This window comes from Hetaerina americana, unplaced genomic scaffold (genome assembly GCF_022747635.1).
Source record: "Hetaerina americana unplaced genomic scaffold, ioHetAmer1.1.p SCAF_1, whole genome shotgun sequence".
Classification (NCBI taxonomy): Eukaryota; Metazoa; Arthropoda; class Insecta; order Odonata; family Calopterygidae; genus Hetaerina; species Hetaerina americana.
Window position 1 is genome coordinate 33678995 of NW_027286069.1, and position 72089 is coordinate 33751083.

The window sequence follows — 72089 nt, forward strand, 5'->3', positions numbered from 1 at the left end:
TCCCACTCTCCGCGGTCCCCCCCGCCTAGCATTCTCCATCTAACCAGCACGCTCTCTCCACGCCGAATGAATTCACCCCGACAATAGCCGAGTGCGGAAGTGATAATTACGACTCCAATGCGATCTCCCCACCCTCCTCCTCCACCCTTTTCGCAACCCTTACCCCTGCTCACGCACACACCTACACTTACTTCCCTGGTCCATCGTCATAAAACCGCTTTGCTACTCTCACTCCACGGCTCTTACTCCCTCACCTTCCCACCTCCGTTCGCGTGTGGCCTCCCTCTTGTCCCTATTCTCCTGTCCCACACTCTCTCTCCACCGCTGCCCATCTCTGTCCTCGTTGTGCGAGCCACAAAAGAGCAGACGCCGAGTCGTAGCTCCAGAGCTTAAGTAAATAGTCGTGCAAGAGACTGCACAATTGAATTATGGCAAGTGGTGTAGGTGTGCGCTGTTAATTATATTATCACGAGAGATTTTTTCATCGATGGGATATATTATTTGATGAGAACCCCACATCGTGTGCCTCATACCAATCCTTAAATTACTGTGCAGTTTTTTAGCACATTTGCAATATCTGCCGCCGTTTTCGGGCCATATTCAGGAGTGGCCAGCCATTTCCTTGAAAGTTTTGCCTACTTTTTGCCAGGAGCGATTCCATTTGCGGAAGATCAATTTTAGTAATTGGGTTTTGTTGCAGCGGAAATGTTTTCCTCAACCTCCCAATACGGAATGCACTGAAAAAATATAATAAAAACTATATAACCTCGTAGTTGTATAGGAGGCCCATGGAATCATAATAAATTTAGATACACAATGTTTTTAATTTCACCTGGTGGATTAGCACTAGTAATAAACAAAAAAATGAAAGGTCAAGTTGGTTTATTTGTAGTAATTGGGTAATTTTCGGATCACTTGCTGAATAGTTACATTAATACCTTCATTAATATGTCATATTTTGATATTTTGTTCCCTACAAATTTTTACTAAGTCAGAAACTAAGACTTCCGTTGACATAATCTTATATAAAAATTATGGAGATGATGGAAAAGCAGAGTTCAGAAACAGCCATTTGGTGACTGTATGCAAAAATAGTTACACTGCATAATGGGCACTGTTTTTTTGCTTTGGATCACATTAAATTTTTAGTATATTCAATTTAAAGCCCGTTCAGAAAATAGCGATCTTAGAAAACAGGAACTTAGATTTTGGGCCGATCAAGTTCATTGTCTGTGATATGTCTCCCTAGGTATGCTTAGTTTTTAGTGCAAAAAGAGATTGTCAATTTTGAATACTCAACTTTAGTTATGCAGAAAGAGTTGAGAATTATGTTGGTTGAAAATACTAATTGTATCCATAGTAACCTCAATACTCAATTCACTTTTCATTTGAAAGCATCGAATTTGTGACAACAATCCTGTTTTAATCATGTACCTTGAAACCAATGCTCTGTGCTACTTAAACGTTCATCCCCTAGTAAATAAGAAGGTCCTCCCTCCTTCAAGCAACTATACAAGAAAATCTTGTACTGAACGTCCCAAAAATACGACACGCGAAATACACCACACTTCTGGTGTGTTCCGAGTGTCGTATATGTTACAAATGTATGAATGACATACTTCTGGGATCACGTGAGTTAAAATTTATTCCTGATGAATTATGTTACATTTGACAGAAAATAGTGCACCCTCCCCCTCCTCAATCCTTTGTATCCCTCTATATCCAGCAAATTTCCCGTAAACCTCAAAAATATCTTAAATTCTACCAACCCATTGACAGACCATGTCTTCATCGATCATCGCCCCTCAATCATTCCCGCTGTAAAACATGCCCTCTCATCCGTTCCGCTCCCTCCCATCCCAGTCCTTCACATCCTTTCGTTACCTGTACACTCCGTTCCTGCAGTGACTCTCGTTCCAAAAATGTCATTTACATCCTCATTTACAATCTTTGCCCCGCCTATATTAAATAATATATAAATTCATTCTCCATCTGCATAAATAATCACCGCTTTTCAACCGAATCCGCATCTCTGACCACCCTCCTTGTTCCTGTGCATTCTGCTTCCCAAGGCCTTTCGATCACCGCTTCTCTTTTTTCGTTCAAGTAACCTTCCCCTATTCCACTACCACCATGGAAGCAAATACTCGTTAGTCCGCATATATTTGGGCACCTCAATCCTACCAACACCCACATCTTAATTAACTACTCTAAATCTACCATTCCCCCACCACACCTCTTCCCTCCCCCAATCCTGTTCTGTTAACCCTTACCCTTCCTTATTTCATTATTCTATTTTCTCCTATTGACGAAAGATGAAGGTCACACCCGAAACAGTTTTATAGTTTGTCTTTTTTCCATTGTGTACCGTGTCTAATATATATATATATATATTATTATTATTATATATATTATATATATATATATATACGAGGGTCATCCGGAAAGTAGTACCCGTTCGTGAAATAAAGACACAAAAGTAAATATTAACAAACATAAAAAATTTTATTTGAAAGAGGATACTTTAAACTACTTCTCAACATAATCTCCAAGCAAATTAAGGCATTTGTCATAACGTGTGACAAGTTTCTGTATTCCTGCTGCATAGTCCTTCGCCGCCAGCTCATTGAGATACGCGAGGGACCCATCTTGCACAAATTTTTGCATAATGCAGATGGTGTTTAACAATTTCATGAACAATTGTTCGAGAAACATTGGGAAAATGCTCACAGATGTCATCAATTGTGACGCGCCGATCGTTCCTCACGAATTCGTCAACTGAGCTCACCAGTTGGTCTGTAATGACAGACGGTCTTCCCGAACGCTCATCGTCGTGTGTGTTCCCCCTCCCCATGTTGAAGTTGCGACACCACCGCCGAACAGACGACTCGTCCATTACATTGTCTCCATACACCTCCTTTAATTGGCGATGAATATCACATGGGCGAACGTTTCTTGCATTGAGGAATTTAATCACTGCCCTCACTTCACAACTGGCGGCGTTCTCAATTTTTTTAAACATTGTAAACAATCACAGAAACAACACAGGCAATGCTAGCGTCACGCAACTTGGCTCAGAGAAGGCAGACAAGCCACTGAAGCTATCTGACCTCGTCTAGCGGCTACTCGCGTCGTCAGCACTTCATGCGGCACGAACGGGTACTACTTTCCGGATGACCCTCTTATATATATCAAATGTATATTAAGATAGCGCTGGCGTACAAAAACACAGAAACACACAAAGAAACTCACACGTATTCCGAATTATTGGTGGCGCAGTCACCTTTACACCTTTCTCAATGGAGAGAAGGAACGAACGAGGAGGACGAGTTCCTTCTCTCCCTTGAGAGAAGTAACCTTATCTCACTTGAGAAGAGACAGCGCCACCAAAAATTCGGAATACATTTGAGTTTCTTTTTTTTTGTTTGCCAGAGCTATCTTGGTATACATTATGATTCACTTCCTTGAGAATTCCACCTAAGTTATATATGTATATATATATATATATATATATATATATATATATATATATATATATATAGCATTTATTTATATAGTTAACTATTGATTTATTTGCGTGGAAATGTTATGTTGGTGCGTATATTATTGCAAATATATTAATGCATTTTCCTATGAATTTGATTCAACTGCCCTCTGACAATTAAGGTGGTTTTGCCACCAATATATTTAAAAATTGTATTTTTTTGTGTTATGCCTATAACAATACTTACATTTACTTTCGTGAACATATTTAGGTGTTGATATGTATGTATACACACACATTCATTAAATAGACGTATACCCATATCACTATTTTATTAGCAATAGTCTTCCGGGATAGGGTACTTATGCTTGGATTCCGGGTAGGGTGTAAGAAAAGGTCAAATAGAATTATCCTTGCTACACATACCTAAACCTGACTATTCCTTTCCTTTTCAATCCTTAATCCCGGCTTGCAAATTCAACCCCCCCCCCAGTGCCACTCCCTCCACCTCTCGTCCAACCCTCCTTTCTATCTATCTCTCTCTTTCTCTGTCTCTCTCTCTCTCCTCTCGTCGTCTCTCCTACACTTCCACCACTCCTTCCCCCTCGTTTAGCACACGCCGTCCAACCTCTCCCCCGGCCCATCAGCAGCAACACACGACTGCAAATTGCCACTTCCTAAACCGCGCCTTCTCTCAACCACTCCTCCCTCCAGTTCCCTTCCCTCCCTCGAACACCGCCTTTCTCCCCCCACCCACCCACCCCCGAAAAAGGACGACCTCGCCACCAAAGGCAGCGTTCCAAGCAAGAGGCAGCCAACCTCAGCCGCAACCCCACCGTCCTCCTCCGCCCACCTCTCCTCTCCCCTCGCCCACTCCTCCCCCAACTTCAACCCCACTCACTCCACTTATGCCTCCACACTATCGGCCACTCACTCACTTACTCATTTCCCCTGCCGTTCCCCTCCCCCTCTTTCGCCCGCCCCGACACAACCCTCCACCCCCTTCCTCCCTCGACCAACCCTCCCTCCCTTCACTCCACACGGGACCACGCTCCGGCCTCGAGTGGGAAATTAAAACAAAGAAGGCGAACAATGAGGATTCTGTTGGGATAATAGGGGGAGAGAGTGAGGTGGTGAGAGGATTGGGAGAAGGGGAAGGAGGAGAGTCTATGGCGAGCGGAGGGGCGTGGTTGAGGGGGTAGGGAGGGGGTTGTCGTTGGTGGTTCTCCGCGAGGGGTGAGAGTGAGAGGGGGGTGCGATGTCTCTGATATTGGCCTGGCCGAGAGGGAGCCAGATCTCTCCGGCTCACCTCTCCAACCATCCCATCCTTCCTCCCTCCCGCAACGCGAGCAGTATCAAAAAGCTAAATAATACTCTGAGAGCCTCGCGTACGCGCGTGAAAGGAGCACTAAACATCAACGGAGTGGAGAGACATTAGTGGAGGTAAAGAGCTTGTAACTCAATGCTAAAGAGGGACAAATGAACGATTTTTGAGAACACATAAAGTAAATAAAATGGGAAAATAACCTCAGGGTTAAAATCGTTCTATTGTTTTGAAACAAAACAAAAAATATGATATCACACGTCCCACACTTTGGCATTTAGCCAAAATACAGGTAAAAACAAATTATTTACTCGCTGCAGGATGCACAATCCATCGCTTCTCTATCGTTTGGAAGTAATCTACATCTATACATTACCCCGCAAGCCGTCACAAGGACATGCAGCAGGGGGTGTCATGTCACCAGCCATACCACATCTAATGCAATACTTCCACAAACACCTGGCACCCTGTGTTCCACTTAAAGGGTACGTGGAATGGGACGACCGGAAATTCGTACAACATCCGTTACACATATTATAACTTTTATACCCCCCCCCGCCACACGCCCTTGCGGGGTATTATGTAGATGTATACTCTTAGTAACCACTCCACTGAATACTCTCAGAACACAAATATGGAATCCCGTTGAAAATGGCGGTCTAACATACGACGTATTCACCAAATATCTGCTCCAATTTCATTCTTTCAGAAAATACAATCAACAAATTTACCAGATATACAAATTTATTTACACGATACCTTACCACCCGGCCCAAGGGGGCGTGGTTGGGGCGCCAGTCATGACGTTGATTTATGATGTATTCAACTAGTATGCCCTTAACTATTTTCACAAGTGCTAGCGCGTTTCCGTATAAGTCTTTCTCATGATATTTTGTCACGAATAGGGCACACGAAAAACGAATAACTGAACGTTTCCATGCGGAAGACGCCCGAAGTTACATCTCTAATCGTTGAGCAAAACCCATCGATGACTACTATTTGCTTGCAATTTGACAAGAAGTCTCTAATCCAATTAATAATTTTCTCTTTGATTCCATAGCATTTAAGCTTGTGTAAAAGTTTGTTGTGTGGGACTTTTTCGAAGGCGCTTTTGAAATCTAGGAATACTGCATCGACTTGTGTGTTGTTTTCTCCCGATCTAAGTATATCGTGAAAAAAAACCTAGTTGTGTTTTGCAAGATTTGCTTTTCCTAAATCCGTGCTGGTTGTCGGTTAGTATTTTCTTACTATCAAGAAATCTCACAATGTTAGTGGCAATAATGTGTTCCAATATTTTTCAAGAGATCGAGGTTAAAGAAATGGGTCGGTAATTGGTAATCCCTAATCGGTTGATCCCTATCGCCGCCTTTATAGATTTGGAGTTATATGGGCTAGCTTCGCGTAGATAGGAAATGGCTCAGTGCTTCGCTAATCGCGAAGTACTGAGCAATCTTCTATCGATTTTAGAAAAACGATTTCTAGAAACGAGGCAATGTCTTCAGATAATCCCTTTAATATTCTAGCCGGCATTTCCTCCGGACCAAGTGTCTTGTGTGCTTCGATACTACGGAGCAGATGTACTATTCCCTCCTTGGTGCTTAGTGAAACCAGTTGAGGCAGAGTTGAAGGTTCCAATTAAATTAAGTATATGTAGTATTGTGCCGCGTATAGACCGCGGAAGGCTCGTTTGCAGCCGAATAGTTTAAACCAGAGATTGCTGGGATTTTGCCGGGAAATTGGAGTGGACTTTGTTGATTTGAGGCCTGTCCTCTCATCGTGTCGGGTACCCCTTAATCGCTCCGGGGTCCATTATACTGCCGAGTCATCGCAGTTTGTAGCGCGTAGGTTACACGAACACTTTTTGAGGGTTTAGCATAGTTGGTAGGTAAGAGCGTAGGTCATATATAGGGATAAATAAAGTAGGGTCCAGCGCTTTTTGTCACTTCAGATCAAGGCATGCCTCTCGGATCCCAAAAATAATAGAGCAAACAAAGAAATGCGTTAAAACAACATATAAACCACGTAAATTTAATAAAATCGGTGCCTCGAAATACAAAAAAGATAGTAATGCGAGTGAATTTTATACTTTTGCCTCTGTTAACCATGAATCGTCTCGAAACAGTTTTGTGAGCATACATATCGTAGCAACAATGAGGTTTTTCTGAGCGGTTTCACAATTTACAGAAGGGACAGACCTAATAGAATGGGTGGGCGAGTATTCATTGCTGTAAAGTCACATCTTAGTAGTCAAAGATACGAATGCGACGTAAATGACATAGAAAGCGAAGCGTCCGAAGGTACGGGTCCTCTTTTTAACTGTGTAACACATTCCCCTTTAGTCGTCTTTCATTTTGAGTGGGCATACTAATGCCGACGGTATAGCCATTATTTGAAGGAATTTCCCTCTAATTATTTTCCTCTTATTCTATCATCCCCTTGTTCTTTTTTCCTTCAATATAAATCCACGTTTCTGATTTTATTTAACATCCATATCAACCATCACTACTAGATATCAAAAGTTTTGTTCTGCTTTGTTCTACTCTTCCCCAGGCCCAAGTCTTAATTTAATGGCCAAAGAGTACAAACACCCTCCTTGCTTTTTTCTTCGTAATTCTTCCTTATTTATATTTATTTCTATTGTGAGGGTTTTTGGTGATGCTAAAACATAATGGTTGATTAGTTTCATTTATTAATTGAGAAACTTAAGCTGTCGATTCAAGGAAATGACACGTGAAGAAGCTTTGATACGTAATTATTCAATAAATTCGGCTTACTTTTATTGCATTGTCAGTTTACAGAAAACGAAAGTTATAAAAAGTGCACTTTTGAAGATTTTTTATGGAATAAACATGTTTATTCCTCAGGTGGAATGTGAAGCTTAAATGTAGTCATGTACTGAGAGGATCAATTCATCGCATTATCCCCTAATATTTTGACATCAACGGCATGAGCTTGCAGAGTCTAGCAGCACCAACTGATAACCCCAAGACATCCGATTTCCGACTTTATCCATCGCCATGTTCGCTTGTCTTGTCATACCTTTTGAAATACCACGGCGATAACAACATAAGTCTAGCAAAATGGAAAGCATTGGATGTTTTATTGGTTGTACACGAGCAGGGCGAGATTTGTTACGTAGTTGTCCTAATTGTTAAATATTCTCGTGCTAAGAATCGTCATCAGTGTATTATTTCAAAGATAGTTAGGATGAAGCAATTTACTCTTTTCATTCTAATTCGAACTCCCGGATAACTCTATGATTTCTCCGTGGGGGGGACCCTCCCGCTATCTGCAGCGTTAGGTCACATTGCTTACCTGTGTCCTTGGAGAGGAGACCGTTGCATGTTGCATATCCATGTGGTAGTGAAATTTCGTCTTCCTAATTTTCAAATTCTAGATTACACGTTATTGGATAAATTTCTTACTGCATCCTAAGGTGCAATTATTTGTTAGATGATAGTATGTGTAATTGCATACGCGTAGAATGAAAGACTTTTTGCATGAATGTATGTGCCACTGTGGGTATGGGTTTGCATGTATGTGTTGGTTTTGAATGTGGTTTTGTTCCCTTTTACGGGTGGTGACCTAACGCCCCCCGCCACACCCCCTTGCGGGGTATTATGTAGATGTAGATAAGTGATCCACATAATCTGCTTTCGAAATGGTATGACAGTATTTATCCTTTGATTTTCCTTACTGTTCTCTACTGTTACCCTCCTTTTTTTAACCTTCACATCTCAACGTGTGTTCAATAACACCTAGTTATTTTCTATATCCTGCTAAACATTGATTTTCCACGTATACTTCGTCCTTCACTATACTTGTCCATTAAGGAATTTCTTCCGTGCATTGTTTTGGGGGCCTATATTCTTTTCTGGTCTCTTTTTTTCAATGATCCTAATCCCTGATCCATTCTCTAAATTAATTGTTTCACGTACTGTTTCCTCCTTTCTAAATCTACTTTGAGCAGAGCGACCCCCTCTTCGTAGCAAACCTCTCCTTATCCTGAGCTAACCAGTCTGATATTGGTCCAGATCCTTTCACACCGGGTTTTGGAGATATTTTACTTAAAATTTCTCCCCTCTTTCGCAAAATCTGCAGGAATTTTTGAATTTCTGGGATCTAAGATTTAATTTTCTTAGTTTCATATTATATCTCTGAAGTACTTGTTTGTTTCTTTTTATATGTGCAGGTCTTCTGGATTCTCTGATATTACTGGAATGAAATCTTCAAAAAGGAGCATGTTTATTTCTTTTCTTTCACTTTAATTCTATCTATTCACATTTCTTGTGTATCTGATATTCAGATATTGCATTTTTGCATATCACGCTACTTTTTTGCTTATTTTTTTCAATAGTTTTCCATTTTGTAACTTCTGTTCTTGTAGTGTAATTTATTATTTTTTTCTATCGAATTGAATTAAGTGCTCAGCTATTTGAACGTCTTGTCCACACGAAATTGTCAAAGGCCTCTAATTTCATTGATGACGCACACAGATTTTTTCTTTAATATACGATCGTATCGTTTTTTGCTAGAAGAGTACTAAGGTAAGGCAAACAATTGCCTATCCTGTTTCAAATAGAAAATGATGCTTCCACGATATTTATCCTCAATGGTTTAGTTAAGGCTTTCGCGCGTTCCCCCACATCAGGGTGTCTTTTGATAACAATAGTTTCTCCAGCCATGCTGTTGGCGTCTTTAGGTCAGAAGCTAAGCCTTCTCACTCACGAAGTTTTCTAAATGTCTTCTGGTATTCTATCCTTTTCGTTCCGGATATTTCTTCTACATTATATTTCCTCTTCCAACTTCCATATTTTATTCTCTTGAATCTGACGTTACGCTTCTTAGCTTGGAATTACTAGTACGATCTGAACCGCATCTGCTATGGGTAAACAGTATTGATTAAGCTGTTTCTAATTCTGAACTTAACCATAGTGATGTTCAAAAATGTTTCTCAGGAACTTAGAATATTTTCACGCATACTTGTCAAGTGTGATTTGAAATGGTGTTCGTTACAATTAAATAATGTCTCCTTCAGAATTCTATGGTTTTTTTATCATTCCTTCTTCTGAAACCGTAGTCCCCTGCCTCATTCCCATCTTGCCCTTCGTCTATCATCTCGTTCCAAAAACCCATCACTATCAAATGCTCCCTCCCAGAGGAATGATAATTATTGTCTAATAGCTTCTATTTTTTCCTCCCTTAGATCAAATGTCGTCATGTAGACCTGAATAGTGATAAAGTTCGTTGATTCAGCTTTCATCCCTAAAATTAGTATTCTATTACAAACTTGTTACGTTTACAACGTATCACGCTACTTTTTAAAAATTTACTGCCAACTCACTCTGCTGTAGCTGCTATATTTAAATTATTCTTTAAATATTCTCCAGTATTCCCGTTATCCTTCCCCATTTCCTCATACGGCCCTAAGATATCATGCATCAACCCTCCATTTCCCGCTTTATATTTTCTTATTTCCCCGTCCACAACATAGTCCTTGCATTCCAAGTCTTCATTTTAACTGGTTCAGTTCTCATCGTGCCTTTCTCGCTGTTTCTTAATATTCCACTTTGCATGTGTTGACTACGGCGGAAGCCTTGTCTCTCCCTCTGTTGGGCACGGCCAACAGATTGCGAACTTAGTCCCGTAGTTTTCATAACAAATTTTCTTTACATTACAAATTTGTTTGAAGAGTTCCAACGCGTAAATCGGTTTATAAAGAAACGCCAATTTCATCAATTACATCTATGCAAGCGCACATTCTGTGAAAAAATTACTGAGGGTTTATTCTAATTTAATTCTGAATGCTGTGTTTTTTTCGATATGCCTTCATTTGTATGTGAACTTGAAATTAGTGATGGTTTAATTGTACTAAATTATAATGAGGAAAGATATAGTAACTCATATGCACTTCCAAATAAGGGTCCCATTAGAATATAATCTTATATTTGTTCAAAAAGTTTAGAATTACTGAGATACTTACGTGACATATTAGTTTTCTGCTCCTCATCAATGAAGTAATCCTGCTGAGTAGCCAATTTTATTAATGTTGTGTAACTTCTCTGGTCTGACTTTCAACAACTAGGGAAAATAATTCAATTTCACATAAATGTAACCTATACCTACCACTCCTGTCTTTGTAAAGTAGAAGAGTTCAAAATCAACGTGGTCTCTTCTCAAACCAGGTAGATTATTTTGTTTCCTTCTTCTGAGATATTTGAATATTACTGAAAGCCGAAAAAATTAATTTTGCGTATGTTGATGTGACATTTTTACCATTGAAAACTGATAAGTTTTTTCTTAAAAATCCCCAAATGGACAAAAATTTTATCCAGGAATATGAAAAATATATTATTGACCAACTTTTATTTTTCTTAAATTCAGAATGGAAATTTTTTTAAAAACGTTAAATGTTTTGCTTGTGAAAAAACCCTTAACTAAAAGCACAATGGCAAGTTATAAATTAATGTTAAAAACATAAAAAAAGATTTAACATTAATTTCCAACAATTAGATAATAGAACATGACTCAGCAAGTTTAATTATTAGCTATCAGGAAATATACAATCCTAATAAATAAAACAGCCAATCTAATGCTTAAAATGTTTAATTTGAAGTATTGTCTATGTCTTCATCTTTTGCGTAATTCATATACAACGGCTATACACTGAATGATCCCAAAGAACATGCGACATTGGTGGAAATATCAATACTTTGACTCAATGCCACTTTACTCAGAATGTCAATCCCCCATAGAAGAAGCAAAGTGAAAAATTATAATAACATAAATATTTTTCATACTTCATTTTTCTTTTCAACAATAAAAGACATGACTGTGAACAGTCAAGCGGCAATTATCTGCGGAGTTTGTCAGCGATTGCGCCGTCCATGCAAGATAATCACCCTACACCTTGGTATGGTAAATCGATTAATAAATAACGTAAAAATAAACAATATTCTTCAATTTACACTGGTTATTTACGTACCACTTTTTTATTCCGATAAAAGTGATTTTAATTGAGTCTAAATGTCATAAACCCCACATGTCATTATATCCAAGCGATACAATATGTCAAGGATTTTTAAGTTTTCCGATAGGAAGTGTGGTAACTAAGGAGAGGAGAAAGCCACAAAATAGTCTATCGCTTCACTAAAGTAAAAAATACAGAATTTTGCTCAAACTCCGCACAAGTCATATCAGTTAGCACGTGGAAAGTGAGCTCATTCCCTCGCCAAAATCAAAAGGGCACTCGGCAATTCAAGGCCAGGCTGGAGAAAACTCTGGCAAAACTAAATCACCCACCATATATTATCACTGGACAAATTTAGAGCAGTTATTCTCATTATTTTAGATTTTTTTAAGGTTCCTTGAAGATAAGATTCCTCCGTCTTCATAGCAAGCATGTAAATTTTCTTCACCCAAATTATACCACTTGAGGGCGGAACACGAACTCCATTTTCTTGAGATTAAATCGCACAAGACGAAAGAGAACAATGATTGCCCAAAGGACTAGCGCCTTTGAGAGGAAAAAATATTCATTTAGTAAAACAACAGTTCCAGACACACATTTTATCCAGTTTCCAGATGACAGATAATGATGAAACACTACTCTACCTCATTAAAATTCTCATGAAGAGGCAACAGAAACCTTTCCTCGTAAGTGCGACAAAAAGTCCACAGGATATGGTTACAACTTTCTCGCCATCCAAACTTGTCGCGGTAGTCAAAGAGACAGAAAAATCATAATATCCGTCAATCCTTCTTGAAGGAGTTCATTTAATGGCTCTGTCCAATTTTTCTTTCGGGTATTTTTCAAACGAGACATCAACGCCTGTCGACTTCCGTCGGGTTATCCGAATATCATATTTGAAACAATTTTCTGGAGACTTCAACGCCCGTTGTGTTTCAAATATTTAACAATATCTGCTTCTAAGACTTGGCGACCTGAACTTGCTGCGGCTGTTGTGGTTGCTGCTGCTCCCGTGGCATCGCCACCTTCACCGTCGTCATGTACCTCTGCTCGAGTTCCAGCAGCGCCTGGTGTTCCTTGGCGCGCAACCTCAGGGCGTCGATGCTGCTCCGACGGCTCTCCGCAGCCGGCCCCTTAATCGGGGGCTGTTGCATCCCTGGCGTCACAACTCCTCCCTCGGGTGCGTCGCCGGCCTGCGGGCTCGGTGGTGCTGGGCTTGCCCCGTGAGACGCCGGGCTTGCGGGGCCAGCGGCGTCCGGGTGCGTCGGGGCACCGTGGTGGTGATGAAGGTGTGCCGGAGGACCGGCAAGGAGTCGCTGGTGGTGCAAGAGTGGATGAGGGTGATGATGCTGATGGTGCGTGGGGTGTGCGGGAGGAGGAGAGGACGACGAGGATGTTGACGACGGGGGTGGTGGTGGAGGCTGCTGCTGATTGTGGTGGTGATGATGATGCAGGGCGGCCGCCAAGGCTCCTGGCGGCAGAAGTCCTGCGAGGGCATGAGGGGGTGGGCCCCCGGCAGACGGCGGGAAACCGGCGAGAACGTAGTGCGAGAGCAGCGTGTGCAGTGGGGCGGCGGCCGCAGCTGCTGCGGCGGCCGCGGCGGCGTGGTGATGGTGGGCCTGTGGCGTGGGCGACGTAGGCGAGGAGGAGGTGGGAGGGGAGGCGGAGGGTGGAGCGGAGGGCGGTGGAGGTTCGACGGAAGTCGAATGTGGTGGAGGACCCCAAGGCCCGAGGCCAAGGGCTGCAGCAGCTGCGGCCGCAGCGGCCGCCGAAGGGGGATGAAGACCCATGATTGGTCCAAAGCCGAGGGCTCCCAGAGTTGGCCCTCCAGGCCAGAACGAGGCTTCGTGGTGAGGACCTCCGAGGGGAGGCAGACCACTTAAATGGGCGTGGACACCAAACTCAGCCGCGGATAGTCCTGAGGAAGAGAAATCAAAGGCATTGTTATTAGATAAAATTATAATAAGCGTTTCCTAACTTATACTAAGAACTTAATCAAATTTATTGATTCGATTATTTAGCAATAAAAATTAAACATTTTCATATTAATATTTAAATAATATATTGCCCTGATATTAACTATATCACACGTGGAACGGGATGGTACGATGGCTAGCGTACAAACTTCTTACCAAGAAGGCCCGGGTCCGAACCCTGGAGTCAACAAATTTTCAGTGGTATCCCGAGCCCTACTTCGCTTTGTGCTGGAGCAATTCGACGAGTACGACGTCCGTCGGATGGGACGTTTAACTACGGACCCCTTGGCGCCTTTCATTAAGAGTAGGCTAATGCCGTCGCCGGGTTTCTCCCCACCGTTCACCCTTTCCTACCCATCCCTAATGGCGCAAATGACATTCACTGTCTGTTAGCTCCCTTAAAAACTACAAAATTAATACCATTGAGTTATTTTATTTGGACATTTTTCTTAATTTTTCATTCGTTTATGAAACGCATTTAATAAAGCGCAATACATGTGGATTTCACGTGTGTTGAGTATCGTTAACTCAATTTATTATTTTTTTCATTTTCTCTTTAATTCAAGAAGAAATATGACTCGTAAGCATCATTATTCCATATAGCCGCGAATCCACTGCATATGATGCTAAAGATGTTTTATTTCAAATTTAATGGTTTTTGCCGTGATCCTCCAGTAACATGTCCCCATTTTTTATATGGTTAAAAAACATCTTTTAAACATAAACAAGGCTAAATAATGATTATTTTGTGATTCCATTCTGCTGTTGACTACAAGTAGTTTTCAAAATTATGGAAAATAACGACAAATGCAATAATTATCCAGTATTAGTAGGAATTGTAGGCCAGATAGCTCAGATTATTTGCGCTAGTAAGGATAAATAGGAAAGGAGGCAATGAGTAGATAAACTCTTAACAAAAGACACCAAGTAATTGATGTGACAGTACTCACCAGCTCCCTGATGGTCGCCATGAATGAACCCTGGATTGTCACGTCCGAGAGCCTTTTCCCTCTTTCTCCACTTTGCCCGGCGGTTTTGAAACCACACCTGCGAATGTAAAACGATAGATAAGTTTTACGAATAAGGAGTATAATACTGTACTGTCCTTATGCATGTATAGATTAAATCAAATGTATAAATTAATTCTATGCATCGTTTCATTCTATTCTAATATGCCTTTCACATAATTCTTCGGGAATTTCCAATATTTTAATTCGAGTAAAACATTTACTTTAAAACAAACTTTACACATTTGTTTAAAATTTGGAAAAAATATTTAAATGTAAATTTTTAAAAATTGTAGGTAACAAACACTATCTTTGATAGACGAAGTCATTTTCTACAAATTAATTTAATTTTTTTATATTCTAGGTGAATGTATATCAAATTTGAATAAAATTTTTACCGGCTTTATATTGTAAATGCATTCATTGACAGAGGTATTATGCCCAATATTATGGTATTATAATGACGTTTCATATAAATTTGTAACAATAAATTCCTGTAGGGGTTATTGCTTCACAAAGCTTCGTATGATGAGAGACCTTGCCATATATTATATTGATAATGATGAAAGGGAGTAAATTTATTTTATCTCTAAAATTTAATGCTATTTGACTAACAAAATTTCCACAGTAAAAAAAGCAGCATGAACACTAGGTAAATATTCATTTAAGATACACGTTTCCTACAACAATTTTCTTCGGAGTTTTATTCAACATACTTATATCTATCGTTCTCACCCATCAAGTTATACCTCTTCCATTTGTCATGAATATCCAAAGGCTAAAAAGTCAGAAACGCTTAGAAAAGAGAATTCCACGAAAAAAGGAGAGATGAAAGGGGCGAGGATATATGGGGGATCGGAGGAGAATGGGAAACGAGAATCGGCGGGAAGAATGGCCCTTCGCCGAGATTCGTCAAAGGGAAAGGGCGCCACCGCACTTGCGGGGGGAGGGTGGCCAAGGAGAATTGCGGGGGGAGGGTGGCCAAGGAGAATTGCGGGGGGTGTGGGGGAGGGGGAGAGAAAGTAGCGGCGGGTGGCTCTGAATGGAAAACTCACGACGAACGAGAAAGACGACATGCATACACGTGCCGGCCCTGGGGCGGAGAGGGTGAGGCGGGAAAGTCGAGGAGCGCGGAAGGAGGCCCTAATTGGGACAGATCGGGAAAGATAGAGGGAGAAGGGGAGGAAATCAAAAATCGATTGGCCCACAATGCAAGAGGGTGGGTGTATGGGTGTCCTCCACATTGCTCGCATACGCCACGGGGAGCGCTGGCTTCTTTGTGATTGCGCGAGGAGTGTGCTCATCCTCTCTTGCCTCCATATGTATCTTCCCTTGTTCCCTCCTCCCATTCCTTCCCTCCTGCCACGGCTGTGGAGAGGAATGCTGGTGGGCGCGAGAATGTAGCACGACGAAACGGTCCACAAAGGCCAACTTTTCTCGTTCCACCTTCTGCCCGGATGGCATGGGGTGAAGTTTCGTGGCGGGGGGACTGCCGGAGCATAAATTGCCGAGAGGGAGGCGGGAGGGATCACGGAGGGAAGGGACACCCTCCCGCGTTTCCGTCAGGGCAGGTGAAGGAGGAACTCCTTGGAGTCACAATGGTAACCACGGTGAATGAGGAGAGAGAGCGACCAGTGGGCGACCTTCGTCTGTGGTCGACCGTGATTGGCGATGAGTGAAGACAGAATGGAGATTGGGTCAGGAAGAGGAAGTTGGGTGTGTAGGCGATACTCATGTAACAACAGACGTAAGAATGAAAAGTGGGTGTCGAGAATGCATGGGGGGAGGAGGAAGAGGTCTCGGAGAGACTCAAAATATAAGACATTCCGACCTACTGCCTTTCTTTTCTACCTGCTTACATCACTGAGATACTCACCCCATCGTAGCTCGGAACGACTGCCTACAACAACAACGCGTTGTAATTACAATTCGCCGCCTTCGTTCCATCTGTTAGAGAAAGTGCCGGCTGGTTACAATCGCACATTGGTGGCAAAAGCGAATACAATCGAACATTGTAGTCCATACCTGCAGGCTGTCACTGCGCAGACGATACGTAAGTAACGTAGTATTATACGATCTATCAAGAATTCTTTTTCTAAATGAGTAATGATACATAAGGAAAAACTACAAAAAACTCAAGAATGCTGGCTTATTTTCAAGTTTTACGCTTGCTGCTTGCGAAATACCTTACCATCTTAAGTATTATTGAAGATGATCGTGACCATCTCAATCGAATAGTGACAGGTAGATACATTTACTTTTACAATCACATTGCAACTTAAGTATCTTACTGGATTGCCTTTCTATTTCCATTACATAAAATATTTTGCAGTATTCACAGCAGCACATAACTTAATATAGCATTAATTGTTCAATTTCCTTAATTTTTAATGTTTACCAACCCCTCCCCAAACAAGAAATAACGGAAATTCTAATGTGAAATTAATTTTAGCTTCGGGTTTCATGCATGAGTGATAGAGATATTGATTAATTTTCTAATTCGACGACTAGAGTCATTACTAAACACACCACTGGCCATAGAGCCTATGACGCCACTGTCATATATGATACTTATTCCATGCTCGGATGGAGCACTACCTTATTGACAGAAAATGGAACACTATCTAACTGACAGAAAATATTATCCACAAATTTACCTCGGCCACGTAAAGCAATATTTGGAAGTGATATTAAATGTGTGCATTTTGTCCACGCCCTCATCTTGCTCTTGTATATTTCGTTCCGATTACATTATTATTAATTATTATTAATTATTAATTTTTATTAATAATAATTATTATTATTACAATGACTTACAGAAAAAAGCCATTTGGCTCGGTTGGTTTAATATCACTTCTCAAAGCCGCGTATATTAAAACATGTCACAAGCCTGGCAGCAAGCCATCCAGCATGTTCAAATTCGATTGCAAATTCAGCCGCTCTCCTTACACTAATCTACCAGATTATCTGGTATTGTACATGCTCTTATAATGGCATTAAAACGGCAGTGACTAGTTAAACTCTGAACGGAACATACGTGTAAGAATGGAAAGAGGATAATCAGCTCCCGGACAAATTTTATTATCTATTCACAACTTTTTAACAGGATTTTTTTAGGTCTGGAACTCAATCCGAAAAAAATGACACCTTGAAATATTAACCCCCATTTTTCCAGTACTCATTGTGCATGTTTATGAAAAAGTCATTGGTAAGGCGAAGTACACAAGAAGCATTAGTTCTATTTAGTGATATCTGCGTGTAGCATTAGGAAAATGTGAGCATGATTCCAGGCCCGGTGGCTCTGATTACAATCAATATTACAACTCTTAAATGATTACAGCTACTAGTAAATAATGAAATTATAGGAAAAGGCGGTTTGTCATTTTTTCTTTCAAATTTAATCATTTTTGCAAATGGGGGATAGGTTTACTGTATTCATTATTTAGTTGGCTTAAACAAGATAAAATGATGACCTAAAATTGGCGAATTTTGAAATCCTTTCATTCAATTTTTGACTTCCTCATAAAATTGGAAGAAATTTTTCTCTTCGAAAAATCACGCCAGTGAATCAAATTCTCCCATACATAAAATTAAAGATATCATTCATACAGATGATATCTGATCCGTACAACCAAATTGTCACATTTTGGTATAAAAGACGGCCTTAGCTCTTTATTTAAGCATGTGCTTTTGAAAATTCCATTTTGTGGACCAATGCGATGGAAGTTCTAGGGGTTTCCAAAATTTGAGGAGGATTTAAATACTCCTAAACCTTCTCCATGCTATAGATATTATATATGGCCAACATCAACTTCATTGATTCCTACAGAAGCCACCGATTCAAAAGTTCTTCATCGATAATTCAACTCACGAAGGATTGCTACAGTCTTGCAAAAAGAATTGGCTCTTTTTGACAATAGCTATTTGAAATCATTCCGCTCCTTTAAACGCAGAGCACGAAAATAGACTTTTTCAGTAAAAATGTAAAGACATTTCCAGAATTCAGATTAGTGGATTTTCAAAATCTGTAAGTAGCAGAGTCATTCTTCCCTCAATGCATTTCAAGGTTCGTGGACACTCAATCCTCAGTACTTTTGAAAAGCCATTACATTACGCAATGCATCAGTGCCCTAATATGCTACGTGTATTCATAACTCCACAACTCTTCACCCCACTCCACCTCTCCTCGAAATCAGTATTACAACTGAATAGCGAATCCATTTATCACGCGAGTAATACCTTGTCTTTTAGGGATAAAAAAAGAGGTTTAAAAAAATCGCCATCTGTTATATACGTGATGGAAGGGCGCATTTCAATATCCAAAATTGGAAAAAAGCTATTTTTTCAAAAAAGAAAACATACAGCGTCATTTGCCTGAGCTCCCCTTTTATGAAAAGATCCTCTTGCGATGAAAAAATTCCATCGCGCTTGGAAAAATAAACATGCCACCGCAAAAGGTGAAATAAATAGTGTCTCCCCCACTCCCCTTCTCTCTCTCTCTCCATTTTTTTGCCAACGGTCCCCGTGATCCTCGGGGTGCTCCTCTTCCCTCGATCCCCCTGCCCCTCCACCTCCCACCCGCCACGCGGAATGGAAATTCAGAGCAACAATGGCGAATTTGAAACTGCCTGCCCACGCCCCCTCCCACCTACCACTCCGCCTCTCCACCTTCACTTCCCTTTGTAATCTCGTCCGCCCTTTCCATCCGATTCCTCTGCTGTACCCGCCCTTCGCATCCCCCGTGTCCTCCACACCACTTCAACCCCCTGTCCCTCAAACGACCTCGCACCTTTTCTCTCTCTCTCCCTCTCCTTCACTGTTCTTCCCCGCTTTCTTTCCCTCCCACACTCTCTCCCTTTCACACCTCCCTCCTATCTCTCCTATCTCTCTACTTCTCTTATCACATACTTTTTTGCCTCTATCTCCTACCCCTCTCTCTAGTTTTCTCCCTCTATATCCTACTCTCTCTTCACTTCTCCCCTCTCTCCTTCTCTTCACTTCTCCCCTCTCTCCTTCTCTTCCCAGCTCTCTCATTCTTTCTCCTCCCTTCACCCACTCTCTCCCTACTTCTCTCTCCACTTCTTTCCCTTCCTCTCCCCTTAGAACCAATCTACTCCTCGCAGTTTACGCCTAAGATAACCGTGAACGTACATTTGGTTAGCCCTCCCATCACCCAATATCCGTAAACCGCATCAAATCCAACCGCTGAATAGCCGAGGACCGACCAATTATTGCCGGAATTCCAGTTCCCTTCTTCCCAATTGAATATTTCGCGCACTCCCTAAATATGAGTTGCCTATATCTCCACTTAAGAGGTTTCCTTGCAGCTGATTTTGTTTAATCCTGGTTCAAGCGACACACTTCACATTTCGGAAATTGTTCTGCCTGCTCGCGGTTGAAGAGAGAACATGCACAACAATTTTTCAAGCCTGAATAACTCTTATGCCAAAATGACATCAAAAGGAAATGAAAATTACGCTCTTTTCAAGTGTTCATTCGGAGTAATTGTTGCTCATGAATTTGTTTATAGAAATATTTTCCAAATAATCTAATCAAATCTTTGACCGATAAAATTGGACAGCATCAAAATTACAGCAATTATATCTTTTCAACACTAAATTAAAGAAGAAGCGGATTTTTGGCTACGTAATGAGATCCCAATGTAGAGATAATATTAAAAAATGAATATAAGGTTGGAAAATTTGAAAGAAAAGCCTCCCATGAGAAGATCAAACGGCAAAATAGGAAATATGGAAGAGCAATAGTGCCGACGATTAAATAAATAGGTGTAGAATAGGGTTGATTAGATAGATTAAAACTAGGTGGGGATAGGGAATAAATAATGGATATAGTCGCCGATTGTTAACATGAGAAATTAATATACGAGATAAATCATACGTATTACTCGTACGCAACCGTAGGCGAAAACGGCGATAATAATAACTAACTGTATGTCACGAGTGTACACGAAAAAGGATCCCTGCCTGTCAGAGGCAAATTTTTTCTCTAGCGCGTCACGTGCGGTAATGCATAAATACGATGGAATAGAGTAATCCCATAGCTGAGGAATACTTTTCGCGGAAACGGGCTGTGCGACACAGAGGTGGCCCACAGCCGTCGCGACCGGAGGCGGGAGGAGGGCCGCATCCGTTGGCGATCACGCACCTCGACAGTGCGCATACTGCCCGTGGAGACCACGTTTGCGGCGATAACCTGTCTTCGCCGTCGTCCATCCGTCGCCGTCGAAGTGTTGGGTGCGGCCGGGGTCGGCGGAGGGGCACTTCCCGAGAGCACCGCGGGACCGCAGAGAGCAATTTCCCCGCCGCCCCGTGCCCCGCGGCCGTGGACCCCGGACGACGCAACGGCAATGTTTTCCAGAGAGTTATTAATTCAGTTTTTTCCGGCACGCCTCGACGTTGCCGGAAAAAAGTGTGTTTTCCAGAGCGTGTTTGTTTCCTGAAGTTTTCACATCCAAATTACTTCGCGCTCATCCGAGCGTGACACTTCCATACGACGGAATTCATTATTTCTCCGAGCATGACACTCGGTTCATTACAACCTATTACACCGCGCGAACCCCCCGTCAAATACACAATAATTGCGTTACCAAAGGAGTAGGAAAGAAGCGTGTTCTTTTTTCATCCCCGCGAAAACAAACGCAGATGTGCAAATATTCACGCTTCCACTAGTGACGCAAAAACCGAGTACACGCACGCGGGTTCACATATTTATTTTTTCATTCTTATCGCGTCCCTCTGGGATTCTCCTTCTGTGCCCGAAATTTCATGCTATCGCTCCTCCGTTCCCACTCCGAACAGCCAGTTTTCCCCTACTCTGGATCTCCGTCGCGTGCTTGCCTCACCTCTGCCACCCCTTTTCCCCTACCCCTGCGCAGCCCCAACTCTCCCACCACACCCCCGTCGTCTTACTCCCAGTCACACTCGTCTTTTTATCTAGGAGGTCGCCCAAGAATATATTGTCTGTTTTCTTTCGTCATGCACGGTGGCGTAATGCAGGCCCCCGAATCTCTGCGAGTAAATGGCAGAGGGAAAAAGGATTCCAGTAAATGCGCCTTGAGTCCCGTTTAACAAACCAATGGGCACATTTATGAGTTCAGCTTCGAAATCTATCGCATACACTCCCACTTCAACGGGGTCTTTGCTACCCCAAAAGAAGAAGAAAAGACAGCACTCATAGTATTAATCTATGTTAATTAAGGATCATTTGGGATTGCTTTGTTGACGAAAATGTCCTAAGAACCAACGAAAAAAACTTATTCATAGTCAACTCTAACAATTATGTCGGACTCAAACGTTTGTCGGGTTGGTAGTTCTTTTATATTTCTACAAGATTTTGGATGAGGTATTGAACGCCAACATCGCTGCGACCGTAGAGGGTAACTCACCTCAACATAGAATTGTACTTAATCTGAATACTGTATGAAATATTGCCATTATAAATTAAATTATTTTCTTTCCGCAATGGATAATTTCCACTAAGTCAAGGCTGAAACTAAAAGTTTATTCTTAATATTTTAGTCAAGAGAAAATTCTGTAGGGAAGTTTATTCAGATTCGTTGGACAATAAACAATTTATTTTCTAAGGAACATCCAGAGACAAGTGTATTTGGTGATGCGAGCTTTGTATAATTGTACGAGGGTCATCCGGAAAGTAGTACCCGTTCGTGCCGCATGAAGTGCTGACGACGCGAGTAGCCGCTGGACGAGGTCAGATAGCTTCAGTGGCTTGTCTGCCTTCTCTGAGCCAAGTTGCGTGACGCTAGCATTGCCTGTGTTGTTTCTGTGATTGTTTACAATGTTTAAAAAAATTGAGAACGCCGCCAGTTGTGAAGTGAGGGCAGTGATTAAATTCCTCGATGCAAGAAACGTTCGCCCATGTGATATTCATCGCCAATTAAAGGAGGTGTATGGAGACAATGTAATGGACGAGTCGTCTGTTCGGCGGTGGTGTCGCAACTTCAACATGGGGAGGGGGAATACACACGACGATGAGCGTTCGGGAAGACCGTCTGTCATTACAGACCAACTGGTGAGCTCAGTTGACGAATTCGTGAGGAACGATCGGCGCGTCACAATTGATGACATCTGTGAGCATTTTCCCAATGTTTCTCGAACAATTGTTCATGAAATTGTTAAACACCATCTGCATTATGCAAAAATTTGTGCAAGATGGGTCCCTCGCGTATCTCAATGAGCTGGCGGCGAAGGACTATGCAGCAGGAATACAGAAACTTGTCACACGTTATGACAAATGCCTTAATTTGCTTGGAGATTATGTTGAGAAGTAGTTTAAAGTATCCTCTTTCAAATAAAATTTTTTATGTTTGTTAATATTTACTTTTGTGTCTTTATTTCACGAACGGGTACTACTTTCCGGATGACCCTCGTATCTTCATATTTTCGACAATCAAGCCCTGGAGAATTTTTATTAGTATATCTCTTACGATTTATCTGCATGATTTATTGCCGTAGCGGCAATGCTGAAAAAAACCTACTGTAAAGTGAGGGTATCAATCGATCAAATCATGGGAACTCTATTATTATAATGGAGATTAGCTTTCCTCTTGTTGTATCGCCTAATTACGAGTGAATGCACGCCATGTCCACTTTCATCCGGTGAAAGGATCATTCACCGAATAGATTTCCTGGGCTTGAAAGGTCTTAGATGAAAATAAATCATTCTTTCGATGAACAATGGCTCATTACGTCATCAAGCGTGGTATATCAAATAACTAGACCCTGTCTCTACCGTCGATATTTGACCCATAAATCGCCGCTAACAACGGGGCGAGCGAGCTGCTCGCGATATTCGGAAATGGGGCAAATATCGGTTCAAAAAGCCACAATTTCCATCGCATGAAAGGTACCAATCACGCCCCGCCTTCAATGGTGTAATATACGGCCGCAAGAGGATTCTCGAAAGGGGGGGGCGGCAGTGTCGGTTGGTTACTCGGGAATCCATTAAAGCCCAATACATAACCGCTTATCGAATTAATTATGCAAATGAGAGGAGAACTCAACAGCTTGGGAAGGGAGGAGGAGGGGTAATGTGTTACATGGGCTGCACACGTCGCCATGAGTGGTGAGGAACGTTAAGGGAATGGGAATGCAAACATTACAGATTTCAATGCAGAACGGTGTCCGTCGGAATGATTATGCAAATGGAAGAGGGAGTGACTGAGAAGAGGAGGAAGGTAACCATCTCTCTCGCAGCCGAACCCCTCGAGCCTGTCCGATATGGGAGCGCAATCGGACCCGGAGACATTCGCTCTCGACCCAGGTGCACACTTGACGCCTTCGCCGACGGAACCTGCGTCAGTTTTCCACTCACCATCCCGAACCCGATTCTCAAAATTAGAAATGATGATACTTGCACTAAATGTCCACACCTCTATTGTATTATGCAGCAAGTTGGCATGGCTGGTAATGGCACAAAGAAGAGGCTCACCGAATGGTGTCCTTTGTTAAATAAGCGAGAGATAAATGTGAATTCCTTCGTCTAAGTTGAAAGAAGATAGCAAAAATGATATTTTTCACGGAAATACATACAAAGTGCTTTGTGTACCAACCAACTCTGTATTTCAATTTCACAAAATAACAGACTTGTATAAAAACGTTCATTAATCCAACGTGCACAGTACCATAATGCCAATGAAGCCATTCTAGCTAATTCTAAAGCAGGGAAAATTGGTGCTTAAACTTGAGGTAATTCTGTAAGATGGTTAATTGTTACGTTTTTAGATATTCCTCTACCAATATTCGTGGAACCAAGTTGCACTGAGAATTTTGATGATGGAACTATTCACTAAGGCTTTAGTGGTGAAGGGATGAGCGGATCGTGAAATAATGCGAGCTGAATGCCATAATAAGGAAGAGTATAAATCACGGTTGCTTATGAGTGAAGGATAAATAGTTTGAGAGAAAGGAGTAGACCAAGATAGTCACGGGTAGATATGATTGAAGAATTCTCAAGACTAGGAATACTAGATGTCTAAGGAACCGAAGAGCATATTTGAATATAAATTGAGGCAAAAAGAATCATGGATAGGGCATCAAGAAACGATTTGTTGTCATCTTGCTGAACCGCACCCTAAAATTACGCTTTATACTATACCCCAGGAGGAAATTTGTGTGCACAAAGTGTGATATCACTCCTCGAGTGGTTTACTTGTTGTCTTTTTCAATATCCTGAATGGGATCCGCTACATTGGCCTAACCGTAAACATTCACTTAATATAGATTCTATCAGAATTTTAGAATGGACTCTGAGAGGGAAGATTATTTCTCCAACACACACTTCTCCTGGGAATTCACGTGGTGTTTGTTGACGTCTGTGAACTTCACTATGTACGCATTTCCAGTGAGAATATTCCGCAATGTCTACTTTCCTAAGTGTCGCAGTTCTATTGGAATGAATATTTTGAGTCTGTGATTACCTATGATTGAAACGAGTCGATTAAGAGTTTCGGTCTAGAGCATTTTTGTATTTGAGATTTTTCTTCCTGTCCTCCTCTGATGTTTATTTAACATTTTTTTGTTCATGTGCTTTGCGTCTAAAGATAACACAGAGGTTATATTAATTTATACGGCCTGTATGACTAAAGATCGACGTAAAACTACAAGTTTCATGATTGCTTTCAAAAGGAAGGCCACAAATTTAATCTCACCACATTGGGTATCATCTAAACTGATGAATATAGCAAACTTTTACTCTGTTCCTCAAGTATTGGAAGAATGTAAATGCCCGCTCCTTTGGTGTTGTCGTTTTTTAAGCTATAAACCTCAAATATTGTCTCTAGAGTGGCTGGAGTTGGCACGTTATACTTCCATCACGGTTCTCTTTCCTTCTCCAGTCACCTCCCAACCCTCCCTTATTCCTACCTTCCTCCCTAACCCACGCCCCCCTCCCGGCGACTCCTACTCCGACTCCCCCGTCCCGTCCAACCTTCACCTTCTCACGCCTGCCCCTTCCAATCCTCTCCCACCCCCTCCCTCGAACCCTTCCCATCGCCCATTTCGTATTCCCCCTTTACGTCCCGCCTCCCTCCCTACCCGCCTCGCGTCCCTTCCACCCCACACACACACACCCACAGCCTCCCTTTCCGACTCCGTGGTCGACGTCTCATTCGACTGTCGACAACAACCGTCTGAATTGCATCTTAATTGGGGACAATTTCTCCAATTAATCTACACAAATGGGGAAATTGCACACGGCTTGAGAGAGCAAGAGAGGGTGGGCTGGTCGGGGAAAAAGGAAGGGAGAGGTAGGGGGGGGGGGTTGGGTCGACGGGGGTGGGAATGGGAGAGGAGGGGTTTTGGTGGCAGGGTGGGGAACCAGGGGCTGTGGCGGGCGAGTGTGGAAGGAGCGTCGGATTGGGTGGGGCGAGAGAAGGACGAGTTGTGTGGGAGGACGCGGAGTCGGTCCGAGAGGTGAGGATTTTGGGGACATGGGGTGGTGGAGGAGGTTCCCGCAGAACGAGGATAGAAGGTGGAGAGGGATGGGGAGGAGGATGGAGGGGGTCCGGGGAGCGGAGCCGGGAGAGAGGGATCATTTAGCGTTTTGTGTGGTAGATTGGTGACCATTGTGTTCCACCGCTCTCGCAAGGCTGAAGCCCGGGTCTACGGGCCGGGGGAGAGGGTGTCGGTGGGGATGGAGGAGAGGTGGTGAGAGGCATGAGGGTGGGGAAGTACAAACTGGGGTCCATCTCCTCTCCCTCCGCCCCCCGCCCTCCTAACGTGGGAGGAGGGTGGCGTTGGAGGACGGGAGACCGTGTATCCCCGGCGACTCTGGACGAGGGTGAGGGAGGAGTGTTCAGAGATTTCGGAGGTGGGGATAGGACGTCTACTAGACGAGAGGGGACGGACGAATGCTTACGAGGCGAGTCCCGGATAAAGGTAGGAGGGTGACCTCCTCTTTCATTTTCGTGCGCTTCCGTGTGGCCCGGGCACGAAGTGCTAAACGCGATTTATATTTTTTTTCATCGGCGTGAATTTTTTTTCCAACAAGCCGTGCGGGGTGAAAAGGCGCCTGCAGGTGAACGAGCATCGACGAGGAATTCGAATGAGCTGCCATCGCTTGGATTTCTCTCTAACGGCTCTAAACATTTTGGCGCGAGCGTGTTCCATAGGAACGCCACGCGAAACTGTCAACGGGCCTGCGGGGTGAATACCTCGGATGCCTCTTTCAAATCTTAAATTTCTTCTGTAACGCCCTGCACTTCAGTTCATTCGAAAATACCAACACAACTCACACCTCCTAGGAAAATACAATACGACGGAATCTGATTATTCACGATTTCAAGCATAATTTGTAACGAATTCACCAGAAATCGTCTGAAGTATTAGTAATTTTCCTCTAGACAAGTATTTATTTCGACCTAGGTTTCGAAGTCACTGTTTCATCTGGTGAAAATAAAATACTGTCGAAATAAAGAAGACTATTCCGGTGGAAAATTACTACCATTTCAGACAGCAAAAATTCCTAAATTTGCCGTTTCACACCTGATTGTTTTTAGATAGGTGGAACTCATTTTTGAACGCATTGCAAAGTTTGCAAATGAGAAAGGAAATGAGATCAGTCTCTATGTAGGCCATACGACCAATTCAAAAGTATTCCTTATCTCAGACGCTAAATAATACTTACCTTTAAATCTAACCAACATTAGATTAATAGAATCTAGTATTTACTTTGAAATCCCTGGAAAGAAAGATAGACAATCATCTCTATTTTGGGGCAGATACAGATCAATCAGCCGAATACCACGGGGGAAAATTCTAAATGATCGCCTTTTCATTAAGCTATTGATCCTATTGAAGTCATTTCAACTACGTAGTGTGCTGCTCATTTAACTAAAAGGAATTTATTCCCTCGATATGAAGTTAAATATAATCCCTCAATAATATCATATTTCAGCAATGATTTTTGGTTTCATCGATTCCAATGACGAGCCAGTTAATTACAAATTATTCCACAAAAGAGGGACAGCATTACATTTGACCTCGGTGTAGGGAATTATTCCATTGCTAATAATATTCAATCTACGAGGGTCATCCGGAAAGTAGTACCCGTTCGTGCCGCATGAAGTGCTGACGACGCGAGTAGCCGCTGGACGAGGTCAGATAGCTTCAGTGGCTTGTCTGCCTTCTCTGAGCCAAGTTGCGTGACGCTAGCATTGCCTGTGTTGTTTCTGTGATTGTTTACAATGTTTAAAAAAATTGAGAACGCCGCCAGTTGTGAAGTGAGGGCAGTGATTAAATTCCTCGATGCAAGAAACGTTCGCCCATGTGATATTCATCGCCAATTAAAGGAGGTGTATGGAGACAATGTAATGGACGAGTCGTCTGTTCGGCGGTGGTGTCGCAACTTCAACATGGGGAGGGGGAATACACACGACGATGAGCGTTCGGGAAGACCGTCTGTCATTACAGACCAACTGGTGAGCTCAGTTGACGAATTCGTGAGGAACGATCGGCGCGTCACAATTGATGACATCTGTGAGCATTTTCCCAATGTTTCTCGAACAATTGTTCATGAAATTGTTAAACACCATCTGCATTATGCAAAAATTTGTGCAAGATGGGTCCCTCGCGTATCTCAATGAGCTGGCGGCGAAGGACTATGCAGCAGGAATACAGAAACTTGTCACACGTTATGACAAATGCCTTAATTTGCTTGGAGATTATGTTGAGAAGTAGTTTAAAGTATCCTCTTTCAAATAAAATTTTTTATGTTTGTTAATATTTACTTTTGTCTTTTTATTTCACGAACGGGTACTACTTTCCGGATGACCCTCGTATCGTTAAGTCACGTTTTTTATAATAGTTTACACATGTAAATGTAATTTTACCCTTCGAAAATTTTCTCCGGAGCGATTATATCCCCACCTTTTATATATGGCCTTAACTGAGCAGAGAGTGAATGCGTGGTGAAGGGACCCCTCACGGAATATACGGCAGCGCCGGTCCTCGAGCGAAAAACCGATAAAGAGGAAGGAGGTGGAGGATGAGAGATTGTGCCCGAGAGCCGGGCTCGGCGATTCGCCTCGCTGAGAACGCGTGCCTCGCCCATTACGTGGTCCGACATTGAGTGAAGTTCCGTGGGAAATGGCATTAAGGAGTGACTAAATACAAATTTGCTGCGACTATCGCGACCTCACACGTGACAGCCAAAAATTTCCCAAGCCTTTCCCGCGTCGGTCAAAAATCAAAAATTTTGACAGGTCTCCAGGCACAGACCACCCGTTTCCTCACTATCAGACAAAACTCCTTTTCGTGCATAAATCATTTTCGCATTCGTTCACGTGAATCATTTACTCCCGAAGTAACTAAGAAAGGGGTGTTCATGATGTTTGTATCACCCCCACAGCACATCTCCGACTGCTTGACTGGCAGAATTTATCCCCCTGATGTAATTAACGTGGAATGGACACTTGAAGCTTCATGAAAAACACGGCTGACGGGATGGGATAGACAGGTGAGAGGGGGAGTATTAAATACAATTTTTGCTTAAGTCGGAATTGTTATTCGCTAAATTGTATGTCAAAGAAACCTATGCCCTACAGGTTCTCACGTGTGTATATCACGTCCGTACGGTCATGAATTAATTGTGATACGGTCAATCAAGGTGGTAAATGCCTGGTTCAAGGGTGGATGATGTTTTGAAACTATTGCCCAAACTCAGGGTAGACCTGAAACTTTCAGGTTTTCCTGACCCAAAACATCAAAAGCAACGTTGCCTCCTAACTCAAAAAGGTGAAGATGAGGCCCTAGCCAACTACATTGCTTCGCATTAATGACTCACTTATTTCCATAGGGATCTGTAATAAAGCCATGCCTTACACATTTATCGACTCATTAATGGCAACCGATAAATTAATACTTACGCTCACCCATATCGCTGTGAAACAAGATTCCAGAGCCACCCCCTCGCAGTGGGTTTATCATTATTTGGTAGTCAACCACTTTAAGTGAGTTTTTAGATGAACACAGACTTAATGCTGCTAAATTTCTAAGCCTCGCCTATCAAGATGCAAACTGACCACGGCAATAAAATACACCCTTCTTCGATTTCGCATATTTTCTACCTGTCTTCATTCGGCGGAGAATATCTTTCCTTTCCACCCACTACCTCACCTTCCTCATATTCTCCCCTATACGTATCACAGTCTTCGGCCTCTCATAGCCAATAAAATGCTCTGCATTCAACTTTCCTGCCTCCTTTGGATTTCCCTCGACAACTTGCTGTTTTCCCCCAACCTGCGGGGCACTTCTTTCTTTTCCACCACCTGCTCAAGATCTGGCAAAGACCCAGGCCTTGAGCTCATATCTCGACACTACAATGAATTGCAGAGACTTCCATGTATGCCCACAACGCGCGAGCCGCAAATTGAGAAATATGACTATTTTTATCATGGGGGCTTCATAATTAAAAATAAAATTGTCACATTTGAAAACCTATGACGTTCTATGAAATAATAGTTTGTTTGTCCGTAGATTTTTCCCAAGCAAGAGAGAGGGAAGAAATCCCACCACGATAACCATAAACCTCTTGCTTCCCCATGCAAAACTCACGGACGCAGGGCGATCGTGAACAATAACTGATGGTGGAACACAGGGGGTTGACGAGAAAGATGAGGGATGGCGTTGTACGTCGGGGCGCAAGTCGACGGGAAGGGGATCGGATCAAGTAAGCATATGCATTTGAGGCGGGAGGTGGTGGGGGGGGGCGAAGGTGGCGTTTGGCGAGGGATAGCAGAGGAGGAAGAGCGAGGCGTGCGAGGGACCAGGAGGGCAGGGTCGGTGCCAGGAGAAGGGTATGAGGGAGTGAAAGGGGCGGCACACGGAGGGATGAGGCGAAGAGAACATCCGATTGCCCCCATTGTGTCGGTCAATTGAGTCGGTTTCACTCGGTCAGGCTTGAATTAAAAAAAAGAGCAGACGACTCTTTACTTTTTTTCTGTTCGAGCCTTCCCAAGTTTTAGAAATTGTCCAATTAAATGGCGATGGGCAGGTGGGTGGACGAGACAACAGGAGACCGCTCTAGCATGGAAAGTAGCACGGTGCACTGGTTGCTGTGATTCACTGGCATATGCTCGGAGCAGGGAGACACCCACTGCGGACGTGAATCCCCTAGATAACAGGTTCACGATACGGGAGGTGTAAAAGACCACCGGAATTGTCTCTCACATTGGTCAAAAATATAACTGAGCGTCCACCACTGATGGAAGGTTTTGGTTAGACAGTGACCGAACCAATCCATATTTCTTGACCACACCTATCTAGACTCAAACTGACATCCAACAATACATTTTACTGTTCTTCAATATTTCATTGATTCCAACCAAAACGCTGATACCTACCACATCTTCAGCATCCTATCGCCAATCAACTTGAGGTGCGTTGTGGACAGCACTTTGATTGAGCACGACGTCCATCGGATGGGGCGTTAAACTGCGGGCCCCTTGGCGCCTTTCGACAAGAGTAGACAAATGCCGACAATGGGTTTCTCTCCCCCCTTCACCCTTTCCCGTCCATCCTAATAGCGCAAATAACCTTGGCTGTCAGTCAGTCAGTTTCCCCTGGAAGGAAGGCGATCGACAGCTGATGTCATTTGCGCCATAGGGGATGGACAGGAAAGGATAAAGCGTGGAGAGAAACCCGGCGTCGGCATTAGCCTACTCTTAACGAAAGGCGCCAAGGTGTCCGCAGTTTAACGTCCCATCCGACGGACGGCGTACTCACTCAAAGTGCCCTTCACAAAGCACCTCAAGTAGGGATTGGGATACCTCTGAAAAATATTCGACACCGCCGGGATTTGAACCCGAGCCCTCTGGGTGGGAAGCCAGTACGTTAGCCACCGCACCAATCCCGATCCCCACGCGTCCCTTAAAATTACTCTTACTTCAATCTAAGCCTGTCAATGCCGAATTACCCATACTAAATACCACTTTTATTAGTCTATTCCTAATTTCCTTACTCAAACGTCCCTGTCATTACTCCCGCTCTCTCAAGTGAAAGCTATCGTTTGAAAACTCTGAGAAGACAGAGGAACACCTACACAGTTTTAATCATTTTGATTAAATTCGTGTGACACACAGAAACGTTTTTTAAATCTTGATGCGATTTTCTAGCTATTAGGAAAATCCATTGGCGTACTAACACCGTCGAGCTATGAAGACGTATCCAGCCGTCTTGATGAGCTAAAAAATAATAGGCAATGCCGATGTCTAGAAGAAAATATTGTATTTTATATCACTCAAGCTTTAAAAATCATATTTAACCCAAATGTGTTGCTTCTCTCCTCAAGTTTTAAAAAGAAAAAAACTCTCAACTCCCATGTGTACTGTTAGGAGGAAAATACAAACGCCAATATTTGCTCCATTCCTTTGCGGAAACATGACCATCATAAATATTTCCATTCTACCGTTTAGATTTTTTTGAATTAACAAAGACTTAACAGCGATCATAATAAAAATCAGGATGTTTCGATGTTCAAGAAAGAGTTGAGCATGCAATAATGATACAACCAAATGATAGGAAAACAAAGAAATAGCCCCGCACGCAAAAGAGAATTTCAAAATGAAAAAATAATTCGCTGAAACATGGTCTCATTAATAGTGTTGTCTTGCCGCTACATTTTATTATAATATACTTCCAAATAACATAATTTTAAATAACTTTTATCTATTATCTAAGCTATTATGCTAAAATGGATTATGAAACTTCCAAACATTCTACATAATTTGAGACGTCCATCGCATCGATTACTAGTTATGCAAGTACTTCGCTGACAACAATTGACCAAAATTAGATAGCGTAATAAGAAGACAATTTTTTGGGTGACAAAGATAGCAGAGTTCTGTGGAGAGCACACGATTGCCCATCTATACCCACCTATTGGATACCTTACGTCACCCCTGGTACGATTTTCTTACCATACCAGTATCAGTATAATAAAAACGCTTCCAAAATATCGAAAATTAATTACTTTTTAAGTAGCTTCAAACTTTACAAAAAACAGATACGGTCAGTTAAATTCCGGATAACTCAATAATTAATACTATAATCTTAGTTATAATTTACTTAATACTCAAATAATATAATCGTTAAATCACCTTATATTAAAATAAATAATTACTCATATATCTGCATCCTATTCAAGAAATTCTCAAATTACATCACTTCTGCAATGACGATAATGGATGCTGTTAGTTTGGATGTTTAATAATGAAAACAGCCGTGAACCAATCAATACTTTTGGCGCCTGTAGTTTTCTCCCGAACGCTTGAAATTAGCTGTAATATTTTTTCTTTGGTAAAGAACACTATTACATAAGGAATTAAGTTACATACACCACATTTTAAGGTGGACTGCCATGTTACTCTCAGAAGGTAGGTAAAACCAATACTTTCAGTAAGTGACCAAGCATACAAGTTTTACAGCAAAGAACACACGCTCAAATACACCACCGCTGACGTTATAAATTCTAGAAGAAGGGAGAAAAAAAGAGCTTTCACCACGAGAGAAAAACTAACGTGTACCGCTGCCCCCAAAACGGCTGAAGAGAAACATTTTATATCTCATGCCTGACGAGGGGTCAAAAGTTCCGGCCGCGTGCCGGCAATCGCCGGAATCGCCAAAGGATGAAAGGGACTCGGACGCCGAACGAACGAAGACCCCTCGTTCCCCCTCTTTTAAGACGCCGATGAGACCCCGCCGCACGATCCATCTTTCGAATCGAATCCTCACCCGCCCGCCATCGCCACACCCACTTGGTTACGGGACAGGGGGAGCGGGAGAGCGAGGGCGGTTATAGGCAGATGATAGAAAGAGAGATGCATATAGAGAGGAGCCCCTAATGCCACAGGAACGGACTGAACGGGACGGCGGCAAACGATCCCCCACCGCACGAGCACCTTGTTCCTCGCCCACCTCTCTCCCCCCCGTGACAAGAAAGACTCAAATGCACCCACCCACCACTCCTCATCCTCCCCCCACCTCTCCACGCAGCCCACCCTGCCCTTTCCTCCCAATCCGATCCCACCACTTCCCCCGCTTGCTCAATCGTCCCCAACAATACAGTTGGGCCCCTGTTTGCAGTTCCCACGATGAGGGATCAAGAAGCAGTCTCGAAGCCACTCCACCCACCCGCCATTCATACCACCACGACCCCCCCCCTGGATACCCTCATCCCTCTCCTCCGCCTTCCCCCACCCCCACGGCACCCCCCTTTCCACGTGCGCCCTGTGCGTCGCTCCATATCCTTAGACGCATCCCCTCTCTCCTGGAGCCAGCCCGATAATCTCTCTTCCCACCTTTCTCAACCACCCTACACCCTATCCTACGCTGATACCCTCCCTTCTCCTCCCAGGCTCCACCCCCACGGTTCCCCATGCCCTACTCACAAAATAATACGAATACACCCCCTCCCCTTTCTAACATTGTCCTTCATTACCATTGCCCCCCCCCCCGCCGCTTTAGTGCCCCGGTCACCTGCACCGTCGGGAAAAGGATTACGTACGTACGCACGCCTAAGTACTCTTTTATTGGGAGGACTTATTAACCTTCAACCCACTCTCATTCGCTTCCAATCCTGTGGACCCACCCACCCCCCGACCCCGGCCGCCCAGCCCATTCTCGCCAACCCGAAAGCACTTCCATGCGCGCACCTAATTACCCCTGCATCACGGTCCCGCTTCGCCAGGTGAAAGTGGCCGGAATGGCATAAAGGGGATGAGGAGGGCGGGCAGGTGGGTTTGGGGGTGCTGTCAGAGGGTTTGATTTCCCTCGCGGTGCGCACGGCAGGTGGAGTTGGGGTGCGGCTGGGGGAGAGAGTCGTTAAGGCGTGCGGAACAGCGGGGCAACGCTGTTTCTTGCCGTACAAATATTAATATCGCTCCGACGCGATAGCATTCCCACAAGGTGCAACGGCGTTGCGCCCGGGCGGTGGGTATCGAGAGGGGACCGTCGACGGTACCCGCGTGTCCGTGAATGGTCGGGGAACCGTGGTAGTAACAGTAGTTATCAGGGGAGGCGACCGACAGCTGATGTCACATGTGGCGATGGGGGGTAATTTAGTAGATTTAGGACAGGAAACACTTAGTCCTACAGGAAATGGTGGGAGGATGGAAAGATATCCGACAGGGATAAAATAATTCCCACCCGGAATCAGAATTCTGTTATTTTCAACGAAAGACACCAAGGTGTCTACAATGCCGTACGCGAAATACTCCATGGATACGATGTCGTGAGTTGATCGAAGTACCTTTCGACTTAAAACAATAGTCCTGGCTCAATCTCAAATTTCTCCGATAATACGAGATCTCCTGTAAACAAATGTTACACAAAGGAAATATTTATAATGCAATGGTTCCAGTTCCCCTTTAAATTTTAATGCCCCCTTTGTCTAAGAATTTAACCATATCTGTGGCAGAGAGAGGTAAAGTTTTCTCGTTGAAGCTCTTTCGGCTGACATGATAGAGAGAAAACGTAGCATTTCCTTTGCTATCACACCATAAATGCGCAGTTTCAAGCGCACGCAAGAACGCTTACGTCAAACCTTTGCCTTGTCTTGACTTCCTTAACAAAGCTGATATCTTTGGAAACATAGCTTACATAGAATTACCGGTAGAAAATATGACAGACTACGCAACACACCAACTAAAAATAAACTGTTTCTCAAGCAGGGAATTGATGTTGTGGTTGGTAGAGACACGAGATAAGGAGACTCATTATTTTCGTTTGCCCACCAGTTTCTGTCAATTTGGGCTCCAACACTTTACGGTAGAAGGCATAAATTAAAAGTTAACATATAGTAGTAGTAAAGCGTTATCCCCAGCTTAGACTCAAGTGGCATTCATCCATTTCCTATTTACCAGCACGGTGGCAACGTAAAGGACGACTGGGATCGAACGGCACACGAGAGATAATTCAGGATACAATGCGATGGATTTGGAAGACGGGGCCCTTTTCAATCCATGGCCTCCAGGGCAGGAATATTATTCATCGTCCTGCTTAGTCGTGGGGCGAGAAAGATGAAGGGGGGGGGGGGGGTACAAGGGATTGGCCTCGGTCGCCAGGAACCCCGTCGGCACCCCTGCCTAGTCTTCTCGATAATAATGCTTTCCCCCCCATCCGATCTCCCCCACACCCGTGCCACTCCGCAGACGCCACAATGACGAGTGGGCGAACGGGGGAGATGAGGGGGGACGGAGTGCAGCGTGCGGCAAACGAAGTCCCAGCAGTGCGACCGACGACATGCAACGGGAGCGCGGTGCGCTGTCCAATTCGCTCAGCATGAAAATGGGAAGGCGAACGAACTACAAATGAGACGGGTGGAGAGGGAGACCCTAGCCGTGGCTTCTTACTGTCGGAATCCATTGCCGTCACGCGTTCTCTGCACGTTGCCCATAACACCGTGAGATACTACTGTCTTCCCCCAAACTGACTCCGAATGCGCCCACTCATGGGGTGGAAATATGGAATTTTATGGATGCATCGGGGAAAGGACGGTACGGGTGGTTTTATCTTTCACGTCAACGATTGCTATCATCTTACATCAAAATAAGGTGCGAACGAGGCAATTGGTAGAATATTTTAAAACTTTATTCCACAATTAAGGAAAAACTGTGCGGTCTTTGATTTTATTCTTCGGCGTGAATTAAGAATAATCTCTTTTGACTGTGTAATTAAAATGCAACGGGGATATCAGAGTCATTCTGTTCAATTACGTGGGCCGAACGGCACAATATAGCTCAATCCAAAATAGCATAACACAGTTTGGCATAAAACCAAATGGCAATACTTCAACCTAAGGGTAAATCCTACATATGTGTGTATATATATATGTATATATATGTATATATATGTATATATATATATATATATATGTATATATATATATATATATATATATGTATATATATATATATATATGTATATATATATATATGTATATATATATATGTATATATATATATGTATATATATATATATGTATATATATATATATGTATATATATATATGTATATATATATATATATGTATATATATATATATATATATATATATATATATATATATATATATATATATATATATATATATATATATATATATATATTTCACATCTACTTGCTGCCTTCATGCCGCCACGAGGGCAAGTGGCAGTAGTGTTAGGTCAGCCGGTATTTGATATTATTGTTGTTAATGGCGTTAAATGTTGTTCCGCACAGTTTTAGGTTATTTTGGATTGCCGTCAGTGATTTTCCCTAGTGGTGTGGTCACGAGTTGTGCGAAGATAGAAGTATTCGTTAAATCGCTCCATTTGCCAACCAATTACCCTCAGCTTCACCCTATAGCCTCTACTACCCATTTTTCTTCGGTTGATCAAATGATTCCCTCTCTGTCAATGTTAATCTACTACAATACCATCCTTGGTTTGTAGCACCTAACTAAAATCCCAATATATTTTCAGTTCAATCATGAGTGTTTCGTTTCCTTACAATTTTTTGTATGTCCTTCTTTACTTGCCAGCGTATTAGTTCCCTAACTCCTTATTCGATACAAATTATCTCTCATGCGTTCTAGTTACTTTCCTTACAGCTGTATACATCAGACATCATCGCTTTTCTCGCTCATAGCAGGTTTTCCGTTGCCCTTCGGCGGATTATATCCTTTAGATATATTTTAGATCCACAACATTCAACCTATCTGCAGGTTTATTCAAAATGCATTATTTTTGATTGAACCAAACCATTATAAGCTATCAATAACTGACAAAAAACTTGTCGATTTTGTCAGGAAATATAAAAGGATCGAACTAGATAATTAAAATGTATGGTGAACAATCCCGCGTCCAAGAGATAGCGCTAGCACGGGCGTACGTTTTCAAGGACATTTTTGCCATAACTCAAGCCGCGTACCATAAAATATAGACTACTTGGCTGCATATCAACTCGGTAAACCTCAGATATTACAACCCCAATGGGTTAGACAAACCCTAATGGGTTAGATTTCGGCAAACTGACGGCTTGATTGCTGCCACTAAAAGATTATTGGGACGTGCGATGGACCAGTCTATTTCCCTTTCTGAAGGATTGAGAATAGAAAGAATGAGAACCTTCTCTGCTTTTGGGTTTTTTCAATGGGAGTCACTTGCCACAAGGAAAATGACTTCAGGCGGCGGAAATCCTTTCAAACCCAAAAATACACTCTGACACCAAGTCCTGGTGGTCAACGACAATGACCATCGACTGAGCGTTGTGCGGCAACAGCCTCGCGGCCGTTGAAGGCCAAACGTTCCACGAGGGCACGCACATACACACACACATCCGACTTCCACTAATTGGACGGCCCTCCCCACAAGACTTAAATCCCCAGCAGGCTATTGGACTCTGGTCCACCCCAAATCTGCCAACGGCTCAACCAAGATTAAGTCGTCTAAACTACGTCCATCCGGTAACACAAAGGACCCCTCGAAGATGGCGTTTCGCAACTATTTCGAAGGGAGGCATGCTAGTTTGTCTTCCTATTCTGAAGTGCCAGGGAAGCATTTTCCATCAACTTTACCTCCCTCCCCGGTTTAGACAAAGATAGTTTTACTTCATGCATTTCATTGATTTTTTTCAATACGCTAAAGATTTAGTGGCGCATTTAGAATAATTATTGATTATTAATGTGTTTAAAGTATTTTCTCGTCTGTTATACAATTATTCAGTGATTTTAGAGAAAAAATAAAGCAGAGAGCATAATATTTACCATAGCATCATCATTCCACAGCAGCAAATTTCTTTCCTCAAATCCTTGATATAGTAAAAGGCTAAACCAGATACTTGTAAGATAAACATATATAAGTGAACACATGCAATTAACATGTATATATACCTGTATATATGTGTTAAATATATATATGTATATATTTTATGTGTATGATATATATAAGTACATATATAAGTATATATATACTTTTTTGAAAGTCTAACGGACGTGAATAATTATGCATAATAGTTAGCACCAGTGGACACAGACAACAACACAGAAACATACAAAAAAGAAAAGAAATTCACTAGGTTTCGAAATTTCGGTGGCCACAGACACCTTTCTCAAGGAAGAGAGTCTGTCCCTCTCCTCCTTGAGAAAGGTGTCTGAACGCCGAAAATTCGAAACCTAGCGAGGTTCTTTTCTTTTCTGTGTGTTTCTGTGTTTTGTCTGTGTCTACTAGTGCTAACTTTTATACAATAAATAAATAAATACATATATATACGAATGTATACGAATATATACGAATATGTGTGTGTTAACCAAATACTTGAATCAAATAATCAAGTATATAAAGAAAGCAGTTTAGATGAAGAAATGGAATTCATTTTCGGAGCACTGTAAAATGTATTCCTCAACCAGGAAATGCTTCACAGAGAAAAGAGTAAAGAATGACGTAATAGAACAAAACTATTAAAAGACAAGTTATTAGCACTAAAATATTAATATAAAGGAATAGGTAAATTATCGCACGTCTAACATATAAAGTATGAGGAACAGCAAATACGTATGCAATGGAAGACGCAACAGACACAGAAATAAGAGAGATTAATGGGTAAACCGAATGTTGAAATCCTAACATGGCTGTGTGAAATCATAAGTTAATATTCTGGCGGATGGTGGCTTTCTTGTGAGTTGAAAAATATTCTTATCACCACAAGTAAGTCCCTTGATGATCGGGGGGACCTGCACTCAAATTGGAAATCTCTCTCTCTCTCTCATTCTCTCTGCCCAGAGTCCAATAGCACAAGCAATACACCTACGAATGGACAAATTATCCCGTAATTAAATATTCACAGGAATGAATTCGATGAAAACTTGATCGATATCGATGTAACGTTAACTAGGGAGGCTACCCAATTAGAATCTACCATTAACTATTTCATCATTAAGGAGGTGATAAGGAAGGAGATTTTTTGCGGAATCAAGAGAAGGAAAATTGAGATGCGAACCGCTTCTCGTGGCTATTGAGATCTAGTATTCTAACCCCATTCTCCCACTCTATGGATGTCCAAGATCAGGAATCTAAGGACACCTCCCTTCTCCACTCCCCTCCTGTCTCCCGGATATCACACTCCGCCAATTAAATAAGGCAATAGAGAGAGAGTTAGCGAGATACCACCACACCCCCATAAACCCCTCAATGTACCTAGGACGGCCAACGAAAAAAAAGTTAAAAGCGAGGTCCACCGGCTTCAATTGGCAAAATAAGCCACCTCTTCCCACCTCCCCCTAACTACCTAATACTCACCATCCCTTCCACCTATCTCCGCTCCCCTCCCCTTACCTTCTCCACATACCATTTCCCTGAGGGACTAAAGGCCCCGCGAAAATTGCTCGCGTAACCCTCCTCCCCACTTCCCTTTCTCACTCTACCTCGAAACACCACCCCCTCTCCGCCGATGGATGAAAGAGGTTGGCAGAGCGATAGCAAAAAAGAAAAAGCAGCTCTCTCTCAGTCTCATTCACTCACTTTGAGTAGCGAAGAGCTACGGCGAGGAGGATGGAAGAAAGGGAGAGAAGATTGGAGGGAAAAGAGAGAGGGAGAGAAAAAGCATCATTACACGACCCTTCCACACGCTCCCCCTTATACCCCTCCTTTAAAAACTTCTCGACAACCATCCCCCCACGCGCCCTTCCCTCAACCTCCTCACTTCCTCATCCTTAAGTCTCAAACATATGTGGTACATATGCATTCAAATAGTTTATGTATGGAAGAGTTTTATTGTAATATAGATTTAGCATTCATTTATTGTCATCTTAGATGGGGCTTAGAAATATAGCCTAACTAGTAGAATATTGCATTCGAAATCCCACCTCGACCATTTCGAGATCACTCTTAATAACAATTATATATTTATATATGTATGCCTAAATATTTTTATACATACTTTTTCTACCGCTCTCTCCAGCAGATACACACAGTCTTCGCTTTACTTCCGCTGAAGATGATGAACGTGCCATTTAATTCAAAATTATCGTTGGAGCATATTTTTATAAGTGTTTGTCATTGTCACCCTGTGCCACAAACATGTATGTATAAGCGTGTGTGTTTGTATGTATGTATGTGTGTATATATATATATATATATATATATATATATATATATATATATATATAATGAGTCTATAATTTATATTATAGTGAGTCTCTTTTTTGTGTGTTTCTGTGTTTTTGTGTGTCCACTAGTGCTAAGTGTTATACATTATTATTCACGTCCGTGAGACTTTCAAAAAGTGTTATATATATATATATATATATATATATATATATATATATATATATATATATATATATATATATATATATATATATATATATATATATATATATATATATATATATATACGCACACACAATCATACATATTCACTCAAAACACACAACACCAAAATTCAAAGTTACATTGTAATATAAAGGCCAGAAAGGAGAATATTTGCATGTATTTTAGTCAATGTTCCCTTATTTTACGTAAGATAATTACGATATTTACTTCACTATAATATGTACTCGTATATTATCACCTAAGCGCGAGCAGACATTTATGTGTACACCCACACTCTGGTCCCTAACAAGCAAACCACACCCGGGCACACGGCGGGGGAGGCGGAGGAGGACTGACGGGAGGCGTGGGGCCAAGCCGGGGAGTTGGGGCGGGAGGGAATGAGGGGATTAAAATTGCGCTAATTCCCGGCTAATTCGCAGCGGTGGCCACGGCAATTACTGCGAATGTGGGCTCCGATTCGAAGAGGGCGCAATTGGGCGCAGAAAGCGGATAATTCGAGGGGCGTCCGCACGACACTCCCCACCGAGCCACCCTCCGGTCCCCCCCCCATCCACCACCAAAACCCCCTACCCTCGATTCCCCTCATGCCGCCATTCCTCCTTCCCTCCCAAACCCTTCACCACAGGGGGTGAGGTGGGAGGGGAGGTAGCGGCGGGAGAGAGAAGGGAGGGGGGACGGATGAGACCCTCCACTGGGAGGGATGCGGAAAGGACAATGGGTGGCCGTGTGATTCGAGGGCGGACGCCCTGGGAGGGGGACTCTTGGGACCGGGCGAGATGAGTGTATTTACGTGCCTATGAGGCTTTTCGGTGTTAGATTCTGGTTACACAAGATCTTTCAGCTAATTCTATGCTACCCTTGTGCATCCGTAGTAGTCATTGGTTATGATTAAAATTATGACTGCAAGTGTTGTCTTAATTAAACTTTAAAAGGTTAATTTTGAAAACGGGTGCTGTTTTTGCACCATAATTGAGTGAACAAACTAGTTGCATACGAGCAACGACCGCGAAGTATTCTTCAGCAGGATTCCATATATTGAAAAAATGAGGTGTTAAACCCGCAAGATTCGCGCTTAATATTTATTAATGCGATTACCTACCCCTAATAATTTGTACCTGGTAAAAAGCGAAAACAATATTCAAATGGCTCCTATAGTAAAAAAAACAGTTGTTAATGTGATTACTTGTATATTATCATCATAGGCAATTAATCATTAAAATAGTTATTCCTTTAATACATGTCGCATTTTAATCCCGTCTCCCATCATTACCATGCATCAGACTCCGACCATTAATGCCGTCTGTCAATCACGTGCCCCGCGCAATTCATCTTTTATTTATGTACGGTCCTCATATTAATATGCAATTATTTTTTTGCAATTAGGCGTCGTACTTCCCTTCTAATCTGTAGGCCGTAGGTTCGAATCTCTCCACCGAAGAATGGATGGCTTCAGTTTGTTCAATCTACCCGCATCGCATCTGATTATTAAGCTTAGCGCATGCTTATAAGGGGGATTCAAAAATGTCAACTGTGAGCGAAAACAAAAAATATTTGTGCCTCCTCCAAGATTTCATTTCCTTCCACAAGTTTCTGTCTTCCCCCGCTATTACATTAGGCATTCGGTACCGTGCACCTATGATAAACATCCGTACTAATAAGGTGATTACAAAATTATTAAGTTTAAATATTTTTAACCTTCCACAAACGTAGTCATTGGCCGATGGAAAAGTGATAATTGGGACTGGCAACTTGCCTCCATCCGGGAGAGGTGAGGGCTTGTTCCCAGTCCCTTTCCGTGGGAACGCTCTCTCTCCCCAGTTATCATTGGGGTCTGAAATTCATACGGTATCATATGTTTGCTGCCAGTGCTAATGGAGACTAGTTTTGGTGGAAGGGAAGAAAAGGAAAGGCGGGGTGGGGATGATGGAAAGAGTGAACGGAAATGGGGGGGGACGCGTCAGACTCAATTTGTTTAGCGAAATAGAAAGAATTGGGAAGTCCGACCGTGATACTGTCGTAAATAACAACGAGCCACTGTTGTGTTTTTGAACTTTTCAATCATGCGCTCCCAAGAGAAAGTCCCGACCCACGCTCTCGCGCTTTTGTTATGATACTACCATTCTCACATTCGCACTACGATAAAGCTCATCGATAAATCTCAAGTGTCGATCAATATTATCAAAACCAATGTCAATATCAACCTATTTTAAAACAGTTTCCACAAAGGTTCAAACGTTCTTCAATAAGAAGCGATTTCGATCTGAGAATTCGAAATTATTTTCATAATTTTCAATATTATTTTTCTTATCTGAAACAGCGAAGACTCACAGCATTTAAACCAAGTGAAGATGACCACCTTCCTCTCACCATAACGAAGCTTGAGCATTTACAGTCGAGTGCAAAATATTCTGTGGTATTGCCACAATTCGTTTTATGAAGAATGTACACTGACACCTCGGAGAAGCTCAAAGTCTCATTAGAGGGAGTTTTATTTTTTCATTAAAATTATATTTCCAACAACTGAAATGTCACCAACTAATCTCCCTTCGGAAGACTGGGATCCCCATCTCCATCAGACTTATTGATGTGAGCAGGAATATGGAAACATTAGACTTTCTGGAAATAGGATTTAACGAATTATAAACAATAATTCCTTAGAACATCAAATCTCATTATACACGAGAAGAGAAAATTTATCGACCATCGACTTGGCGGGAAGATGCAAATAACCTGAAGAAGCTAACATAAAGGAAATCAACGGGAGCAGACTTCGAAGTCGTTTGGCCCCGGGAATTGACAGTCTGACGCCGCTTTATAAAAAGGAGTGATGCACACCATCTCCCACCGTCAAAACGAACGCGCCCTCCTTCCGCGTTGAATCGCCTGACATGGCTTCAGGGGATCAGTGGTTGGAGTTTACTAGGGCCATTTCGAGGAAAACGATGAACCCCTCACACCCCGCCCCTCAATGGAAAAGGGATGGGCAGCCGGCTGTAAATTTGAGATCGCGATAGATCCGGGTCGATAGCATCAATTTCCGAACTCACTTGTTGCTCCTCTCTGCGCGGCCGGAAACGGTTTCGACCTCCTCCCCTTTCGCCGGAACACACCCTCTCGTGTCTTTGATACCAAGTGGGCTGAAAGAAAGATGCCTTCCCACCTCCCATCCACACCCCCCTCACGTCGGAAGCATCCCCTGAGCGTGCGAGATTGGGTGGATAGGGGCGGGGAATGGAAAGAAGAAAGGAGATGACGTGTCGAGGTTGGAGCTAGGGGTGGCGGCATGGCACGGGGATAGAGAGACGGGCTGATCAACGGAGGAGAGAGGTGCGAGGGCTCTTTGGGGATGAGAGAGTGTTCGGGCGGGAAATGCGTAGGGAAAGAGGGTGGAAGGGGGGCGAGCAGAAGTGGCTCTCGGGGAGGAAGGAGGGGGTTTCGGGATGGTAAGGGTAAGACCCTGGCAAGCCCCGCGCTCTAATGCTCTTATTCTCCGGTGGATCCGGGACAGAGGAGGCCCTTCCCTCCCTCTGTCTGCAGCGGTAATTCCCACCAACGCCGAGGCGCGGACGGGAGTTGACGGCATCCCTAGACGCCACGGGGTATCTACGTAACTACACCAGAGGCAATAATCAATATGCCATTACACCATGAGATTAGAGAAGAGAATAGATGAAGCATTCCGATGGTTTAACGTTGGTAGCATTCAAGCTGATCGACCATGATGCTCCGCCCTCCCCCCTGTGAGTACCCCATATCACAACCGAAGGTAATACAGACTAAATGAAATTCATTATCCAATGGACTTTTTCAAGTCACACACATTCTTTGAGTATTTTACATTACACTACGCTAGTTTTTTAACCATCTTAGAAAGAAATTTGTTACACTATTGCTTTTATTCATTATTGATCATTCACCAGTGACAAAATATTAAGTTACATTTGAATCCGCGCCAAATTAAAGGGTGAAAATATGGCTCGATTGATATTACTCTGCATGGTAACATCGGTCCCTGACGCAAAGTGAATAGATTTTCTCAGCTGCGAATATCCAAAACGGCCAGATAAATGTAAGCGTGATAATGATCCATCTGATCTGCTACTCAAACCATTCAATGTTTTATGGACCGAGTAACTACGCAATTATTTCAAGATATACGCACAAAGAATCCTTAAGTGATTTTGTCCATCATATCAATCAATATTGCATTCTAAAATATAGCGTAGTAGTGCACAACAGGTGCTGCCAACCTATCGGTATAACTGCAACGATCGAGTCCACCAGTGTATGCACCTCTCCTCCCTCTTCCGCAAGTCTCTTCATCATTCACATGTAGCCCCCGCACTTTTTCAACTCTCTCCTCTCTTTCTCAGCACTTTTCTTTCAAAAATATTTTTGAAGGACTTTTCACGTCTAACAAGTATGTGACCCACAATTTTTATTTTTCTTCTTTCTATCTCTTCAATGAGTTACCATTTATTTCACATACACACACATACTGCATCGTGCATTCACTATTTCCTTCCATTATGCCTGTTTTCATGATAACCCGTTGTTATTCCCAGTTATTGTGCTGGTCGAATATTTATTGACTCCACTGCTTAATGTAACTTGCCAAGTGCACTGCTCACTGTATTTATTTTGTAAATCGTGAATCCGGGTAACATGGGACCAAAAAATATTATCTTAGCCAGATAAATAAATAGAATATCCTCCTCTTCGTTTGTCTTCCGAAATGGAATATAGGCTTCGATCCAATTTTACGATAACATACCCAAGCGCAAAGTTTCGACGATGAATTGAAGCTCAGCATGAAGTGACTCCAAAATGTCTTGGTTACCATAGCTTCTCGTTGTAGAGGGGCATCATTAAACTGTCATTAAACGAAGCAGAAAATCACGCAACACCATATTTACAAGACTACAGCACAAATTGCAGTAACTATGATATTTCTGCGATGCAAATAGAACTTCAAAAACTTATGAGCTCCGTAAATATAGAAGATTTGAATTTTGAACTCGTACGTATAGGGAAAGAAAATAGAATTATGACACTTTGATCCAAAACAACTTGTTTTTTTTCACCTAGTCGAATAGAGGAAAACGTATTTAAATGGGATACGGTTGCATTTATACACCAAGTGATACAATTTTCTCCCCTGTATACAATATAGGATGGGTAGGTTAGTACCTAGACGTAATTGACGCCTCTGTGTTGACGTAGCAGCAAGACGGGTAGGAGAACTTTTTGGGCAAGGACCACTTGTTTGCGGCCGGACTGTTTATGCGATACGTTGTCGCTCCCCGCTAGGGCAGTAATAGTGTTTTCCCAAATACTTCATTTGACCCTCGAAATATAACGGGAGCCTCTATTGGAGAGAGAACGAGACATTCACCTGCACATATAATTAATACCTTGTTTGCATTGCGTGCCATTTAAATTCATTTTTGTGAGGATCGTGGTCACACTTAAAACTGGAAGAGTCCTATTCGTAATTCTAAAAAAAAAAACAAAATAAAGAAGAGAAATAGTAAAATTAAATAAATTTTGTCATTCAAGCTAGAGAGTGGACATGTGTTCGGTTAACCGGAAAAACGGGTAATAGAAAAAACATGACCTTTATAATTTGACGTTCCCCGCTTGTAAAACTTGATTGAAGATATTTCGGAGCAATATTCTTGTTTTGACATTAAGTTTTCTTAACACAAAAAATGTACATATATACTGCCTTCTCTAAATCAGCTATGCAGAGAACATGGATCTTTAAGCTATCCATCGGGGAAGGTCATCTGTACTTCCACCAGTACCGCTATAATTGAAGCAATCTCAGAAGTACGTACCTTCACCCTCAATTCTCAAGTGTCTAAAGTAAAAATGAAATAACTTCACTATCTAACCAATTCATACCCAGCATAAATCCGTCCACTGTTTCCAATAAAAATTCCAAAGAAACTGCGGGAGATGCCGCAACAGTAACTTTTAGTTTAGTGTAAAATGCGAATGTGCAAAGGCGAAAGTGTAAAGGCGAATGATTTTTACACTCTGAAATTGTTGCATTGGGTTTCCAATAAAAGTGCGTTTCAAAGGACTTTTCGAGGCTTTTGGAAAAATAGAGATTTACTTCAGGGAATTCATCCGAAACTGATATCTGAGACCCAAAAGAAACCACCATCCCAATTATTTTTAGTCAACTTTGAAAATATATACCAACCATTGATTTTTTTCAATGGGGTCAAAGGAGAGGCAACCGCTTATTCACGTGAGTCGTATCTTGTGGACCAGCTTTCCACATTCAAATTCCGGGAGAACAAAGAATGGACGCGTGGTAAAATTTTAATCCCTTTCGTGAAAATAGCGACGAGCCCGCCTGAGAAGAAATCTTCTACGGGAGACGGAAGGTTTCGCTGTGATCTATGCGTAATTCCAACATTATACTTATTTTACCGGTGCACCTCGCTGTTCGAAAATTCTACTTTTTGCAAGCATTGTGATTCAATAACAGATATTAACCTATCCTACACCTTAAGTTCGTTTAATACTTACCAATTTGATAGCTTAATGAAATATCGCGGGGGTTCAGTAAACGGACATTATTCATTCCAAGCTTAAATTCCTTACATGCTGTGACTTAATTTTGATCATAATAAAAGTTTGCAATATTTTATCGGGCGGCTATTATTTTTTTCTCTGTTCGAATGGCCATTCTTTTCAAATTGATCATTCCTTTGCAAAACAGCAGAACTGTTATTTTCAGCGGAATATTTTGGATTTCATAAACTTAGAAATGCCACGTTCTTTCGGCTCTAAATCTGGATTATTTAAGTTATAAAACCGTTACTCTGATTATAGTATTTTAGACCGAGTAGTGAAAATGTGCGTCTGCGAGCGTTCTGATCTTTTTATTTCTTTTATAAGGATTATAAATTATATTTTGGCTGATTTATACCCCAAAGCTCTGATCACACTATGGCGCTAGTGGGACTGACTTGCTCTTCAAAGTAACTTTTGATATCTATCAAAATATAACTAGTACGCGCATTCTTTCTCGTACCAGTTGAATGAACTTATTTAATCAGCAATCTCGAATAACGAATGACATCCTCAGGAAGTATGAAAACGGTTAGTGACCACACCAACTACCCCTTACCCCAAACCCAATCTTTTTCTCCAATTTCTCGCTCCAAAAATTTATAACTCCATTTCTAAAAACTTAACAATCGTAAAGACTTTAAATGTAAATCTTTCCATTTTATCATGTCTGGAAAATAATTTTGTGGACCGGAGTCATTGTTACCAAGCATTATCTCAATGAGAATAAAGTCAAAAAGTATCATTAACTGATCCGTAACTATGAGCAAAGGGCTTTAGAATGAGTGAGCGTCATACCTCCGCGACCCGTGGCCGTCAAGGGGATCTTGAGAGGATATCCAACCATAAAGGAATTTAGGAAGCAGATATGCAAGTAATACTTGTATTTTGATTATATACATATGTTTATTTCTACACACACACCTGCATACATATACCTACTGCTTTTACTACTAAAATCCTGTATGCATATAACCATTTCTTAGTGGTAACAAACTAGCTACAGCATATTACGACCATATGATGTAATTTAAATTAGGTTCCAAAGATTTTCCCAATAGTCATTAAGAAGATAACTGTGGAATTAATTAAAAATACATATTTGTACAAATGTACCAACTCATTCTCTTCTCATATCCAACCTCCGTTACAACTGGTTTAATTCCTTCCACAGCACTAATCCCCGGCACACTTCTTCCTTCCGGGAACCTCCGCGATGAACCACCACCTCCTCTCCCCACTCCCCGACTCCACCCTGTTAACAGTGTCCGGGATTCGTGGCTTTCTTGTGGTTTGTGGGGGGGGGGAGTGATGGGCGATGTAAGGAAGAGGGAGGAAGGGAAGGGGGTGTCGAGTCGGAGAAGAGGGTGGGGTGCGGAGTGGTGGAGCGGGGCGATTGGGCTCGCGCCTGGATTTCCCGTCGATAATACGCGGGAAATCCCAGCATTCCTCTTACTCTCTCCCCCTCCCTTAAACCCCTCCGCCATTCTTCCCCACACTCTTTTCCCGTCGGACAAATTGGCCAATGAAAACAAGCTTCACAATGCGCGGACTTCGACTTCGTATCGGTGTGTTCGTGAAAGAGGGAAGGAGAGAGAGAGAGAGAGAGAGAGAGAGAGAGAGAGAGAGAGAGATGGTTTTCGAGCAATGATGGTCTATATCTACGCATACCATCGAGGGGGGAATTAATTTGGGATACCAAGGTCCGACGGGGTCGTTCACTGCGGCCCGAAATCTTGTTTTAATTGTGAGCCTAATGGACGGGACATAGAGGGATGATCCAGCAACTGTCGTCTTCAATCATGAGGTCGGCTTGAAAGGCGAAGCTAGAGAGTTTTCCTCGAATTGAACTCTATGGCGTAGGTGACAATATATTCAGGACTGGTTAGCCGGTTCCTTTCCCTGTGCCGCCTGAGGTTTCATGGAAAGTACTGGTAACCGACAATTCCCACATCTCGGATGGCAATCATAAGGATTCGTCCGGGATGGGATCCTTCAATTTGCAGCGAATATGCTCCACCCATTCGACTAAAACTCCGAAAAAAATATGGTTAACAATGGAAAAATGTCCCACTTAGTAAATAGCTTTCAAATCGCTTAGTGAAAGAATTAATGGGAATAATTTCATTGATTCTGCAGCAAAGTTTCCCCTTCGCGGAGCGGCTATGTTTGAAGTAGCTGGTAGTCATTAAAACTCAGAGTTCTCATCACAACTTATGAATCTAGTGGCAACCATTTCAAATGAAGTGTACTGTGCACACGATGGGAATCTTTATTCTTTAATTATCGTCCTCCAGTTCACGAAATCTCTGAAGAGGCCTGTGCGTCAAGCATTCGATACGATTGTAATGCATTATGTCCTTGCCCTGAATAATTTTCATTAAAAGAGAACGTTGCCGTAATTGGAGTCGTCTACTTTCTTCCTCTTCTTCAGAGTTTACGACTTTAGTTACCATCCTCAATGGTGCTCGAAGTCCACAAGAGTGGTACGCACCCATAGTGAATATACCATGCACACACATGTATTTGTTTATCGAGACCTCCGACATATGGGGTAGAATCATCCCCTTGTCAAGGATTATCTCAATCTATTGTAGGGTACGCGATTCTTACTGAACCTCGCTTTTTCGTGGTGCTAGTCAGGCAAGGGAGATAAAAAAAGGGGTTGCACAGAGTGAAATTATGAGTAAGAGAAGATTTTGGAAAACGACAAAATGTAAGACACGAAGAACTTCAATTGGTGCTGTACAATCAACATTGAAATAACATTTCTGCTTTGATTAATTTCACAGAAACATTAACAGTGCAGAAGATAAAATGCACTTGTTATATGAAATATCCTCTACCCTTTGAGAGTCACAGTAACATGTACCATTAAAATATTTAAATTGGGTTACTTTAACATCTAATTTGCAATTTAGTGCTAATAGTGGTCAGAGGCCTAATTTTAATTGCCTTAGTAAATTACAGCACGTTCGCTGCTGTTCCCAAGTCCCTACTTCATCACTGCAGGTTTTCATTGAATTTATTTTCAACTTCACAAATAATTTCTTGTCAACCTTACAAGTAAATATTTGTCAACTTTACAATTATATTTAGGATGCTACCGGTATAGCTCAGGAAGAGAGACGGCTTTTGGGAGAAATTCAAAGAAGGCAGGACAAATAAATGCAGGAGATACCAGGAGGCAATGGAATCCTGAAAGCCATAATACAGAGGAGAATGTCGGGGAAGCGAGGTCGGGAGAAGAAAACAAGGTGCATTCCGGGTGTAACATGGGGAATTGGGAAGTATGCAGAACTAAGGAATGATTTATTGTTTTATGTTTTATAGGATTTAAGACTTTTTTTGTCATGCAAGTTATGCCTTATGAGTGAGAGTATTCATTATTTAGATTCCATCTGTTTTTAAGTTTCCCTTTCAATCCCTCGTCCCTCCCCGCGGGGGGAAATTCCTGCTACCTGCAACGTTGGGTCGCATTCCCTGCCATTTAGAGACTCTTTGGGGGTAGAATGTTTCGTGGTGCATTTTCATGTGGTAGTGATGTTTCAATTTCTTGCTTGTTGTGTCCTGGCTTCCGTGTTGTAGGATGGCTTTCGTGCTGCATCATGGGGTGCAGTTTTTTAGTTGTTTTGCGGTATATGTGTTTGCATGAGTATTGGATGAAGGGATTTTTGCATGAGTGTGTACGCTGCTGTGGGTGTAATTTTCCGTGTTGTTTTTTTGCATGTGGTATTTTTCTTTTTTACGGTTGGTGACCTAACACCCCCCGCCACACGCCCTTGCGGCGGCTTGCGGGGTATTATGTAGATGTAGATGTAGATGAGTGCAGACGTGTGTAGGGAAAATGTTCATCATAACCTAGTAGTCGTCTACCGACCCTAGGTCGGTAGAGTACTACTAATAATATACTGTGCTATTCCATCATGTTTTCTATTCATTATTTAGTTTCCATTGCAAGCGCATTGATTTAAATCGCTCAATGATTTATGCGCATTTATGCACCCGCAAGTACTTAGTTTACCAGTATAATGTGCACAATGAAACACTCAAATACGATCGCACCCAGAGTTCCGCAAAAAAGACCGTCACTATGTTTAAAAAGGCTAGTAGTAGTATTTAGGGGAGACGACCGACAGCTTATGTCATTTGTGCCATTAGAAATGAATGAGAAACGATGAAGGGTGGAGAGAAACCCGGCGTCAGCATAAGCCTACTCTAGTCGAAAGGCGCCAAGGAAAGGCTCCGCAGTTTAACGCCCCATTCCAAGGGACGTCGTACTCACTCAAACTGCTCTCCACAAAGCACCTCAAATAGGGATCGGGACACCACTGAAAAATATCTGCCAACTCCGGGATTCAAACCCGGGCCTTCTCGGAGGGAAACTTGTACGTTATCCACCGCACCATCCCGATCCCCTTTGAAATGCTATAATATATTAAATTATATAGTGAGGATGATAAAGACATCTTACAAGCCCCGACTTACTATGATAGATCAGATCACGTACGTAACCCAGGGAGTTAGATGGTAGAATGGATGGATTTAAAATGTCGTTATTTCCTCATAACATTACAGATCAAAATAAATATGACAGCAATCGTGTCGGAGAGAATTAGCTTTAGTAGGGTATATATTATGTCGAGATCCTGCATATTTTTAAAATTTTTAATTGACCCATCATTTAAACAGTTCTCTCGCATGATTCGAAGATATACGTATCCTATTATTAAATATTTGTGCCTGTAAGAACCTCCTCTCATGTGATTAACTTTGTTCCGGTGTATGATCAAACTAATATTTTTGTAGAGGTGTCATGATTGGGGTTGTGCATGCATGGCCGGTGACCTAACACCCCCCGCCACACGCCCTTGCGACGGCTTGCGGGGTATTATGTATATTTATGTAGATATTATTCTCGCCTGTTAAATTTTGCATTCAAGAATTTTGTGATCTCTGTGAATGAGGTATGCGATGGCTGTTACGTAAAAGGCGCTCATTGTCAATTATTTTACAAGCAAGAACTGGCGCATGGGCCAACATTTGTCGTTTAACTAAGGTAAGTAGCTCAGTAACGTGCACGACGTTGTCAATTGTTGTCCCAACTTTTTCAAGCCAAATTGTTAATTATGTGCTGTTGGACCAAACCTCCACGGTGACAGACTCGATGATCAGGTAGATTAGTACTCACCGCGCACTGAACTACGAAGGGGAGGGGGAACTACGAACAGGACAGGGGAGAATTGCAAATTCTGTAGTTTCTCAGGGAGTTCTGGATATGAACTCAATCACGTACTTAGTAACGTGAAGGGAAATCATCCATGGTTGTCTCATGTCCCGACGGATGGAACCCTCAAGGGTCGCCCTTAGAAGACACACGGCTTAATTAGCCCCTCGCAAATTTTTACTTTTCAATAAATTGGGCATTTGGAGCAACATATAAGCAGGAAATACGGCATGGCATCAAAATAATATTCGCGGTCACGTCATATTGAAATTTCATTGGCATTTATTATTTCTAAATGATTTTCCTTGGTTGTACGTGATATCACTTTCAACTCTTGAGGTCAACAAGTAAATCGACGACGTAACTAATTGAGGTATTCGACGATGAAAACAAAGAAGAGAGTGCATTTTCAACAGCATTCACATAATGGAAAACTTGGAACCTATTACCAAAATAGCGAACGGCACTGCCGGAGAAAATAAAATAAATCTATTGAAAGAGGTGTTGAAAAGACGCCCTGTGGTATGTATGAAGGGGGCAACGGCCGGCCTACGGAAGGATTCCGAGAGTTTGACAGCGGCACTCAGGGATTACTGCATTGGGAGGTAAAACTGCGGGATTTTTGGCATAGACCACACAACGTTTGGCCCTTGGGATAATTAAGCACGCCGCGAGAGTGAAGCAACCTTCTTGCCTCCTGATGGTTCGTTAGCCTATATTTTTAAATAATTAGCTAAATCCAGATACACCTCATTATTTCTGCCAAAAAATATTTCTTATGCTATTTTGTTAAAAATATGTATCCAATCCATAGTATGAGGTCTAGAGGACGGGTTCACTAAAAACTCGAAAAATTATTTTGAAAGATCAGTTTGATATTATAAGATCAAATCAGGTGTTTCAAATTTGAGTGAACAGACTGGATTTCCGTATTAATTGACTCATGGAACGTTGAAGAGGTGCTAATTTCACCGGTCTTCCTCAATATTTTAAGGTTAAACGTGATTTTAGGGCCATTACGATCGGTGATGAGAGTAATAACTACAATTATGAATACCCATGACGCCAATAATGACCAGCAATAGCCACTGTGGTAAGCACCATTGAGATTGCACAATTTTGGCCGAATGGGAGTTTAATTGAAGCTCCCAGGATCGCCTGATCTCTGACGTTCCAACCTAAGGGATTCGGATATCTCTTCCCATTGACCCCCACCCCCAGCCCACCCACCAACTCCCTTCCTTGCCTTCAACTCCCACCCCTCCCCCACTGAGCCTTTCACCTAGTCCCCCGGTTTTTGCCTCATTACCTTGGCCCGCACACCTCTCGCCCCGATCACCCCTCTCTCCAGTCATCGTATCGCTCCCTCGCCACCCTTTCCCTTCTTGGGTTTTTCCAGCGCCTCGGGGTGGGTGTGGCAGAGGGCGGGGGTGGTATTCGGCCCGCCGGGGAGTGGGGGAGGGAGGAAGGAAGCGGAGAGAGAGAGAGAGAGAAGTGTGATGCGGGGTTAGGGGAAGAAGTGACCACGACAAACTGCCTCGCCTGGAGGGTGCGTGCCCCTCTACCCCCTCCTTCCCCTTCCCATCCCCACCTCAAAGGGCGATAACGGCGCTTCGGAGGCAATTCGCAACCAAGAGGCCTCCTCCACCCTCCCTCTCTCCACTCCACCTCTCATGAGAAATGCCTCCATTCAAGCCGGTGGCTGGGGCTCTTAATCCTTTAATCTGATGTTCTAGGCTTGCTCGACGGCCCGGCCGACCGCGCTAAGATTTTGCCTTGATTGTAAGCGGGTTGGGCAATTAGGATTATCGTTTGTCGTTAATTATTATTGCTCCGCTCCCTCCTACACCTTCCGAGCCACGCAAGAGTCATCCCTCTCACGTGGAGATTTTGAAGGATATTTTCCTCTCAAATCTTTCTGTAATGATTTTGAGCTCAAGAGCTTAGGGGGATCATTCTGCTGGTCGCGAGTGGGGTGGAAAATTATGTGGGCAAGCATCCACAAATAGAAAACCCCTCACTCCCATCTCCGCCTCAATGGTCCGCTACCGTTTCGAGAAACTGCATCCATGGCAATCCCAATTCTTTCTTCCCCGACAGACTCTTTACTGCATTAGAATATTCATTTCCGTTTTTAGGTTTGTTTTAAAGCCCCATTGAATCCTATTGTGTATTTGAACGGAGCATATGCATTAGAGAACGCAGATTTACTGTCAAATGTATCAAGTGTTCGGTTGGGGGTCTCTGTGCGAATCCGGGGGTAACATTCAGATCCTTCTGATTATGATCTATGGCCACAGATCGGGAAATATATTGGACACCCCAACATACATGAGTGAATATTGAACACCTCAGGGCTTAATGCGGTATTATTTCTGAACTCCTCCATCAAAATCAAACGTGGCATTGATCATTTACTGTGATCTCGCACCTAAGTTGACGAAAGTAATGCGACTCATCGGGCTCTTTTCTGAGCCGCAATTGACAGTATACACTACAGTCTGCGCAAAGTCTTGCACACTCCGCACACAATGATTTTTCTTTGAAACTTTTTTTTCAAGCGCGCAAAATTCATCCATATGACTGCATTTGATTGAGATTTTCCTTAGCCCAGTGGCCCCACCACTTCCGTCATTATTATAACGACGCATGTACAAAACAGATTTTGAATTAGTGCCTTCTCTCTGAAATCCTCGTGAACATATCAAAATTATTTTTAATGCTTATTTGATCAATACAATTTCTCTCTATGCCCAATCCCACTTTATCACAATCAATCAATATGAAGTATCATAGAATAATGTAGTTGTGCAAATGTTACGATTGAAACTTGTAAATAAATCAGGCAGTGAGTTTTGATGAAGTGTTGTAACAGTTACGATAGAGGGTTTAGAAGATAGATGAAGCAAGTTATAAAATATATTATGAAAGATAGTTCATTATTTCATGAAATTAAATAATACAGAGCGTGGAACTATGAATGAGGAACTTGGCAGGCCCTATAAAAGTATATTTTTGGCCAAAACCAATCGAAGTAATTTTTTTTTAATCCAAAGCTAATGGATGAATTATTGTATGGAGTCGATTCCCTTGCGACAGTTTCTTAAATTACTTACTCCAAATTATGCATCGCGTAAGACAAAGCGAAAAGAGGGTCATAGGAAGGAACACGTACGTTCGTTCGGAACATGTACCTCGTTCCTTTTTGCTGTTGCCAAAAAACTCAGCCATTGCGATGCTCGAAACATTCAACTGAAAACTTACCCATAACAAGGCAGGGAGATAATTTATTATAAGTCTTGGAAAGTATTGGCTAGTCGTTCCTGGACCTTTGAATGAAATGTTACCATTGAAATGCCTTTTGCATTTCAAAATAATGTTGAGCGTGGCGATCTAATGGAATGCAGACGTTAATGAATGCTAAGCTTGGTAATATTCCACTCTTTCCATACACTTTAAGACAGGTGCCCTCTGCTTTTGATAGACAGGGTACGCAATTAGAAAAAAAATATGGGCCACGTAATGGATACTATTATAATGGAACAGCACATCAACCGCAGGTGCAAAACATTTAAAGAGACTCTCTATGTGAATACAGAATATTCTTGACCCCCAAATGAATAATAAAGGTGTAAATGTGTACCTGTACTCGCGCCTCGCTGAGGTCCAGTCTCATGGCCAGCTCCTCCCGCGTGAACACGTCCGGGTACTGCGTCTTCTCGAAAGCCCTCTCCAGCTGGTGCAGCTGGTACGTCGTGAACGTGGTTCGGCTTCGGCGGATCTTCCGCGGCTTGTTCGACTCCTCCTCCTCGCCGCAATCACCCGACTGCCCCCCGCCAACGCCCCCGCCGCCGGCCGAGCCGTCCGTGCACAAGCCGTCCGGGCCGCCGCCGCCCAGGCCCCCGCCGACCCCGCCGGCCCCCGGTCGCGGCGACGGCCGCCCCTCCAGGCAGTGGCCCTCGCTCTCCTGGGCGTCGTCCCCGGGTGATGAGGGCGAGGGGGAGGACGAGGACTCGTTGCGGGTCATTGAGTCCACGCCATCTGCGAACAGAGGGAGCGGTGGAGAAAGGTTTCTTTTAGAGACGAAGACGTATGTAGCTATGAACCAAACGAGGAAAAAATAACAAATACCAGCCACATGGCATATTTAATTAAAATAAAATTCGTACATCAGCTTACTTCCGACAAACGAATGAAGGGCAAATACAGGCTGTCGAGGAAACAACCTGATCTGAGCTCCAAACTACGTCGGAGGTTTGCAATAGAAAGAAAAAACGAAAAGGAACTATTTCCGGACGAGTTAAAGTACGATTGATACATTTTTTCCTCCGCGACTACAACGCTAATAGCGATAAATATCACATTTCCTTTCCTAGTTGAATGGCTGGTTTTGTCTGTTTTCATGTGCATCACTTATAGTTCTAATGTCCCTTCAACACTACCTCATTTTGTCTCCTGGCGCGATGTCGCGCTCGAACGTAGTGAGTGAGTTTTTCGCGAGCAAGCATAGACACATTCGATTTCGATTTTTCAACTCTTCCTGTTTGCAAACCGTAAATTATCCGCTCAACTTGCCAAATGGCAAGGCGTCCCCAATCGCGTCAACCGTCGCCTTCCACTGGTGGTGACTGGGAGCGCATTCGATGGATGGCAGAAATTCAACCCCTACCCCGGGGACGTCTCGGTATTTCAGGCCATGGTCTCGATGGCCCACGACCTCAAACGGGATCGAGCGTGATCGAAGAATTTTAGTAGACGAACTGGGTCGACCCTACCCGCGATCGCTTGCCGGTCAACCGTCGTAGTCTCGAAACCAGGGGACGAGGCCCGTCTGACCAGCCCCGTCGCGACGGCGGACACCACGGCCGGCCTTCCTGTTTCCGTGCCGATGTGGATTGAATGCAAAAATAATGCGGAGAGCAGAGGGAAGTGAGGGCGAAAAAAGAATCCATAGGAGTATTTCGAATATGGGGGGTGGAGTCTAGGTACTCCGGGACTGAGACGGGGGGAGAGGGCTGTGGCACCCCGCAATATGGCCGCGGGGGCGCGGTGAATAAACTCCCTGTTGAAAAATAAAAACGGGCATATATGGGGTGAGGAAAAAAATAAGAGATATTGAAGAGACGGCGATTGGTGGGATGCGGGGGATATGATCGAGCGAGGGAATTAAGGGGTGTGGGAAAACACCGGGGAGGTGGGGTGGGGGGATACATGGGGGGGTGATCTGACTCGTCATCGGCTGGCGATCATCGGACCGGATCGGATCATCGGTGATCAACCTAAGAGGTACCCAATAGAAGAGATCACCCTCCTAATTTTCTTCAACAAACTCACTCTTCTCTCTTCGTTTTGAGGTTCAACCCTACTAAATTAAATGAGAGGATAGCGGTCCCAGGTGGCTGCCCTTGGTTTGACGTGCATCAAATTGAAATTTATAAATTTTACAGTGATTGTAATACACATGAGCCTCATGCCACCCCGCGTGTTGTTTTGGGTAGAATAAGAGTACATTACAGTAACTTGGCTTATATAAAAAAAAATTTTCTTGAGAAACACAAAATATTGGTCATGCCGATCATCTTAACGAAGAAATCGGCCAAATATTTAATTAACGTATAAATATGTAGGTTGATAATAATCTCCCACTCACTGTCTACCTCTAAGTGGGAAAGGGGAAGCACCTGTTTCTGACGAAAGTACGAGGGTCATCCGGAAAGTAGTACCCGTTCGTGAAATAAAGACACAAAAGTAAATATTAACAAACATAAAAAATTTTATTTGAAAGAGGATACTTTAAACTACTTCTCAACATAATCTCCAAGCAAATTAAGGCATTTGTCATAACGTGTGACAAGTTTCTGTATTCCTGCTGCATAGTCCTTCGCCGCCAGCTCATTGAGATACGCGAGGGACCCATCTTGCACAAATTTTTGCATAATGCAGATGGTGTTTAACAATTTCATGAACAATTGTTCGAGAAACATTGGGAAAATGCTCACAGATGTCATCAATTGTGACGCGCCGATCGTTCCTCACGAATTCGTCAACTGAGCTCACCAGTTGGTCTGTAATGACAGACGGTCTCTCCGAACGCTCATCGTCGTGTGTGTTCCCCCTCCCCATGTTGAAGTTGCGACACCACCGCCGAACAGACGACTCGTCCATTACATTGTCTCCATACACCTCCTTTAATTGGCGATGAATATCACATGGGCGAACGTTTCTTGCATTGAGGAATTTAATCACTGCCCTCACTTCACAACTGGCGGCGTTCTCAATTTTTTTAAACATTGTAAACAATCACAGAAACAACACAGGCAATGCTAGCGTCACGCAACTTGGCTCAGAGAAGGCAGACAAGCCACTGAAGCTATCTGACCTCGTCCAGCGGCTACTCGCGTCGTCAGCACTTCATGCGGCACGAACGGGTACTACTTTCCGGATGACCCTCGTAATACACCCGACATCCCCATTCATAACTCCACAAATGGCAAATAAATTGATTCAGAGTGGGAGATAAAGTTAAGGTGGACCCGAGAATCACGGGCATAATTCATTGATCGTTTGTTGACTGGTGGATAGGAGGCAACGATCAATGGAAACGGATGGAAAAAATAGGGGATTTTGAAGTAAGCAGACGGGTTAACGGGTTTATGCGTCCGTTGTAATGCACCGCCCGGGGTGTTCGACGCAAGGAGCATTCACAATGGAGAAGAAGAGGAATCAACAAGAACATGGAGATGGAACGTTTTCAAATTTCCGTAAACAAGAGATAAATCGCAAACAAGCCGTCGAGAACCCCCTCTGGCGCCGCTCTCCGGACAACGGCTTCCCTTCAGCGAGAAAATGTTATTTCTAAATTTGTTGTTTGAAATCTGGGCAGGAATATTTTTAATCGCCCTCCTCACATCTATTTTATGGTAATGTCACTGACCTTTAATAAAACAACACATCAGATTAACTGGCACGAGCATCGATCCAAGGTGTGGTATATGGGTAAGATGTTCAAGTGGCTTCGTTCGTATAATTGATCTGCCCATACTCTCGATGAAATTTCCACGGCTCCATTAGTCAATCAAAGACGAGAGCGCTTAAAAGTTAACCTTAAATGGTGAAACTTTATTCAACAAAGTTTTAATTGCTCAGAAACCAATCAAAGTGTTCCTCGGGACTTTCCAGTTATCCTCACGAAATTTCAATGCGGTTTTCTTATGACGAAGAATAATTAAAATAGAAATGTTTATTTAATCATCATAAAAGAGAAAACGAAAGTTACCATCACATTATAACACACCTCGGGCAGTGGAAAGATGCTATTTCTGCTCCTCCCACTTTATCATTACACATACAGGAATTTTCGTTAATATGACTGCCGCTCTTCAAATTACTCTTAAAATTTCCAGAATGACAAACCAACAAAGAGAAACGAAAGAACTGACTCCCAGATTTAAACTATCATAAAATGTGACTTCATGAATAGGTATTTATGTAGTTGGAATTCCATGCTTGGCATCCCAGGGCATCGGTGGGTGGGTGGCACAAAACCCACGATGAAGCTTTCACCCTCGATACAGACCCGAAAAGGCTCTCCTTGGCGACCGAGTTTCCTCTAATCACTCATTCAACTGTCCCCTTCCTTGCTCTAACTTTTCCTACAATACCACTTCACAACCCCTGCTTATCTTCCCTTCCGCTCTCACAAGCTACCTTCCCCCTATCATTCCCGAGAGACAATACCTAACTCGTGAGTATGCAAGAAACCTTTGCGCGAAAGAACCGCTGTTCCTAAAAACCCCGTAGAGGAGAAAAAAACAGTATTGCCCGCATTGAGTGTGTACTCCATGTATCTTTACTGTCAGTAACGATCAAGTAAAACAAAACAAGATCGTTATTCATGTGGCTCATAAACACATGCGCACATTTACAAACACATATGTTTTCGTGTTTGTGTGTGTGTGTATATATATAAAAATATATGCATAAAAATATATATACATATACATATATATATACATATACATATATATATATACATATACATATACATATATATATATATATATATATATATATATATATATATATATATATATATATATATATATAAGCGGAAATTCCTAGGGGTACATTTTTTAAAACATGAAAATTGCGCCCCCCCCCACACACTGTGGACAGCTTTGGGCGTCCAATTCGCTTCTCATTTGCGGGCAAAATGCGTTTGTTACGAAATGCCATTCGAGAAATGAATGAAGTTTTGTAAAAAATACATTAAGCAAAAAGGAACGAATGAATATAAAGAGCACCGCCACCCGAACGCCCGAAAGTTGAAATAATAAAAAAATCCATTTGCCGAAAATCCACTGCACGGCGGGGTGCCTTCCCCCCCCTCCCTTCCTCCTCCGCCCATCCCTTCTCCACCCCCCTCCTCCACTCGCCGCCTCCACATCTCCCACCACCTCCATCCACAGATTCCCAAGCCACCCCTCTCCGGCCCCCAGTTGCCCAACACCCCTACCCTTATCCTCCGAGCACCCCACATCCCGGCCAGTCATTACAGAATCATTACCCAGATTTATATTTATTCACTTCTATATGCATGAAGCTATTGGCAAGGGTATGCGGGGTTGGACGAGCGGGGGGAGGGGAGGCGATGGGAAACAAATTCACCCGAGTCACAGTATCTCTGCATTTTTTTCCCTCTTCCTCTCTCTCTCTCTCCGCCCTTCAATATTTTTTTCGAAAATTCGCTCGCTGCAACCGTAGATATTTATGTGTATATATTTTTTTAAGGTTTTCTGAAAATTGGATGGGCTTAGCGCTCGTGCGGAGTGAATGTTTGAGTACGCGTGTGTGTGTGTGTGTTATGGAATCGACTGCAAAAATCAAATGAGAAGACCAGCATGGGGAGCGTGGGGAAATATGAGGGGGGGGGAATGGGAGGATGGCTGAAAGGGGGGATTGAAACGGGCATGGGGAGGCGTGGGAGCGTGTCAGCCGTCAAAAGGGGCAGAGAGGAGGACTCGTAAAGGTGAGGGCTGACGGAGAAGGATGAAGATTACTCACTGCTTACTCTTCGCAAAGGCAGAAAAAGAATGAGAGGGTGATCTGGAATCTTTTCCCAAAGTACGTCCGACGAGGCACATGACAGTGGTGCTACGCGAGGAGATCCACGCACGCTTATGGACTGAGGGACGACCGCGCTCCATTCGCTTCCAAGGGAGAACGAATTACCGCCCTCACTCGCATCTTAACCGGATCCCCCAACATCTGGCTAAAGTGGCCGAAGATCGCAACGGATCAATCGAAATACCTTCCTACCAAGCTGACTGAAGAGGCTTTTCTTATGAAATGCACCAGTAATTTAGTGTCCATATTTTGGAGTTTTATTTTAAAAGAAAATCATCGTCACTCTCCGCGTCTTTCTTTTGTTTATACGCTTAATTTCTACTAGCGATTATTCTCCCTGGAAACGGTGAAATAAATTAGCAGGTGAACTAAAGTTTGTGTGAGATATGTGGAGCCTATCAAAAAATCAATGCTTGTTTAAGGCGGAAAAAAATAACAGATCAATAGATTGTACTCCTTCCCATATTATTGTCTGGAATTTAAAATTGGGTAAGCCAGCTTAAGCGTAAATTGAGTGAGTACGGGGTAATATTGAAATGTTTTTGATAAAAATAGTCAAGACAGAGTGAGGAGTGAATGTGTCTTGAAAGAATAAGAAATGCCTGTAATTACATTAGATAAGTACGATACGCACGAAAGAAGTGTGCTGCGCTGGTTTGGTCATATTGAAAGAATAATGAGCGTCGAATCACCAAACAGATTAACGAGTGTACTCGTGAGTGACGAATGAATAATGTGATTGGGAAACTTTATCACAAAAGACCGAGGGAGAGCCACCGCCCTAAAAAGCCGCTCGTTCAACGACCCTTCTCTATATTTTTCGACTGTCACGGAATTTGTTTATTTTATAACGTGTCTGTAATGGTGAGCCCCTCAACAGCGGCTTCTGAAATCGGGGGTGCGCTTGATGCATACATACATACTTGAATATGGGGAACTGGGAAAAGGGACGATTCTCATATGTTGTAAAAATGATCATGATACATAAAATAAAAATAAAATAATTAACTTTCATTAGTTTTACAAAGGATTTTTGATAAAATGGCGAAAACCAAAGGCAAGTGAACTCCATCGCCCAGTAGTGGTAGGTGAACCCTAGAACTTATAGGGCATATCGAGAGTATTTTCATTGCTGAAGAGTTGCGCGATCAAAATCGATTGGATAACACTGCTCTATGTGGTGATCACCATTTTTCAAAAATATTTGAAACAAGTTACGCTTGTCGTCATGTCGCGCTGACTCTTGCGAGGAACCCTCAGCTTTTAGTGTCCCAATTTATTTGCGTTTAGAAGGAAACATCAAAGCGTGTTTCACACAGAGGCTTGAGATGCGTAATTGGCGCGCTAATATTTGTTAACCAGCCCGTATTTTGGCGGATGCCTGCACGCCGGAAGAGAGTTATTCTTGAGTGTTGCCGGTTTAGATTTCTGGAGCTTTCATTCTAAGACATTTCCCGATTCTGTGTCGAGAAAAACTTTCCACGAATCACCCGCGAATCCCATCAACATAATACGGATAGCCGGCATCCAAAAAGACTGGGAAGAGTTTCATTGCATGCCGGACGGATATGTAAAGCGAGAATCTGGAATGGTTTTAACCATAACTACCGCGCAGTATCGCATCGATAAGCATTAAATCATTGATTATTCACCCGCAAGGGACGGAGATGCGATGAAATTGCAATGTTTTGAGTCGATACTGAGTTCCTCACTGTCACTGTAGTTGAGTGCACTGTCAATATGAAGATTTTTAGAGTATCCCTACAGTTTTACCCAATAATGATTTTGTGATATGAAGTATGCCAAGGAAAACGTTCACGACAAGGATAAATGGGTGATTTTAACGAGTTACGAAGAATTTGCGGATTATATTTTGAGAGCTTGTATTCAAGGGAGTATCAAACTGGGTATATTTTCTTTTTAGAGAGCGTGAGAGTTAATTAAATTAATAAATCTTCCTCGTGTGCTTCTATCATTTTGTCCACGCATGCACAGTCACATATTCCCTACTCCTTTCAGCTGCACAATACTTCTTTCTTTCAGTTAAACGGCCACGACAACCAGGGAGACAAAAAACATCTTTTCTCTCAAAACTCGGACGGCATAACACGATTCATCACGCCCTCGGGTCCGACGGGCCCAACAGACTGACAAATACAATTTAATAATCGTCCGCCGACCTACACGTGCCCTGGGGGTCGGTGAGCAGTTGCGATAGTGACCACCGTTAGGCTTCCGATTCCTGATTCGAGGAAGAGGTCGATTCAAGGGGGAGATAAGTGACGAATATGCGGTCTCCGTCCCTCGTTCTCGCTCACTCTCTCCCTCCCTTCACCCGCTTTCCAGCGCAGGTGTGCATTCAAATTTAATTCACCCTTAATGAATTAGGTCCACCGTTAAGCTCATTTCAATTCCGCGCCCTTCGAATGAACGGTTATAAGCCGGAAACTTACCCCAATGGAACGCCGCACGGCGAGATCACCCACGCGCACGCCGCCGTGCGCCCGTGTTCCGAGGTCGTCTAAATTCGGGCCCAGGGTGATGCGACAGAGATTAAAAGAGACAGCGAAACAAGCGTGCGACTCATTTTCCCAGGGCGAAAGCCTCTCCCGGCCTCCCCGTAAAAGGGCGCTATTTTGAGACTTTAAGTGCATGGACTAACACATTACGTGGTCCTCATTCGCGCCAACTCAAACGGACTAGCGAAACACCTCAATTGAAACTAGCGTTACCTATATGCAAAGAATTCCGTCCAAACCTTTAGCTACACCCACTTAAATTAAATAGCCCTCATGCGCCTCGTAATTTTAAAAAACACAATTATGAGCGCCCCACATACGGTTCATGATTCCAAGTTGATATTAAACGTGAAATATATAAATACGTTTATCAAATTTCGAATTTCAGGATTTCCAAATTTGAATTTCGGCTTTTAGGGGCATTAAATATCTACAAGGAGTCTTTTGAGAAACTGGTTACATCGCAAGTAGCGTTTCTGCAGCAAGTTGGAGCATCTGGTTTAAGAATTGACGGAAAACTGATATTAACCAATCCTAAATTGTTGTTCTTTTCTGATAGCCTCCCCTTCGAAATAATGCTGTGCATGGAAGGATAATAATTTACACCCATGCGTACGCGCTAAATTTTTCATAAGTTGATGGACAATTTTGGGATTGGAGATTACATGATTTCAGTTTTTATGATCAGGGTCTCAAGTACTGAATTAAATACGTTTATGAAAAATATGTGCAAGTAAAATGTAGAGATACATTATTGATTTCTGTTGGCCTGTCAACAGAAAAAATAGAAAAGTACTCCGTTGAATTCTCCTACTCCATTGTGCAAATCATTCGCGACTGAAAATCTACGGACTTAATGATCTATTTTACAGAGGTTAAGGATTTTTGGAGCTATAAACAAAGTCTTTGAGATCGGCATCTACATTAAGAGCAGTTTAACTTGTTACGATGGCCATAAAATTCCAAAATGCTCTCCACTATCGTTTACTTAAGCATTTTCCCATTCGAAGGTTACAATATCATCCAGCTGGTGTCGCAGCGAACAATCTCACCATTTTGTGCATTATTTACCATCATGTTGATAACTATTTAAACTAATTTTTAAAATTTGAAAAATGTATAAACATCCACGGAATACCACTGTAGTTTACGACTAACGTTGAATTCGCATGTCAATCACCTCTGAGGACACCAACATTCCTCCGGGATCCCATCGTCGGTGGGCAGCCCCTCTGATCTTATATGAAAACTTAATGAGACGATAGCGATGACAGCTCGCACTCCAAAAACAGCTTACGAGCGCGTGAGATGGAACAAGATCAATTCGCCTAATTGGAATTCACGAGGGCGAGGTCCTCCTTCCCGTATATGGGCGCGGGGAGTGAGTGGCAGGGGAAAAAGAGAGTCCATTGAGAAGACTTAATTTGCGCTTCCTCTTGCAGCTTCGCGAGCACGCTAAACACGGGGGATCCGTGAGGAAATTGAGGGAAGGGATCGAGGGTGGGAGGGAGCGTGTGTGTGTGTGTATCCGTGAGAGAGAGAGGGAGAACCAAGCGGCATCATTTGCCCCTCGTGCAGTTAATATCTCCGAATGAAGTCTAATCTGCATGGCCGCACAAAAAAACCCTCGGCAGCACTGAGAAAAGCAATTCCTGCATTACCCTCCTCGCCCTTGAGCCCTTTTTCCCCCTTCCTCCTTCATTCCCCCATCACCCCCACCCTTCACAACAACAATCGACCCCTTCTCGTCCACTCCTCGGGAATCGCCCATTCCATTTCGACCCCCTTGCCTCGTCTGCTGCCCCTCCGCCTCCCCTGCCCCTTGCCGATCTAACCCGCCGTGCCCTCGCCGTTACCCGCCTTAACCCCCCTCCCCCTAACCCCTTTGGCCGTTCATGGTGATTTTTTTGTGCGACGTACCCATAATTCTTTTCCTGATTGCATCCCTTTGCACGGCTATGGTTTTTTTTGCGTTAGGCGAAATCAGCGATGCTGCTTCCTTATCTGGGCTGGTCTTCGGCTTTTTTTACGAAAACAACTTGAAGAACAATGATGCGCATGGAAACCGTTTGTTTATAGAATTTAGCTTTATTGCTCAATCCTTGAGGACTGCAGTCGCAGGTGAATAAACAAAGGGATCGATCAGAGGCATAGGACATCATTTTCAACTACCAATATACGAAAATGGGTATCATACAAAAAAAAATATCAAACCCATAACAAAACAATACGGACATTAGTAAAGGGAAATACTGAACAGACTACGGCAGATGAAAATGGCATGTCAGTGGAAGAGACTAAATTCCTTTTCCGGGACTAGCAATGGTTTCGTTGGCAGTTCTGTCACAAACCAATCAGCTTGAGTTTAGTTGAGGGCGCCCATCGGTACCATCTGATTTTAACAATGGACCCAAAATCAAATGCCCCGTCCACTAGGCTATCACGCCACTTAAAAAGAATCAGCAAGATTAAATTAAATATTTAAGTAGGAGGAAATTGACGAGAACCAAAATTCAAGAAATATTTCCCAAGAAATATTGTATTAACAAAGGAATCCTTTCCCAAGAAATATTGTATTAACAAAGGAATCCTTTCGAAGACGATGCAAATGCCTCCAAGGCATCATGTGGAGATAAGTGAGAGAAAAATATTTACATGGACCACAGTAATATGCGATTCGGAAGCCTTGTCATTATCAGGAGGTTGAACTAAATAGGGGCCTTAAAGAGGGGATTTTGAGATTATTTGAAAGAGTAGAGCATGAAGAAAAACTAACGAAGATTAATCACTCAGGTTGAGGAACGAAATGCTTATGTTTAAGTAATTAAGTCTTGAAAATTTTTATACAATATAATTTAAAGCAATGAAAATAATGTTCTTATAAGAGTTGTGTTAATGGGAGTAGTAGTAGTATTTAGGGGAGGCCACCGATAGCTGAGGTCATTTGCGCCATTAGGATGGACGGGAAAGGATGAAGGGTGGAAAGAAACCCGGGGTCGGCATTAGCCTACTCTTTACGAAAGGTGCCAAGGGGTCCGCAGCTTAACGTCCCATCCGACGGACGGCACACTCACCCAAAGTGCCCTCCAAAAAGCACCTCAAGTAGGGATCGAGATACTGAAATATATTGAACACCGCCGTGTTAACAGGTGATATATTATGCTTCCAACGAGGTCATTATACTATGCTTTCTTTTCTCCACTGCTTTTAATGCCCTTTTTAATTGTAGTTAATCCAAAACCCCTAGGAAAAAAGGTATCCCTTACATTTTTTACGATAATTTACAGAAGTTTGATTCACAACCGTGAAATCGACCTTCATCCAAAAATATTCTTATTCCCCTCATTCCACAAAAGCCTACGATACCTACATGCCATTTGGCCTCTTGAAAATAATCAACTTCGAACAGTATTGGATCTCACTTAAGTGTGAATAAAATTTTTTTATCTGTCACTGGCAATGTGATTAAGTCTTCTCTCAAGAAACAATCAGCATATTCATCGAATTTTTCTCGCGCCATATCGTTACTTCTGTGGCTATTGGTAGGGAGAGCACTTAGCACCCAAACCTCTTACTCAACGGTCCTTATTTTTCTCGACATTCCAATGAATTTGATGACCTTATTATGTTATTCCAACAAACGTAATCAAAGTATAAATAGTCATGCATTTCAGCTGAAAAAAACATTATGTATTCTGATGATTTCCTCGCTTCAACGAGAAAAAAACCAAACAAATGTATCCAACTGAAAACGCCGTAGTTGTATTACCATAAGTAGCAATACTAACATATTTATCAACAGAGAAAACAGTGTGTAACCTACTTCATCACGAAATGTCTCACAGAGCGAAATGTAGTCCTCGCTAATCAAATATTTGGAGTAGATTGAGGGAGAAGCGTATTAAAGTTCCAAACCCAAGTTGCGCAAACCTTACCACTCCAAGTAACGGGTCGTGGAGTTTATCTCACTGCATACGACTTTTTCGGTGGACCTATACGCAGAGTCGAAGGAATCGTTTTAATAGGCTTCCGGGGATAGCCAGACCCGAGCCGAATAAGCCTGACCCGATTTAAGAGACGTTATTCCCAACAAATGGACGGTCATATTGAACACGGCCAGCTTTTGGATCTGTTCTGGCATCTCCTTTCGATTTAACCGTCATTCTGGGCTGCTTACATGGATGTTTTATTTTATCTTTTAGCTTGCCAACAATTTCGCAGGGCATTTTAATGACTGGAGTTCTACAACGCTGAAGTAAACAGCTCATTTCCCATCGTGCCTTAAGCAAAATATCTGAGAGACTAAAAGGTAAAGAGTATAAAATAATTCAATTGCTTTGGTTGTCCCGACAGAGCAGATTTTAAAATGCTTGGCCAGATTCAATGCAAACGGTTTTATTTCAAAATAATCACTTCAATGCGCGGTACTATCATCAACACTATTGATGGCACTAATTAAACCATGAAAGCGAAATTACGGATTATATGGGACGGATTTTGACGTTTGTTGTTGGTTGCGTTAAAACCGATCCCAGCGGGGTTAGTGTGGCAGCGAAAGAGTTCACCGGAAACCCACATGCTTGTCCCCCTGCTTCGAGTGTTGCCTCGGCCTCGGGCGTTTTGAACCGTAGGAGGTCAAGTATAGGTTGGGTCCCTGAGGTCCTAATTTCGCCGTTAACACAGACGCCTTAATAAATCATCCATCGTGAAAAAGAGTGTTTGCGTGCGAACCGTCTCGTCAAAATTTGCGATCGCACTTGAGCATAACACGCAATCCCCCGAGACGAGAGAGTGTCCCCCACTTGCCCGCTCACTCCCACCTCGGTCGTCTTCTGCTCACAACCAACAACACACAACCCCCCCTCCGCGCCAACCTTTTGAAAAGACTCATTTCTCCCCATCCCCACCCCCGAAACCCCTCTGGACACCCACCCTCCAACGCCTTCGCACATGAATCACTTGCTCCCCCATCCCCCATCTGGCCTCTCTCTCTCTCTTTCTCTCTCTGCCCCATCATCATCCCTCCCGCCAACCACTTCCCCCACCCCAATCCCTCAACCCTCCCCACCCCTAGCCACACACTCCCCCCATAGCGCACGCACGCACACAGCACTCGAGGCAACCGGCCGCCGCCGGCTAATTACTTGGAATTGTGAAAAACCTTTGGCGAAGAAGAATCGGCTTGGATCGGATGAGAGGGCAGTTAGTTATCCGCATCCGCCCGGATACACAAGCACAATGAGGACGGCCTTAAAGGCTTAAAGATGGCGACGGGGAGGGAGGGAGAGAGAGAGAGAAGTGAAGTAGGGAGAGGGATGGGAAGTGAGGTGGGGCAAGTCGGATGAGGGAGGGATTGAAAAGAGACGAGGGATCGCGTTGTGGGGGAAGGGAGTGAGGGAAGGAGCGAGGAGGATCGGAACGGTTGGAATGGGGGTCTGGGGAGGGCCGGGAGGGAGGGGAGATGTGGTGGGGTGGTAGGCGAGAGTGGGCGGGGTTCGCCATGGTCGCGGAACGCAAGGAGCGGCTGCGAGGAAAGGCCGCGGACGCGACTCCGCGAATCATGAAATTCATTACGAACGGATGTTAGATATCGTCCGCAAGTTTCGGTACGCAAAAGAGGTCACCGACGCGGGTTCGTAATGTTCCTTGGGATTACGAAGCCACTTAATCATTATATTATTTAATTTTAACTAATTATTTATTTTAACACTGTAGAAGCATTAGCGATAATCCGATGGATCGAGAGTTGACACACAGACTAGAAAGGGAGATAATTATCGAAAATCAAAAATTATTTGCAATTGCTTGCCAAATCAAATGGTAAAGCACCGATAAAATGGATTCCCCCTTTAGGAAATCGGAGAAACTCCCGAGGGTTCACGTTGACGATAAATTAGAAGTTAAAGAACAATCAAAACATGAACGAGTGATTAAATTATTAGATTATTTGTGTTTGAATGTTATAATTAGGTTGACTGTATCCAGTTGATTGTTTAATGGCAGTTGAAATTTTACAATAGGAATCCCAAAGAATGATCTCGCGGTCCAATATGTGGCCGCAATTCCTGAGCAGCGGCGTTATACTTTTAAATCGGACGGTCTTGCTTTTATTTCAAACGTTTAAAGGTCACACCGCAGGTAAAACATCCATCCCTTCGGACAAGCCTTCAAGGAAGTGGAACATTGAAATGGGGGTCCATTCGGAGGTCAAATTCACCCATTATGAGGCAGCCATGGATGCCGTTTCAAACTCATTAGGCACCATTTCACAATTGACTTCCTACCCCTAACAATTCTCGTGAATAATATTCTGATCGTCTTCTTGTTCAACAGAAGTTTCCCACGGATAGAAGCGAGGGAATATACGAATAACGTTTTATATTAATTGTGAGCGTGTCCATTCTAAGCTAGATTAAAAATTATATTTTCTTCCAAATATTTATTTAACCATGCCAACATCAACGGGCTAAACATGTAAATAATTCCGTAATATATTCTCAATAACATTTTCACAAAACAATTTGGATATTTATATTCAATTCCTGACGATAACGTTAAATAAACATGAAAACAATTCGATTTTATATGTATATTCATTTCGTAATGGCCCCAACGAATTTTCACTCCCTGCTATTAAGATTTAATAATATGTTCCTAATAAAACTGCTAGTAAATGAAATGATTCAGCTATGAAATATGGATGGATCATAACTGGTTACAGATACTGTTAATATTTCATGACCTCGGATAAATTCGATTGCGCTCTTTTCTGTTCGTAAAACATTATATATAAAAGGTAAAATACTCGTGGAATAATATAAAACTGTAGGAAATTTCAATTAATGTATTTATTCTTTCCTTATACCAAAAAAGTCATATAACCTTCAGAACGACTTTTTTTAAGTAACAATTTAAGTAAGCATAATGAAGAAGTAAGCATTTCAAATAGACTCGCATCTATATTACAACAAAGCATAATGTAACCGAAATATCAGCTAAGCACCCGAACTGTAATAAAACGTATCGGATAATTTTTGAATTATTAATATCGGAGGACAAATTGTCAGAAATAACGACTACCATAGGGATGAGCTGTTATTAATACATTGACATCAATTTACTATCACTGGTAAAAAGAGGATGACGATGCGGAGTTAATCGAAGAATTACGAAGATCCAATTGATGGCTCCTTCACTTAAAAGAAACACTTCCTGGGTTGATGGAAGAGTGTAACTGCGGAAATGAGATGTGATAAAAGGACCCCGTTGGTTTGCCAATCTATTGCACATGAGACTTGAGGTTGGGAGGACTGGAACCGTTGATTGCAGACGATGGGAGGCCAAAAACTGTGGTTATTTGCGAGAAGATATATATTTACTTGAACAAGGAATTCGTGCAAGGAACTATATATTTTTTACTTCCGTGTGGAATTTGAGAACGGGGTGTCCCTGCCCGCAAGGGAGCGCTGGAGTAATTTCTGACCGTGTCCGCGTTATATTTCTCCCCGCACTCCTCCCTTTCCC

General features: G+C 42.7%; 1 protein-coding gene across 1 annotated transcript; it reads right to left on the bottom strand.

The window, feature by feature from the left end:
- Positions 1-11443: 11443 nt before the first annotated feature.
- Positions 11444-56947, bottom strand: LOC139697364 (homeobox protein aristaless-like). Its single transcript, XM_071596037.1, has 3 exons — positions 56564-56947; positions 14705-14801; positions 11444-13696 (listed from the first exon to the last, which is right to left on the bottom strand). The coding sequence occupies exons 1-3, from the start codon at positions 56945-56947 to the stop codon at positions 12738-12740; spliced, it is 1440 nt and encodes a 479-aa protein (XP_071452138.1). The 3' UTR covers positions 11444-12737.
- Positions 56948-72089: the final 15142 nt, after the last annotated feature.

Bases quoted from the DNA above. Each gene is read 5' to 3' on its own strand.
- LOC139697364 (XM_071596037.1), bottom strand. From the start codon at position 56,947: ATGACCCGCAACGAGTCCTCGTCCTCCCCCTCGCCCTCATCACCCGGG. The intron at 14,802-56,563 runs GTACACATTTAC...TTACATTCGCAG, and splicing joins TCAGCGAGGCGCGAGTACAG to GTGTGGTTTCAAAACCGCCG. The intron at 13,697-14,704 runs GTGAGTACTGTC...TCTCTTCCTCAG, and splicing joins TGGCGACCATCAGGGAGCTG to GACTATCCGCGGCTGAGTTT.